Below are 72,089 nucleotides of genomic sequence, written 5' to 3'. Positions count from 1 at the left end.
ACGTGGTGAAAGTACATTTAGTAAAGTATAGTATTTAACAATTGTTAGGTACTTGTACTTAACTTGAGTGTTTCAATTTCCTGCTATTTTATACTTGTATTCTACTCCACAACATTCTTCTGATACATTTAATTACTAGTTATGTTGCAGATCCAATAATATAATGTACATTATTCTGAAATGGGCCATACTGCATGTTGACTACTGCTACTTTTTATATTTCAATTTTGTTCTTTTTAATAGTGTAGCACTGTGGTATTGCTACTTTTACTTAAGTAAAATATCTGAAAACGTCTTCCAGCACTGCATACAGGACACGAGGACTCCGGGCATGGTTTGATGAGTGATCTGTTGTGAGTCGCTTAGGCCGGGGAGGAGTCAGTCAAATCAGGCTTGGTTGAAAAATACACATTTGTGCTTCTTCTGCATAGCAATGAAAGCCTTGCTCATATATCCTAATGCTGTGCCATGTAGAATAAAAGTGGGCCCAAAACAGAGCCTTGTGGGAAGCCTTGTATTACAGGAGTAGGAAAGACTGGCCCCTATAATGACAGATTGCGAACGGTCTGTCAGGAATGATGCAAACCACATCAGTGCAGTTCCTGATATGAACAGGTATTTCTCCATGTTTTCGAGTAGGGTGGGTGTCTGACCGTGTCGAAGGATGCACTTAGGTTCATTCGGATCAAAACGCTGACAGCTCCAGAGTCATCCGACATCAGGAGGTCATTTGGTTATTACCCTGACAAGTACTATTTTCAGTACTGTGACCAGGTCTGAGTTATTGATGACGGTGGTAATGGGTGTGCAAACTGCAGGTAGGTTCTTTTAAGTAATGAAGTGGGAACAGGTGTTGGCCCTCATCGTAGAGGTTTAGAAATGTATTGAAATGTGAAAAAGCTAAAAGAAAATCTATTACCTTGCTCAGTGGATGAAGGCATTGAGGGATACTAGCAGGAGTTATTGTAGTGCATCATTTCTTAGTTTAGGGTAGTATGATGACTTAGCAGCTTTCAGGGCATTATTGTAGTTTATCTGATGTTGCTTGTATCTTTGTAAAAAGATATTTAGAAAGGACTTGTTTATTGGCTATTCACACTATTCCGTTAAGGGTCTTTCGATAAACATATAAAGAAGCAAGAGATCACGTTTACCTCTTTGTTATTTCCTTCATGTGCAACCTCCTTCAATTTCCAATATTCCATCACATGACCTGAAGGCAGGATGTCAATATTTATTGCACCAAGGAAGAGTATGGAGAGAATAAAGAGTCTTTGTTACACGCTATCCTGTGGATCAATAGGCCATTACTTACATTGAAACACTTATATCTTCACTCCAACACAGGAAAAGTAACATGATTACAGTAGTCTATATTGATTCCAACTGGTCACAAATCTAGCGAGCCGTTCTGTCTTTCTCGAGTCCTCGGTGGATCTTAAAGAGATTCACTTTTGGCCTCGCGGTGGATGTCCTTCCATCTGAACTGTTCAGCAATGCAAACCTTGCTCTGACAGACAGCGTGGCTCTGTCCTGTAAATGACCTCTCCTCTGGGAATTCTGTCTTCTTATCACAGCAGTAGATCTGCCACAGTTAAAAAAAAAGAAAAGAAAGCACAGATCTGTGCGCTTTATGTTGTGAAGCATTGCATTGGTAACTGAGATCATATAATCTGTCAGTGTGGGGACATTCACTCACGCTGGGTTTTCTTAGCTAATGGAACAATTGAACACTTCAAATCTTAACACAATGTGCTTATTTCATGTCTTCAAGTGTCTTTCCCTTCTTATTTTATTTCAGTTGAGTAGTTGAGTAAACAGCAGAAGTAGGTTAATGACTGAGTCGTCAATAATTTACCCCCGAGTTTCTTCCGTATGCTTGTCACACCTCAGTGAATGCTTCTGATGAAACAGCGAATGATACTGTTGCAACAGATTTCTTTTTACATCATGCAACTTTCATGGAATTTTATTTCACCTCTCCAGCTCGATCTTTAACTGTTACCTAACTTCTATTTTATTTTGAAGGTTGAGGTAAATGGAAATAAACAAGATGCATCAAACTGGAACTGTTCCGATTACTTGTCTTTCTGCTTGGTTGTCCTCCAAATGCAATACCATGTACGGCGGAGGGAGAAAAGTTAGGACAGGCAGAGGTTTTCATGTCAGTAATTTCGCTGTTGTGTCTTTGTTGCATTTCATCTATTTTTTTTTTTTGCTTCGTTTTTTTCATGGCTACCTGTCACATCGACTTAGATTGAGGCGAGGTGGGGTGCTTTCTGAACCAAAGTGCCCTTCAGTCTGCTCGGGCAAGTACTCCCTGGGAATAAAACCAAAACCACAGGCTTCCACTCCATGAAACAATTCTCTCTGCCACTCCTCAGAGATCTGCCACTACAATCTATTGCATTTCAAAACAGACTGGCAGGGAGACAAAAGCTCAGGCCCTGATGCGACGTGTTTATTCTGGGTAATGAAATCTAGATTGTGGTGAGGTCTTTGGCCATTTAATCAATGGTGTTTTTCAATGGGGCTGTCTGCACATTTAGGCACAGGGGTGCAAACCCAGTAAAGCTGCTGTCAGTTGAAGGGAATGAGAGTAGTCACAAGTCGCCTGTTGGGCATTTGGGGGCTTTAGGCCTCCTCACGCTGACCCAGAACACACCACATGCATTGCCAGAATAAAGGGTTACTCGCGTGAGGTAGAGCATTCAGACACGGAGGAATATGCTGGAATATGTGACGCAATCAAGTCTACTGAACAACAGTACATCAAGTCTTCTGAACTAACATCCTCAGCTCCCTTCAAAGAAGACCTGCTACCCCAACTGTTCTGTTGTGACAAAGCACGAGCATGTCGCACAAGGCTGCCCCTGCAATAGACGCACTCTACAATTCCCTTGCACATCAGATCAGGCTAATGCACAAGTGCGAATGAGACATGGAGTTCTCTTTAACGAACACGGCGTGCGCCGGCGGGCTGCAGAGGCCAAATCCGACTGGAGGAGATGGTGGGGCGAATCCACACCGTGGTTCTTTTCAGCGCTGCAGTGTGTCTCCGACTGCCTAATGAGGCCTTATTAATTCAGATCAGGGTGAATGATTACCTCATCATTCCCTTTCTCTAGAGAGCTCCCTCTCCCTCTGTAGTCTGCCCAGCAAATTTGCAGCGCAGTAATCCGGAGAGCGTCTCTCTCTGCCCGTGAGACTTGAATGTGCCGCGTTGGGAGTGGGCGCCGAAACGGACCTCAAACATGAACATGTCATACATGTTCATGTTTGAGTTCAGCAATTACTTGGATTTATTTCAAGTCGGAACAAACGAGTAGTATCTGTTTTATCTATTTTTTATCTATTCTCTTTTGGAGAGGCTGCACTCCCACCAGCAGCAGATCTCTGACAGTAAACACAGAACACCCTCCCCATCGCTGTGCAGAGACTAGTTGCCTAGCAATGAAGTCCCTGATTTTATGTTCTGTGAGGCTTACATACGCAAGAAAGGGGGAGAAAAAAAAATCCATCAGGATTAGATTTAGAGTATTGTAACAGCCGGGCTCTTACTCTGTTTGTGCATGTTTATGTGGACGAAATCAGGCGGTTGCACTTTAGATATTGACAACAAAAAGAGCACAGCAAACAATGCCGCGTGACCGAGCTGGGAAGCTTAATCCTCAGCGAGTGACACATCCGCTCATTGATCCAGCGCCACGGGTGATGCTGCCCTCACCGTCTTTTGACAGAGCTGATGAAAAATTAAACAAATCTTAATCTCCAAGGCCAGGGCTGGGTTTGTTGTTGATGAAATTTGCAGTGATTGAATTCAAAGCTTCAGAGAGAGAGAGAGAGAGAGAGAGAGAGAGAGAGAGAGCTCCGTCTGCTATGTCACCACCACAATTTTATTTCCCACACCATCTCGGTGGTTGTTCAAATTTTTGTGATGCCAATTGTTAACTATGTAACGGCTGGATGCGGGATTCATTGGATGATTGTAGTGCTGCTGTCAATATGCTCAAACTATTTATAAAAAGCAGAGTCCCCGAGACTGTCCTCACCATAAGAACACATTGTTCATTTGTTCAAATGCCTGAAACAATCTGTGTTTATATTTACCTAACAAGGACGTCTAATGGCCATACAAAATTCCCCTCAACACACACACACACACACACACACGCCCTAAATAGTTTAAATATTTTGAGAAAAACATTGTAATATTACGAGAATAAAGTCATATTTCAAGAAAAAAAATTCAACCTGCCCTGTAAAACTGATACTAACAGAAAAGAACAGTTGATAACAAATACATCTTACTACTGTGTGTCTTATTGTCCACACAAATATAAACTTCACCAACTCTGATGCAATGCAGGCTATAGATCCACTTGATCATAAACATTCAAACCATTACATCCTGGAGCACAGAGGAAGGGGCCGGACTGTCTGCTACGGACACTCTTGGTTTGCTGGAGAGCAGCTGATGAAATTATCATCATCGGTTGTGTAAATATATAACATCAAATAGCATCAAGGAATGGCACAACAGAGCGCCAATATAGTTTTTGATAATATCTTCTAATACTGTGCCAATATCACCAAGTACGATTTTAGTTTTCATGTAGCTTTTGTGGCCATGGACGTGCTGTGCTGTCAGGCGCACAGAGCGCAATGAAGACGACGCAGTGCGCTACACTCTCTGCCTTCTCCAGTCACCTCACCACCACAGACAGCCGTCTTGTTGATGGCTGTCAGTCTCAAGCGGAGACGGTGGGCTTTTTGGAAACAAGCGATTCTGCTCCTCAGACTCTCTCTGTGCGTGAGCTGTAGAAGATAATGCAAACATTGTACGAGAAGTTTGCTCAAATATTGGTAGGGACAATTCTGTACCCCCAAAATATTGGTAGGACATGTCCCTACTGTCCATATGCAAACCTATAGGGCCTACCCTTTGGCCCAACTAACTTTGGCAAATATATTTACATTCATCCCCAGGGAGTACGTTTAGCACTGAATGAGTATTGTTGTGTTTATTATTATATGTTTATCGTTAGTCTTTTGGAGAACCAAGCCTATAGGGGTGGTGGTAAATGGACTGCATTTATATGGCGCTTTTTCTTTTGTTTAAGCGACCACTCAAAGCGCTTTGCAACACAAGTCAGCATTCACCCATTCACACACACACATACACTGGTGACAGAGACACACCATATAAGAAACCACCTGTTACATAGGCGCGATAAACACATGCACGCAGCAATTTAGGGCACAGGATGTTGCCCAAGGACACTTCGACATAAAGACCGAGGTTATGTAATAGTTTTGCTTCACATTTTTGGTACACCTAGAATCGCATGTTTATTATTATTGACCGTGTCTATTGACCGTGCTTAACCTAAGCAGTCACATCACCGCTCAAGTGTACTTCAGTAAGCTGTATACAACAGTAAGTTCATACAGCAACTATTAATGAATGCTGTCTGCTGGATGTTTAAATACGCAATTGTTTGCAAAAATAATTCTATGACAATATTTTAAGGATTTGTGCAAACAGCACTGAGAGCATCTTTAGCTTGTATAATCTCACACACTATTACATGAAACGAAACAGCTAACACAAGCTGAGAGAGCCAGGTCCAGTGAATTTAATCAAATTTGATACAATTTGTCATTCTTCTGAGTAATGATTGGGTAATCCACAGCTCACCATGAGACTCTTGCGAGAGAAAAAAGGGACTCTCAAGTCTTTGAGACGCTCCTGCGCTTCATCTCCTCGCAACACCGTTGCAGACAGAACAGACGACAGCGAGAGTGGTCGGCTTGTAACGCCAAATGAGTAGAGCGGCGATGTATTCGAAAATGCACTTTATATGACACAGAAGAGAGCGTGAGAGCGCTTGCTTTGAGGAAAGAGTCTGCTGATGTTCTCTTGCATTTTTAATTAATTTCATCATTTCACCCTTACACTTACACCCCCGCTGCATCTCTGCCAAAGCTCTTTAGCAAGAGAACCACTGGATCATGTGGCTGCTGGACAAGCTGAAGATAACACAGCCGCTTGTGAACTGGAACCACATGGAGACAGTAGTGTGTGTGGGGGGGGGTGTTTATTCTTGTACTTTTTTGATCTTTGAGGGCCAAAATGTATTGACAGAATTGCAGAAAATGAAAGAAGAGGATGTTTTTGATTTAAAATGGACAATAATGTGAATTGGTGAGTTGGTTTTAAATGTTAACCTTAACATAGGCTCATATGTTTTAGCACATGAACTACAACATGTGAAAATGGTCCATTACGGCTGACTAGTTTGTGTTGAGAGGCACTTTGTTCACTCAGTAGGAAAATGCAGCTCTGTTTATTAGATAAGAGATGTTTTCCATATAGAGAAAAATGCTGTGTCTTCATTTCTTCTCCTTGTGGTCTATTTTTGTCAACAGCATGACTTTAGCCTTTTTGAGCACAGACTTTTGGGATGTTTTTCCAAAGAGTACTTTGAGTTTTTAAGATTGATTTCCTACCTCCCAGGTAGCCCCCGTTTGAAACCTCAGCACTCCATGTGTCACTATACGATGTAGTCCCATTGCATAGCCTATGTCAACCTTAAGGGGGAATAAAAATTAAATATATAAGTATTTTTCCTTTTTTCCAGCAGCAGGGATTATATCTTCAAAGGTATGTCCATGCAGTTCAGGTGGGAAATTGAGGAATGAGGAAATTGTTACCTAGGTCGAGCCAAATGTTTAAAATACATCATTTCGCTGGATTCAAACATTTTTCCGTACAGTTACCAAAAACGTGGCTCTACTTTGTATGTTTCGGTCACTGTCTATTGCTGCTGCCCCTCAGCTTGTAAAAGTCTGTGGCAAAATTGGATTTAAAAGTGGGATTTCTATCATTTTGGCTGGAGACATTTGTGAGATCACAGACTGTTGAAGATGCAACCTGTTGCTGGAAAATAGGTTAATATAAACTCCCCCCTAAGGTTGACTTAAGCAACGCTATGCAGCCGAATTACGAAGCAACGTCACGTCACAGACCTTCCGGGCAGCTATTGGTTCCACTTCATTTCAGTACAGAATGTGAACACATTTGTACATTTTAAAATAAATTGCAAAACATTCCCCTTGACTTGTTTTCTTTATTTATTTTATTTTTTAACACTTTTAACACTCAACCCTGCTACACACAGTTATTGGATTGTGATTATCAGTCAACATTTAACTGATGAGTTCAGTATTAACATTCAGGTATATTAGGTACCAACATGACCAACAATGACCTTCTGAACAAAAGATGTGCATTAGTTTTTATATCAGCATATAAAACAACTGAATTGCATGATCATTCAGCTTTTATTGCCCCAATCCCTAATTTAAGGCAAAATGTCTCTGCTTGCCTTAAAACGTAATAAAAACAAAAAACCTTGTTTCATAATGAACTTCTGAGAAAGTCTTGGCCACATAATCCTGTCGATGGAGAGTAAAAATGAAAGCTCAAAGTCCATGACCAGCTGACTAACGGCAATGAGACTTTATGTCGAATGGGTAAAACAGGTAGAATAAGTGGTAACAGTGAGGGAGCGGTTCTATTTCAACTGAAGGTCTTCACAAATCTCACGATACAAGATGAGCTGCATGTTGTGCGTGTGCGCGTTGGGGAGACAACGTCACGTCACGTGACAGTGAGGGAGCAAGTATCTGGTCTTCACACTGCAGTGGGTCCAGCAGTGAAGAAGGAATCTAATTTCCTCTCGGGGGTGAATTGATGTGCAGAGCTAGCAGCCCGTGTAAAATTGACCATGAAAGTCGCTCAATTCAGATCAAAGTCAATACAGCCCCACTTGCCCGCTCAATAGCGTCAGTGTATTAGAGGTTGCGAGGCTCAGAAGGCTTTCGCCCCCTCTCCTAACTCCACCCAGTGACACCGGAGTGAGATGAGTGCCCCCTGTGTATGAGATGAGGTGGATGGGTTGACAGATGGATGTACAGATAGATATAGATATGCAGTATAATATCTATAGCATACACGGACGGTCATTCAAATCCAATCTATAAAAGTGACACCATTAATAAAGTTAAGATAAGCCTTTATTGATGCCCAGAGGGGAAATGCAGCAGCACAAGGACAAAAATAAGTAAGTGGAGAGAAATGCAGATAGATAAAGAGTTAAACATATGATTAGTATGAAAAAGGGAAATTTAGAATAGACAAAAGATAAACTATACAAGAGCAATTAAACTACAGGGCAAAACACAGAAGAGTTCTCATCTAGAGTATAAACCGTAATGTGACAGGAGAGTTGAAAATGAAAAGCGATGAGAGAGCATGGTTAGTTGTTGGTGGGCTTCGTGACATTCGGAGGACATTCACAGTCAGCTCTGTGAATGTCCTTTTGTCCTTTATGGGCGGTTTGTTTGTTGTCGAAAGAAAATGCCAGTATTTGTCTTGATCTCTTCCCTGCCAACCGAGATTGTTCAGCACATTGTGTTTTAAGCTGTCGTTGAAAGCCAACAACACCCTCCTTTTACTTATTGCATTCTATTCAAGTGCCATGGTGGAGCCACTGAACCGAGCACAAGCTCACTTTGATCTGACTGATATTTGTGTTGATCTGCCAACATTTCTTTCTTTTTTTTGTCACCTGAACATGAGAAAGCTTTTGAATGTGATGTAAAACATCAGTGAAGAAAATGTATCTACATCATTTATAGCATGATTATCATTTATATTATTTATAGCCACGGCTCACTGGGTTAAGAGGGTTGTCTGGTAACCGCAGGGTCAACGGTTCGATCCTCGACTGGGACGAGTCACGTGTCCCTGAGCAAGACACTGAACCCCCGGCTCCCCAGGCGCCTATCATTGGCAGCCCACTGCTCCCTATATACAGTGATGGGTCAAATGCAGAAGGCAAATTTTGTGTATATGTATATGACAATAAAAATGGTTTGTTTCTTTCTATAGTTTCTGTTTAAAAGTGGCCACAAGAGCTTCTTTACGGGACGGTATGTATTAACAGGTACAATTTCCCTTTATTCCCCGGAATCCTTTTGAGTCCAAATATCATTTACAAGCAGATCCATTGAGAATGAACAGAACGAGCAAAAACGGAACAAGAATTATGTCCTTCTAAGGGACCGTTTGTTCTCTTCTTCTGATAAAAATCCACTGAAATATTTACGTGTAAGAACATATACACGACATAGATGTCAAAGAATCTTTGACATCTATAAAATAATATTCTTCATGTTTTAGTCAATTTGATATTTTGGACCTGAAGCAAAATTATTTCATTGTAGGTGTATTTTTTTATGGTTGGATGAACCCTAATCTTTAAAGTTAACTGGTTATGAATCAGTCTCAGTGTAATACCGATGCCTCTATATGAACGACATGAGCAAACGAGACCATCAGCGAGAAGATCGGCTATTTCTACAGTTAGGCGTATTGTTAATGCATTTCCTCGGGTTAGATTCGCTGCGTCATCAGACGGAACAATTCACGTTAAGCAGGTTCACCATGAACTCCCTCAGCTCAGACTCCAGCGCTGCGGTGAAATGAGAGGTTTTCTAAAGGGACTCAGACAGGTGCACATCTTCACAACGCAAAGCGGTGGTGCTCTTGGAAAAAACACCGCATTTGTCTGCAGGGGCCGCCAAAATCAACACAAAATAAAAAGTTCCTTGTAACGTGAACGTCCTTTGCACAGGATAACGAAATTTCGCAAACATCAACTAGCATTGACCACCAGCAAGATCACAGCACAATCTTGTAAGTGTATGAATTGATGGGTGTGATTTATTGCTTATTAATGCAACATTTCATTGGTTTAAGAAAGACTCTTAAGTCAATATTTACATAAGTTTACTTTAAGCTAACAAAATTCAAGATTAGCCCAATGATATTTGTGCCCAATGGACGGATTGACTCCCATTTCAGCCACATCTAAAAAACAAATGAAACAATGGCCAATGGTTTTTATAATAAAAACTGTTGGATACTGAGTTTTCTGTTGGATACTGGTTTAAATGTTGCAGGTTGATCAAGTGTGGAAAGTAAAACCACCTGATTGAGGTTATGGTAAAAATGTCAATGTGAGACTGTAAGCATACAATGTAATTACATACGCATATACGTGTCTACACATACAAAACTATGGACTAACCCTAACCCTAACACGAGAGACCACATATGGCCGTTCCCTTGCCAAAGTGGTTATGATTTTAAGCGTGACAACAAACAAAGGTCCCCTACCATTAACCTAATAACTCTAAGCCTGACCATGCAGTGTCGTGCCTGGATCCCTACCAAGCCGTAACCATAGCAGTGTTACATGGGGAAATATTTTCAATGTGGATTTGTAACAGTTTGAGAGGACAGCGACAATCAGTGTCTTCCTGTCGATAGTGTTTCATTTGGAAAACTTGTTGTCAATTCTAAAAAACAGAATAAAATGGTTTAAAATAAGTCTTCTGTTTCATATTCTTCTGATTCCGTTCACTCTCTTGTAGCTGTCGTGTCCAGCCTGTCAGTCTTTTTTTTAATGCATTCTACTATGATTTGCTGTCTGCCTTGATTTTTCTGGATGAGTAGCTCACAAAACGCAACCCAAGCAGGCCACGAATGACAACTGACACTTTAACTCCCTCGTGGCGAAAAGTGGTTGATGTAAAAATCAAAATGAATATTCCAAAAGTGAGAATTATTTATCTGCAATTCTACAAAAGAAATTGGGCTTTTAATTAAAACATATGAAGGGCTCTAGAGCCCTTTTAGTCAGCTGGATTTTGTTTTTTTTAAGTGTTTTATTGCGAACGACTAAAAGTCTCAAAATATCCCTCAGGGTAATGGAATCACTTCAGAAAATGACATGAAAGCTGTTAAAATTCATGAATGTCTCAAATGCTGGGTGAGACTGAAGGAGTGTCAACAGGAATGGCATGTTGAGCTCAGTATACAGCACTGTGCCAAATGTGAAGTTGTCATAATACATTTTGAAAGTGCACAATGGTCTTCTTATAGACTGCTTCTGTCTGCTTTCTTTATTGAGCTGGAATCTCTCCAGCTTCCTGCAGCCAACTGCATTTGTCTTCTTTCCATTTAACACGAGCTGAGACTTCTCCCAACTCTTCTCAAGCAATTAAAGCACACAGCAATATCAAGTATGTCTCCTTAATTGCCTGAAACATTTTTATTTGAGGCTAATGTTCTAAATATCGGGGAAATATTTAAATTACACTCAGCTGGCTAATTAACTGGAATGAATTCAAATCTCATTCATACCAGTGTTGATGCAACAAACTAAAGTATGCCTGACTTCAGTAGACCATAAAGAACTCGTCTGCGACGCCTCACTGGTTTCGTTGCTTGTTTTCTTTGCGTCGAACAAACTTTGTTTCCGCATCGCTGACTCAATCAGCATTTCGTTTGTTTCCACTGTCCAACACATTAAACAGGAGGCCAGATTGATTAATGGCATTTCATTTTTCCCAGCATGCAGCATGAGGAACCCTAGAGTGTTCTGATATATGTCCACTAATTAGAGCGAGCCAGCTAATGAGCCTCGTTTGGGCTCGGAAAACTAATATAGGAAAATCCAACTCCGAGGTGGTGCCCTGTGGCAATTAGATAAGTTACCAGACAAGCAGTTTTTTTTTTCCGAGCGCTTCTGAGGGCGCTTTAACATCAGAAACACATCCTTAAGTGTCTTCATTACCTGAGATGAATTTGTCCGATACAGTGCTCAATTGATCAAGATTGATCGGTATAAAGGCACTTGTGCCGGCTGGTGAAAGCCAGCCAGTGTGTCTTACTCATTGAGAGCTTGTTAAATAAATAAAACCATGACTGAAATGTCTTCTCAGAATTGTCACATTTAGTGCAGTTACATTTCTGCTGTGGGCATCTACTTATTCAGAGTTAAAGTAACCCAAAATAGAAACACATTCAACAACCACTGTCACCAAGCCTTTCCTTTGTCACTTAATTGAAACGGATCACCATTTGATCTGTCCTGCTGTCGTCTACCTAATTGAAGGTTATTATACACCAAGTCTGTATAATCTTTGACTGTTAATTACACTATCTTGTAGCAGTGAGATAGCCGCACATTAGTTTATTCAAGCAATGAGCCGCGAAAGATGATATACAGTGATTTTACAACAGCTAGGTCCCATTGTTAGGCACGACACGGACATTGTTATGTCGTCTTTTTTGTTCATATTGTAATTGCTTGTGTTGTTTTTGTTTTTTTATTGTTTAAAGTGTCTTTGAGTACCTTTTAAAGCGCTATACAAATAAAATGTATTATTAATATTGCTATTTAGCGGAACGGTTGCCAAGCAACACACGGACGTAGCGGATAGCACGATTAAAGATGGGGGTGATTATTGACATCTATCTGGATATTAAATACCGTCACTAATTGTGCAGTTGTTGGAGTAGTTGTTGGCTGTCTTCTTTAGAGGGTTCTTTGCTCTGGACAGGTGTGTTTTAAGCGAGGGCATTGCTCCAGCATCTGATCTTGCTACAGTTTGGGCGCCAGTAAGATTGCAAGGGTGATTGCTGCAATGCTTCGTCACTCACATGATTTCTCTTGTCTCTAGGCCAGCATCAAAACGTTTTAGTACACTGGTGCTTCACAAGCCGTGGTTGCTTTAGATTATGGTGCTGGTAGGATTCGAGCCAATGAAGTTCATCCTGATGGGCTCCAGTGTACCTCACGTTAGGAGGATGAAAGCAAAACAAGTTTTCATTACGTTACTTTATAACCACATTGTATCTCACGATTATACTCACTTTCCCCCCTTGCTGTCGGCAATGGCAATTCTATTTGTACAGTTTCATTACACGCAAACTCAAAGTGCTTTGAGTTGTGTTGTCACTTGCCATGGTATCGTTCTTGCTATCATTGTTATCAGCGATATCAGTTTTGTTACATCACTGCTGGTAATTGACAATTTAGAGAAAAATCTGCTTAATACAAATAAAAACGTTCAAGCTAGCTTGTCCACTTTGGATGGAGATAAATGGCCAGTGGACTGGGCGGCAACAAAGGCGGTTATTTGAGTGAGTTTTATTTCCCTATGGTCAACAGCTACACAGTGTGTATGTCTAGGGCTTTTACTGTGAAAGGGAAGAACGGAAGGAGTGTAGCTGTAATGTCTCAAAACACACATAGTGGAAAAGCATCCTCTGAAGCAGCATTTCTGCTCCACGTACAACAGGGGAGGGTTGAGCTTGCGCTCATCACAGCCCCGTGCTCGTGGGACCCCCGTTTGTGCATATGGAGCAGAAATGCTCTCTCATGAGGATGCTTTTCCACACGCTGATACTGTTCTGTGCCCTCGTATCACGTGCACTTGGATGGTTTTAACGTGCACAGGTTTTAAGACTAATTAAAGGACTCATGGGAGGCGATAGAGTTTGCCATCTCGGTTCAGACTCCGGGGCCTCCGTGTCGTTGTACACTATAGTGTATTTTTTGAAAAATGTGAAGCTCAGGAAAATCGTCTCCTTCCAGAAAATAACTAAGTTGCTTCTTTTCCAAGTTCTGTGGGAAAGTACTCATGCCAAAAAAAAGTATTTTTATAAAAAATATATTGATGTGCAAATTAATTGGACAAAAAAAGGCCTTTAGTTCAGAGACCTGCATTCATTTCCCTGGCTGTTGTGTTACAAGGACCAACCTTCCATTCAAATATATCAAGTTATTTTTCAGGCTTGGTTAACAGTTCAAATTATATTCGGGACTGCACTCAAAGCAGTAATTCAAAATTTGCAACAAAATTTTACATTTTATAACAATTTGTTTTGTCCAGTCATACAATTGTAATGAGGTCACAGCTGTGTGTTTGTAGAGTGTTTTGCAACGGGTTTGAACGCGGCTCAGCCGATCATGATCCAGGACCAGAACTATCCGTTTTATATTTTAGTTTGTCGACCTTTTGACCTTGTGCATATTACATTCGCACATGCATAAGCAAACACATTCATACATCATACTAAAAGTGTATTTAATTATTGTTGGTAGCTCATTTCATGTTGAGTCACCACAGCCTGAGGGTAGTTCTGTTTGGCTCATCTCTTTTAGTGGCCCAGAACTTTGTCGCATAGGGTTGGAGTTGTTTCTCACATTTTTGGGTGAATAAAACCTTGATTTTGAAAATCCACCTGTCACTCCTTCCGCCCTGCCGGATCGGTCCTCTCACAAGCAGGATGCGGTAAAAGGGACGGGGACATTAGCAATTTAGGATTTACACCTCAAAAGCAATGTAGCAGCAATCTCACATTCGTTGATGCAAATGATCTGCTGACAGAAATGGTGATCTGATCTAAGCTCCATAAGCATTTTTTCATTCAGCTAAGGGAGGTAGTCACCTGTCCTGAAGAGCTTTTGTGGTGCCATGCCAATATTGTGCTACTTCTGCCTTTCTGACAGACAGCAGTCGATATTTGCACAGTTACAAGAAGGGAAATGTAAACATAGGTTGTTTTAAGTGCTTGAACAAATGACTAATGCTGTCATTTGTCTGGTAAAGACAGTCTGTGCCAATATTAGACTCTAGGATTACCATCACAGCAAAGTCAGGTCTGATATAAACTGTGTGACACCAGCAGAAAAGTCCAGGACGTCTCCACTTTTGGGGAGGCTGACGCTAAAGCATCTTGAACTGATTGCCGCAGGGCTCACTGTAGCTCAGCCGATGGCAGCGAGGGACGGAATAATCCTCTCAGCGTTGAATGACTCAGTACATACTTCTAAATGTGTTTGAGTCATAAAAAATAATGGATACAATGCACTGTTCGTCTGTGGCGTTCAGCTTCTCTTGCTCCAGGGCACAATATGCTGGAGAAATGCTGACTTCTCCCAGCAACATTTTGTTTTGTTCATCCTTAGAGCAATCACAGTAGTTCCATAATTCCTCCACATCTGTTCCCTGTGCTGCAAAACAATATGAAGGAGATTGGGAGTGGGATCACTAGGGTGTGGAGTTTCAAAGGTCATGAGAAGTCGTAGATGGCTCGATGACACAGAAACGTAACACGGAAGGAAGAAAAACTGCTCATGAGAATGGGGTTAAATCAACCCTCCTTTACATCATGCATGTCCAGAAAAAAATGTGTTTTTTATTGTTTGGAATATGTTTTCGAACAATGGTCATATACTGTACATTGAGAGTTGTATAGCATCGGTATACATTCTATAACCACGGAATAACCACGGAAGGGCCTTTACTGAAGTACGCAAGTTACGTGACAGAAACATCAATGTGGACTTGTCGTTTCACATGGGGAGCAAACAGCGGCCTCCTGGATTATTGATCCCCTCCCGGCCGCCCGGTGGGGTAGGTGGGCTCTTTAGCGATCTTTATACTTCCTCATTGAAGATTACTTGGATAACATACGAAATCATTTTGTGGGATATCTACGAATGAAAAATGCATTATTTTTTGTAGGTATTGCTACGAATGCTGGACGAGACCAGCCTGTCCACGTCAAAGTCTGTATACAAGTCCTGGTAGTACTACTGCATGTGTGAAAAGAGCTGCTCCAGATGGAGCTGCACAATATCCACTCAATTCCCAATTCAACAACTGGAACTGGTTTGGTGTCAGTAAAGCTATAAATACTTGTCATGTTCCGCCCTTAAAGCTGCATTCACCATTTATTGGCCACTAGGGGGCAGAAAAAGCTATAAACATACCGACAGCTGGCAGTAAGCCCACAACCGTATCCCAAGGCTTATTAGGTTGTCTACCGCCACTGTACAGAGCAACAGTAGCAAGGTCCTGCCTCAGCAGTTTGGGCAATTGAGTCTTGCCCCCGCACTCAGCTGCAGTTTCTTCATTGACAGTAACTTGACCTGCTTGAACTGAGAGTTATAACAATAGCTCAGCCCTAAAGAGACAAATAATAGATTAAAGAACACAATATACTGTGAAAAGGGAATGCAAAGCTATTGAGAAAATAAGAAACCTTGTCAGTTTTGCTTGTGTTTTTCTTGAACACATTAATCTCTTCTCTGTAATACCACCAAATACCTCTTGTACCACATGTGTTTATCCAACCCTGGCCCCTAAAACATGTCCATACAATGAAACTGCATTGTGAATTAGGTTTCAAAAGGATATTTTGTCGTGGACTACTTGTTGCTTTTGACCCATCACAAATGAAGTTCAAAGTTGTCCGGGTAAAGTCACATAGTGAAGAGGTCGAGGTGGTGGATGGGTGAAAAAGCAGAGGGCCTTTACCCAGAAGACTGCTGTTTGTATCCCGTGTGAACCAAGTACTTTTGTTCAACAACACGTGTATGGAATTAGATGGGCTCAAAACCCCCGTCTTGTTGGACTTTTGTTAATGTATTGTAATTGGCAGAGTGTTTTTAGTAGTGTGTCCGATGTGATTACAATCTTGAATTTATGAATTTACAGTATGACCATATATACTGCAGCAAATAAAATCAGTCTTCTTCCAGTTAGATGCATGACTACCAGTAAACCTCATGTCACAACACCATATAATATTTCATGCGAGAGTTTGTGGATTATGTATCGAATACTTCTAATGATATGATTTATAATCTACCACTAAGATGGAATAGCATTGATTTGAGCGACTCCTCAAATGAGATAATTAATGCAGTCACCAGACATTGGATATGGCTCTAAGCTGCCATAAGAACACGTTAATGAATTAAATAGATATCAATGGTGTATTCTTCAAGAGATGAAAGGAATAACATAGTATGCATGTTTAACTAATAAGGACTCTCGTCGTAATTTAATAATGATGGAATTAGAGCGATTAAGCCTCATTGCCATTAAAAGTAATCACTGAGGGTCTGGTGATTAATTGTCCGTGATGTAGCCCTCCCGGTGACAGACGCAGTGTAAAGAGAGCAGGAGCTCACAGATGAGCTGCTAGGAGACCCAGACATGAAGGGTGCCAGCTGAAGGTTGAACAGCACACAGAGAGCTGCATTGCACTCCGTGTTAATAGCACAGAAATAAAAAAAACAGATCACTATTATATATCTGTGGAAGGAGGCTACACACACACAAAACCGAGCATCACCCTGTGGTTTTGTTTCGCTGTTGCCAGGCGACTGCAGAATAGCTGACGATCTGCTTGTCAGTCACATGGCCAGCTGTTGTTTATTGTGCTCGGTCGCTGTGATTTTGGCTACACAGGTATTATATAAAATCCGAGGACGGGAAAAACAAAAAACAATGAGCGGAGAAGGTTTCAACTCGGGGCGCTCAAGGCACTCTTCCAAAGATTCAAGGGGCCTAAAGCAGAGAAATGCGAGATGCAGCACAGCCGGGGGTAACCACAGTGTTTATGGGGCTGTGAAGGTTCGACAGTCGTCAGTAAGAAAAGACATTTATTCTGCAGATTGCATGATCAAGGCATCTTACACTGTCATTGACTGCAATAGATGCACACTGTTATCTTCTTTACCTTTAGCATTGCCGGTTTGAAACGCTGACTGGATTAGTAAGTGCATTTTGTCACCATCACACACAACGATGATCATCATTCAACAACGCTGATGTTACTGAACCAATAACACATCTTGTACCAGCATCAGGTTGCTGTTTAACTAACTCAAACAGGAATTGTCTTTTTTTTTGTATTTAATGGGTACATTCATGCTCTCCAGAGGACAAACCTTTAGCCTGTTGGACACTACATGAGCTGTCCTGTAGGCCAACACGTCTACTCTGAACACAAAATCTCTCATTATCTTGTAGGCGAGTAATTGAAAGATTTTAAAGCTGCACTAATAAATACTTTTATAGCAACGACTGATGAAACAACTATTAATATTAAAGGTGTCACTCATAATGACAAACCCAAAGAGAACTTTACAGTTCCCTTCAAATCTAAGGGTCAATACTACCACTTTCATCTCATTATTTTAGGTTTTAGGGCCGGGCCCCGTGTTTTTAATGTTTTGGTTCACTTTCAACAGCAGCAGGTGGATAAAGTGATTATACACCACCTGCCCAACGGCCAAAGATAATCTTCTCAGGAGTCGGTGGAGAACAAAACATAGCTAAAAGTAGAATAAGACTTCATCAGATGGTCTCGCAAAGCCGGACCAATCTCCACAGTGCTGTGTCAGCACTAAAGAACGGTCTAGCTCAACATATTGTCATTCTGGTTGAGGAAGAAGAAGAAAAAAATGCTTTGGCTTGTTTGTGTTTCCTTAAATTCAATCCTAATCGTCTTGGGTGGCACTAAGCATAGAATGCACCCAGAGTTTACATTCAGTGAGTCAGCCTACCTGACACATTAATGCTAACGTTCCTCTGTGTCTGCTGGGTGGGTTAATAGGGTTAAAGTGTTTGTTAACAAGTTCATCATGTCAATTATAAGGTGAACATTTGTCAATGTTGTGTTTACAGCTTGTTGGCCTGACCAAAACAGCACAAACAACTTAAGCAGCTTTAACATGCCCATTATTTTTTATTCCGGCGCTACTCTTCAAATATTACATTCTTTGCTCCACCATACCATTAGGCTCTGAGTCTGAGGATTACAAAACTATGAATATGTTATATGTTCTGTCCACATACCCTCATATTGCAAGGTGTAATGAACATCGCCGGGGGCTAAGGCATAAGAAGTTCAGTCTTGTCCTTCTCTCTTCCCGAGTTGTGTAACTGTTACAAAAAGGACATTCAAATACAACATATTTTCCCTAAATTGAGCCTTACAAACCTAACTGGGTGTCTGCTCATTGTTAAAACATTAAAATCAAATTTCAATTTTTTTCACAGAGCCACCTTTGTGAGCTCCAAGCAGCTGTCCTATAAATTTGCCTGTGTGTCACTCACGTAATATGCCAAAGTGTCACTCTCTCTGTTCAGCCTTTAGCAGCTCTGTTGTTGAAAACGTGTCTTGTATTATTAGTCCGGGCCGAAGAACTGCAGGCAAATACAAAGCAATGGCTGTGAACTAAAAGGCTCCAGGCCATTAGTGACCAAAGGGGCATATACAACACAATAGCCTACATGAATATATTACTCAGCCTGGAGAGTCTTTGACCTCGGTTCCTTAATGCATCGGTAACACTTTATAATAGCTACAGACTATGAAGCATTAGTTAAGTATGAGTAAACACTTAATTCATCATTTATAAAGCATTGTTCCTTGTACATCTAAATAAGTTCTTAATCATTTACTTACACTTTATAAATTATGTTTTTAATCACCTACAACTCCTTAATAATTGGTTTGTAATATCTTAAATACGTCATTTACAAATGGGGAATCCATCATTTATAAAGTATGAAAACACAATCACGAAACACATAATAGACGAGCTTATTAATCAAGAATAAAACATTTATAACTCTTATAAATTGTATACTAATGAGTGTTAATGTAGGAGCAATGCTTTATAAATGATGAATTAAGTGTTTACTCATGCTTAACTAATGCTTCATAGTGTGTAGCTATTATAAAGTGTTACCGATGCGTCGACAATGCAGCATGCCTGCCGTCCACTTGCACATTAAGCCCTGAAAGCGGTTATCGAAATGCACGCCTGAGGAGGCGCATCTTCGCCGTGTCCTGTGTGGAACAAACGTATCGCCCACAAACATCGTGAGAAGATTGCTGTATTTGGGATCTTCTGTCTTAGTCAAAGTGAGTTTATCTTGTAGCAAAGTGATTAATTCCACCATGTCAAAGAGAGCTCAGAATCATGATGGTGAGTGAAGAGACCGAGCTGCTGGAATGATATTACTACCCTGTAGGAGTTGTTTGCTCACTCAAATTGTCCTCTGCTTTGCTCTGTTTTTAAGCCCGGGTTGTCAGCAGAAAAGTGCTGGAATATATCTGCTTTAGATATTGCAGAATGAATAATTAAAAACCCGAGCTTCACATGTCAAGAGAGGGTGATGTGTACATCGCTTTGAACAAGCTGTGGAGGAAATGAATAAATACATAAATTGTGTGCATTTGTGTTTGTGTGTGTGTGTTTGTGTGTTTGTGTTCTCGCGTTTGTGCCGCACGCAAGCAAGCAAGGAAGCCACAGAATTGAAATTGCACAGGGGGATGAAAGCGAGAGGTAATTTTAACATAAAGCATGAACTGTCAGAAAAGCTTTTTAACTCTTCAACAGCGCGGCCTGTTTAGGCAGAGAGTTTGTGAAATGACAGATTCCAGCCTATTGTAACAGAGAGAACCACAAACAAACTTTATGGTTCGGGTGGTCTCCTTTGACAGCTTCACAAATTACATTTAATAGCACGTTAACACCCATATTAAGAGTAGTGTTTCGAGGCAATTCACTTCAGTAGTAGCACGTAAACGTGATTGATTCAGTAACAACAAGGCAATGTGAGCTTTTGAAGTACAACACCAGTTCTAGAGTTCAAAGTGTAATGAGATGTTCAACTGAATGTATGAAATGTCGGTGGTGTAAAGGAAAGGTATTTGCACCCCAGACTGACATGTTTGCACTGCAGTCATTCAGAGGCGGCGGTAGTTTGAAGAGATGAGGAGCCGAACCGGATAATACTCTGACATACCAACAAAGATCAAGGGTAACAGGAGCTTCTGTTTCACTCTTCCAACTGGCACACGGCTTTGTCTATGCGTGTAAATACGCAGCGACGTCTGCCTCGATGTGTACGTTGATGCATTCTGTTGCAGTCATTTAGCTCGGCAGCAGATAGCTTCTGTGTTTGCTTTTCCGTGGCAACTTTCCCTCTCTAATTGGTCGCAGTTCAGCTTTGTTGTAGAAAGGCAGTCTGTTCTCTCTGTCTACAGGTCAAAGTTTCCTGTGTAGTAACAAACTCAAAAGGGAAGACTTTTTCTTCTTTCCGAAAAAGATACAAATTGCACTGTGACGACTTTCCCTTTGAGTTTCCGTGCACTCGGAAATCAAACGTGGGAAAGTTTGAAGACAACTCAAATAGTTTCACATTCCATGGATTTAGTTTGTGTTGAATTAGCTTTAGCAGCCGTAACAATGTTTGAATAGAAACTCCAACTCCATCAGCGGAAAATCACCAGTGAAAGACTTCACAGAGATGGTGGATGAGGATTGAGTTCTAAGTGGAGATGCATCACAGGAGTGATCAATTACTGCACTCCTGCTCTATATCACAATGATACATAGAGCACTGCAAGTTATGGTAATTATGGGGTCAATTTAATCCATAATCAATAAACACTGCATTATCTCAAATCCAGTCCAGAGCCGTGCTGCTTCTGTGAAGTTGTACTTCACCAAAGAGGTGCTTTAAGCTAAATGCTTACATCAGCATGCTAACATGCTGACAATGACGGTTCTAACAAGCACGTGTAACAGGTCTTATCATGTGCATTAGCTTAGTTTACATGCTAACGTTTGCTAATTAGCACTCAACACAAAGTACAGCTGAGACTGATGGGAATGTCATTAGTTTGGGCGGTATTTGGTCACAACTGTATTGAACAAATAGAAATGTTGATCTCATGGTGGTGCCAGGGGGGCATGACTGTCTGTACCAAATTTCGCAGCAATCCATCCAATAGACAACAAATGTCAACATCACGGAGGCACCAGGGGAAAAGTAGGAGGTCACACCTTTGTGTCGATCCATCTAATAGACGCTGAGACAGGTCAAAGGATAAGTGTTACATTTGACCTGCTGGTGGCGCTAGAGGAAATGTGTGGGCGCTCACTACAGTCATTCAGATGCAGCCTTTGAGGACCATGGATGGGTGGACGATGACTCCATCTAATAGTCGTTGAGATATTTCAGTCTGGACCAACGTGGTGGACCAATTCCTTGAGACTGGATAAAAATGATTTTCATTACCCAGGAATTCTGTGTTGAAGACTACGCTTGGCAAAATGAATAAAAAACTATATACAACATTATTCAGGTTGTTTATTATGCATGGTGGTGTTACTGCTTGGCTTGAGGCCATTGCTTGTTCATTACTATGGAATAAGATTAGACCATTATCTATATGGATTATGATTATGTACTTAACAAGTTACTGGTGAAACATCGCTAAAGAGAAGAAACTGACTGAGCACACTACTGCATGAAATGGGTGGGGCATGAAAGTGTTTAATGTCAAGTTATATTAAATTAAAGTTGGTGTTGTCACAGCTCTGCCACCATTATCCTGTTTTTTCCATCTCTCACCTAATCAGTTTATTCAGCGAACCTGCCAGTCACTCCCACCTCGTCAGTTCATTTCTCTCACCTGCTCACTCCACTGCAGCCACTATTTAAACCCCAGTCACACACACACACACACTCACTGCCAGATCATTTTCATGTCTACCCGCCCGTTTGGCTCGTCTTGTTCCCGGGTTTTCCCGTCTGCCTGCCCTGCCTCATTCTGCTGGATTTTCCCCCTCTTGTCTTGTCTGTGGATCCCCCGTTGTGTCCTGTAAGTTTCCTGTGTTGATTGAATTTCATTAAATACCTGCTTCACGCTACTCTGTCTGGCCTGCATTTGAGTCCTCCACCACACCCCGTGACAGGTGTACACACTCTTGAGTATGTTCAGTGACACTGAAAAAAAAAATCTCACTTGGAGGCAGCATCAAACAAGCTGTTACCACTGATAACATTGACATATCATCACCTTTTACGTTGAAATGTAAAACGTGTTTGCAAAGAGTTGCTCATTTTCACATCCAGCAGTTACAGAGCAACATTATAATGATAAAGTATTTCTGGTGAAATATTCACCATCTCTGGTATTCTCCAGGGTTAATCATGGCACATGAATTTGATAGTTTGACAGAAACATATAGTTAATTTTAGTTATAGGATTTTTGTCAGCTTTAGTCCAGCGTTCGTCATGCATTTATCATTTTTATATCCTCTGAGCATTTTGAGGCTACAGCTGTTGCCATCTTTTTTTTTTTTTTGTGTAGTTACCGTGGTTACAGGTAGTTCTTGTCTGTAGCGAGGTAAATGTAAAAGGCGCTGTTACTTGTTCACACAGTGTTCATGTCACTCTGCCCAGCAGTAACAGACTGACTTGTCTCAATAAATCCAGTTGTCACTTCCATTCTGGCCGTTTGAGCAGAACTGTTTCTGCTCACCTAGCATTACCACAGCAACCCGAGCAGAGCAGCCGACATTTCAGAAGCTGGATTCGCTCCATTGTTCACCGAGATGCTCGTTATCTCCGTTAAGCTTGAGAGGAGAAGCTAAAACAATTGATAACTTAGCGATATAACTTTAGCAAACATCTACAGGAACGTGTTTGACCATCCAGGAACGTTCTCATTTCTTTGCAACACGACAGATAGTCGAAAGTTGTTCCAGCTGTTTGTTGTTCTTGTCTAATTCTCAAGTCAGTTTGTTTTTAAGATTGTATATATGTTTTTAAAAGCAATTATTTAATCATGAAGAAGAACAGAGTATTGCTAAGAGTAGCTCCTTGTAGTGATACAATCCTAAAGATACCTTTCCCTACCTCAAGACCACTGTAGTTCTCTGACACGCTTGGAAAGAAAAAGGTGAGCGGATGGGCATGTTGTTGCTTGCAATCTGCAACCTCACCACTAGATGGCACTAAATCTCACACACTGTTTCTTTAAATCTGATCAGCTAAACAATGGGCTGAAACTCAGATTTACTTGCTGATTGTCTGTAGGTTCGTCACTACGAGCGACCCCTTTCACATGGTCATTTAATGCATTGTTGTTAAAAAAGATATATTGATTATAGCCACTTTAAAGTATTACAGGTTCGTTCACAGTGTCCTCTACTCCAAACTGATGCTGGATGCATCACATTTATTTTTTTTACCATTTTTGCTCATTTTTAACAACTCCGAGTAGATTTGCTTCATTTAACCTCGTCTTTGACCCACTTTCAAAGAGCTTACCGCTGACAATAAAAAAGGGCAACATGACACCTCGAATAAATCACCTCCACCCAACTAAGAAGCTTTTACTTCTACTTCTACATCTATCAAAGATTATTTTTGATTCTGCCTTGTTTGAGCGTCTGGTGTACAACAAAGTCAAGGCCAGGGGACTGTCTCTAACAATGTAGCGAGCCTGTCACTCACTCAATGCAACTGCGTGGTTCCCTTCACCCAAGGGCCCACCTCCTTCCATTAGGCTGAGTAAATGAGGTGCCAATCAGGCGATGGAGGTTTTGACTCCACACACAGCACAATAAGTGCCCCTGTCTGCTTTTCTGGTTATGGTGAAATGTTGTTGGAGGCAGGCAGGGGGATTCACTTCACACGTAACGCATTGTGGGAGCAACAAACAGAAGCACTTACAGTTGTTGCAGGCTGGGATTTGGGTGTCTGATTATTTTTCAGGGTGAAAAGGGCTGCAAAACTGAGAGAGGCAGATACAACTTGAAAAAAGGGGTAAAGAATGGTAGAAATAGACTACTCCAGTCCCACACATAGGACTGGATGCCCCTCTGGGCCCATACGTGTACTTTGACAATGCTTGAGATGTGTCATTCATCCATTCAAATGTTGTGTAAATCAACTCTATGGTTGAGGTTTGGTTGAGTTGACGCTAAACTTTAATAAATGAAGTTGAGGAGAGATTGTGGTCATGGTTAAAAGGAAAATCAAAGGTTTTGTACATTTTTAATTTTAAATGCCCATTGCTGTATTGTTTTACTGGGAAGGACAGCGGTCAAGTTTTCATCTAAACATTGTGAAAATATTCACCAAATTTCCAGTCAATTGGCAAAATTAATTAATTAATTAATATATATTAATTAATGTGTGCTTCCATCCACTACTGTTAAAAAATATATAATATTGTTGTTCTGGTTGGGCTCAGTTGGTGCTAGTTCTCCAGTCAGGTGCCATTAAACCATTGCAGAAGAAAAAGGCGCAACAATATGATGTGACCAAAAGAGCGTCATTCAAATCTCAATGAAATATGATGGGAATATGTCATTTTAGTTTGTTTCATGTATTCCTTTCTCAGTCTCGCCATTAGGCCACGCACACATGTGATGTTTGACTGCCAACGTTTTCTGTCTCTTGCACTTTGTTGCATTTAGTTTTTATTGATACGCCAATTGTTCCATCTCAGCAAGTTGTTTTTTTTATATGTAAATTGAAAATGTACAAAAAAAAAACAGGATTAGATGGATTGATAGATACACTTTATTGTCCCAGCGGAGATATTTATATTAGGGACAGTGTGACAGTCCGTAAATAAAAAAACATCGCATAAACAACAGGAAACCATCTTTAAACATACAGCAAAGAAACATGGTATTCAGGGAAGAGATGATGATGTGCGTCTGCAATGACGTTTGTCGCTTATTTCATGACTCGTTCGTACATGCTCTGTATGAGCTCATAGTCTTTTCTTTCCTAGTGTTACGTGCATACTGGCAAGCCTGCCTTTTATACTGCTCCGGTAGTTTGCCAGACCATGCTGTAATTCCATATTTTATGATGCTCTAGGTTTGAATGGGAGCACATCAGCATGCTTGCGCCATACAACCTCAATGGCCTTAGGGAGTAAAGTCTCTTCTGCAGTCTATTGCACAGGTTATCAATGTGTGTTTTCTAGCAAAGCAGGTTGTCTATGAAGGCTGAAAATCGCAGTCAGTCATCATTTCATTTTGTAATTAAGTTGTTAGGGTTATAAGGTTGTTAAAAGCGCACTTAGTGTCAAATACCATGCAAAGAATGTTGAAAATAGAAAAATGCAGAAGTGTATAAACTATAGGACAGTTCTTCTGGAAAAGACAGAGCAGAAACCCAAGCATGGGACACTGTTCCAGACTGACTGTCAGTCATATGGAGACGCTGATATCTCTCCAGAGTTTCCTCTCTCCTCCTTCCTCAGGAAACATGGGAGAGACGTATGAACTATAAAGAAATCCCTCCATGATGATGATGAATAATAAGTGCGCAATGATTGCATCTGCCTGTGTGCCGTTGTTCTGTCGTATGGTACTAATTCCAGCCAAATTAGAGAATTACAATAATAACATAAATCCCCCGTCCCCTTAACATGAGGGACGGTAAAATAATCTCAAGACAAAACTTGATAGCAAGGCGACGGGGGGAAATCATGCAAGGTAGTGGGACATGCTATTGACTGGCCTCTGGCCCGCTTGGGTCTTAATTCATGGAAAGCCCTTCAACAAGTGTCTGAGGGGGCTCGCCGAGCATCCAAGAGCAACAATGATTAATGCGGTTATAAAACCAGTCGGCCGACTTTTAAGTGTTGCACTAGATCATCCAGTGAGGGAGCTCCACCATGTGCACTGGAGCGACACAAAACTGGGAGCTGTGAGGAAGTGCATCGAAAACAAATCCCTCATTAAACTTTGATGTTCCTCCCGCCTTAACAAAAAGAAGAAGAAAAACCTCCTGTCCTCCAACTCGGCTATGAAAATCCTAAAATCCCTAACGTGTTATGTTACTGAGGTAATCTTTGCTTTCTGTCATACACTGAAACTGTACTGCTACTGGTTTCACATCAGAGGTTTAATTGGTATTTCCGTTTTAAAAGGGGCAATAAGTAAGAATTTGACACAAAATGGCCATAATATAGTTGTAGTGGGTTGGCTGGACTGTGGATCGCTCACTCCCAATGGCAGGGATTGCTCCACTAGGACCCGCGATCTGTTGCTTTTGAACCCAACCCTCCCATTTACAACAGCTCAACAGCAGACTGTAACCTTTACGGTATGGAGGCTAAAATGGAAAACAAATAACGCAACAAAGCAACGACATAAGCTGTAAAAGCAGATGGTTGATAGTACGCCGAAACCACAGCAGAACTCCATTTTTCCTCTTCTGGCTCCTGAGTCCAGCGCTTGTACTTCACATCCTGATGGGCTGTCAATCATCAACTCCCACTATGGTGGCCAGGTGAGACCAATGCTAACATGGCGTTAGACTGCTTATATGGTTTCTTTTTACTCCATACTTTTGCACGCATGATGGTGTGACGTCCCTCTCCTGTGACTCCTTGGCGTCTCACTGAAGGAGGCTGGTGTCAAGTGGTCGGGGAGATTCAGCTCACCTGGACGGACTGTCTGGTTACTCTTTTTAAGCTTGTGGCAGTCAGCTAATCTTTCTCTTTCCCCTTGCTTTCCTGCCCTTTTGGTTTTGTAGTATTTCATTAAACGTTTCTTTATAGGGCCGGTGTGTAGCATTTAGGAGGATCTATTGGCTGAAATGGAATATGTTATTGATGAGTATGTTTTCATTGGTGTATAATCACCAAAATAATGTTTTAATTGTCTTAGAATAAGACGCTTATACCTACACACGGAGCGGGTCCTCTTCACAAAGTCTGCTTTGTTTCTACAGTAGCCCAGAGCGGACAAACCAAATACTGGCTCCAGATGGGGCCTTTTGCATTTTTGCAGTCGGCCACTTTGGTTCTTGCAATCTGCAACCTCACCGCTAGAAGACACCAAATCATACTGGCCCTTTAAGTGAAATTAACCTGTTTCGCTCTTGTGTGACCTCCCAAACTGGCAATGTGACAATGGCTGTGTTGTTTGAAGCACTGGTTGTGCATGTCCTCAAAAAAATAATGCTACATCTCCGCTTATGAGCTTATCAGTGGAATGGGCAGTGAAATCCAGCAGCCGGCTCTGAACAAACAGCAACAACTACAAGAGTTTGTCTGCTATTACCCACATCTATATGATGATATATCTGCTCGGCTTAATCACCAAAAATCGATATTGGGGTGGGCCCTTAGTAAGAGCAGGCCCTCCAACAATGTCTTAGGTGGTGGACAGGCACTTGTGAATGATTCAGAGAGCTATTTCCGAAAATACGCCTATGTCCAAATAATGACTCACATTCAGATAAAAATAGTGCCGTATCATTTACCTTTAAAAAAGGACACCCATCTTCGTCATGGTTTTAATTTTTGAGGTAAAATAGTCAGTAAAGGCTATAAAGATCTAAGTCTTATTTATCCAGTTGTATGCTCGCTACTTCTCAAACGCATGCATCTTAGCTAACGCCTTACTATTTAAAATAGGATAAACACTCTCACGCTTGTGAAAGAAACGCTACACATCTGGATGAGTCTGAAGAGTTTTAAATAGGGAGCTGTTAGCGAAGATAATAATAACTTTATTCATATTTATACATGTGTTTGGGAAGTAGTGAGCATATGAGTGGATAAATGACACTTATTATATTGCGGGAGTCGTGTGGGAGTTTGTAAGCGCATGTTTTGATATGGTTTTGCTGCTTTACTTCAATTCATCAAGGATTTACTCTGGTTTTTGATTCTCCGTTCACCGTGGAGGCATGTAAGGGAAAAACAAAGTACTTAAACCTCAATGTGCTGAGCCGAAACAAGGAAAAACACACTGCATCACTGTCCTAATACCTACAGACTGCACTGTAGAGTTGTTGTAGAGTTGACGTTCATATTACTTGAGGTTCAGTGGGGTTTTTGATTAGACTGAGATCCAATTAATGGAAATGTTAATGCTAATCCCTGCTCTTTTCTTTTGTCCGTCCATACTAATGTGTCTGCTTTCGATTGAAAGTCTGACCGGGAAGAAACTAGAGCCGCTGATGATTTTGCTATATACTTTTATATTCCTATTTATATTGCTACTGCCTACTGCCCTTCCATCCCCGAAGCGTAACGTAGGCTAATACAATTATTTGTTCAAAAACAAAGGATCAGCAAAAACGGTTGTGTTCTGGATTTAGCAATCTTTTCTTTGGCTGTGGGGCGAATATCACGGCATGTCCTTTTAGGAAACAATTCACTTCGGCAGCTTGGATGTTGTTTCCCTCGCTTCTTGTTCATGCAGGTTGTGTCCTGAATACGTGCAGGTTTTACTGCCTGTATGGAGGAGCAGTGACACGCTGATGCACACAGGAACCACTTTGCTTGTTATCCAATGCCAAGTAATCTGTTCAAACAAAGTCTCTCGTCGCTGTACATATTGGATTCATGTGGGCCAGTATTGACAGTGACATATGAGGCCTGGTTGTCTCTTGTTTTGTTTTTTTGTGGGGAGCCAGAGCCAGAGTGTACTGTAGCTACCACTCCCTTCACTCTGTGATTGTGCTCTCTGTTCCTGGTGAGCTCACCGGGGGGATGTTGGAGGATCTGCCTTCAAAGGATTTTTATTTATTTTTTAAGCATGTACGTACTCTCTGGTACATCAAAGCGAGTCAATCAATTATGATTTAAGTAACACATATTAATAGGCGTTAACCGGTGCAGAACACTTCACCACCACACAAATGGCGGACCGTGGGATTTGTGTACAGCAGCATGTAATGTCATGTTTGAGGAATCTGGGCGTAGAACACGAGCCCCTCGAATCCATTAGCTTGTCAAATTGTTTTTGAACGGCTTTGATTTTTGCTTTTATCCTCGTCTGTCGCTCGGTAAGAGTGAGGCGAGGCTGTTATCGTGCACTGTAAATGGAAATCAAGTCTCAAGCCCGTAGTACAATTGCATGGGAGGCTCTTTGAGTGGGGCATAACAAAGAATACGCTTTATCAATTTACAGTAAGTGAGTTTCAAGGACAAGTCCAATAGCATTAAGAATGCTATGACTGAATTAATGCGGACAGATTATTTGGGTTTTACTTCAATCTCAGCATGATTCTAGTTCAATTTGATGGTTGCTTGGCTTGATTAAATTGCACAGTAAGTTTTTGGGGATTTGAATATAAGGAGTTGTGTGTGGTGAGAAAGCTCAACATTTTGGGTGATACATTTTTCGAAAAAATCGTATCTTCTTATTAGAAGGTTAGATAGGTCGATATCAATCCTATTTCTGTGCATTAAGTAGCTGGGGTCTGGAGGGGTTTAGCCTTAGCCTAGCACAAAGCCTTAAGTCTTTATGCTACTTTATACGTCTACCGGGGCAGCTGTGGCTCAGGGGTTACAGCGGGTTGTCCTTTAATCACATGGTTGCCTTTCAATCCCCAAATCCTACTGTCTGCATGTCAAAGTGTCCTTGAGCCAGACACATTAGAGCCCCAAGTTGCTCCGTAGCAGTGGTGTATAGTAACGAAGTAGAAATACTTCGTTACTGTACTTAAGTCGTTTTTTTGGATATCTGTACTTTACTTTACTATTTATATTTCTGTTGACTTTTACTTTTACTTCACTACATTTTGCAAAGAAAACTGATACTTTTAGAATCATTCTATACACTGTAGCTTATTTACATTCTATTAGAATGTAAAGAAGTTACATTAATGTAGCTTCTTTACATTCTAATAGAATGTAGCTTCTTTACATATAATGTAAAGAAGCTACATTGTATTAGAATTGTCTTTTGAAGATGAACAGGACATTTTTCAGTTTCCAGTAATGACTGGGTTGTTACTTTCGGTGCTGCTTTAGTATTGATCATGTTTTGATATTTGAGTCATTTTGTGGATGATGAGATGGAGTTATGATGGTAGCAGTCGCCCAATTGCAGATTCAGCTTGAGCAAAACCTTTGTCTATTGTGTTCAAATCAGGCCCATAGGAGTTTACAAGGCAGGTGTCCTTTCTCAAAACACTGACCTGATGCATCAAGTGGATATTTTTTGCTGAACACAATATTATGCATTTGCCCTCTACATCCTCTAGTCGGAATGAGCATACTTATAAACGCACTGTTACAACTCCTTCATAGTGTCAAATTGCTTTTCGGAGAATTATGATGATAAGTTCATAGTAGATGCAAAAGTATACTTATGTACAATATATTATGTTGAACATTGTTGCTCCTGGATGGATCAAAGCCAACCCAATTATTTTCAACACAGCTCCATGTCCTTGGTCATGGTGGCCACAGCACTTAAAAGAATAAACTTCTACTCAAGTAGTATTCTAATAGGTGACTTTTACTTTTACTGGAGTAATTTTCCAGTAAGGTATCTTTACTTTTACTCAAGTATGGCTTTTGAGTACTTTATACACCACTGCTCCGTAGGCACTTTGAAGTAGCGCACTGCTCCTAAATGCTTAGGCTGAGTTAAATGCAGAGATCGAATTTCACGTATGTACCTATGACGATAAAAATAAAGTTTTTTTTACTCCTCCTACAGTTCAGAGGTAATATTGTATCTTCACATTCTCCAGTTACAAACATTAAAATGCTATTTATACAGTGACACATCAGTATTAAGTCTAGTAATGTAATATATGATAATATGTCAGTCATATTTAGCTGATAATACATATACTAAAGTGGGATTTTAAATGCTTTACATATCTGTTCATTTTGGGTTTGAACAGACGAGAACATATTAATTAGTGAGTATTTTTTCACGTTGGACTGAGACAGAATGGCTTAGCGAGGCCAATAATGTCCAGCCTCCAGATATCTCCCCAAGTTTGTTGTTGTTGAATCGAAAAGATGGAGCTAGTATCAGGGGAAGTCGTTAACCTGATAATTGCATCCCTGCATGCTGCTAAAGTATCCTCCACATGGGCCTGAATGTAATGCATGATTCCAGAAGTAAACATACTCAATGTAATGGCCTCATCCAGGCTGAGATGTGCCTGATATGCATTCTATCTCACTATCTACAGATGCGGGGACACCAGGGGCTGCATGGTGCAATAACAAATATCCTAATGTGTAAAATATGTGTTTATTCTCTGAATCAAGCCTCTTCCCCTCACCACTAACCCACTTCCTGAAATAGATCTGCTCCATTCACTCTCTGAAGTCTTCCAAAGAGGAAAAAAGTGCTTCTGGCTGCCCATGTCCTACATAATGTAATTATGTAAACCAAACCAAGAGAAAGAACCCGCCCACAACACAATCTACCACGCAATCAATGGCAGATGATCATTGAGAGAGCTAAAAATGCACAGAGATGCTTCTGGTTCAGCGTGGTGCTGCTGTCGCGGATACAGCCAGCCTGAGTCGTTTGTTGATATTGATTTTTTTAAAATGTGCCCGTACGGACGACAGGATTCAAGAAGTTCTTCAAGTACCGAGAGGAGCATGTGTGAGAGCCCGGCACTGCGTCTTGTCTGACAGCAGATTGCTTTCTCGAGACCGAAATGACGAGGGCTATTTTCTGTCCTCTTAACCAAACCACTTGGTGCTTCAATCTTCATGAAATGCACCTTGAAAGCCCTGCTCGTCATTCAGCGGTGGGCAATGGGCCGCCCCCATAATATTCTCCCTCACACACACACACACACACACACACACTCATGCACTCGCTGATGGTCGGTAAATTGCAGTTTCATAGAATACTTTTACAATGAAGGTCTAAAGAGGACAGAGCTTAGGGAGGGAGAAGACGTAATAGGAACAGCTTTGCGTGCCTTATCTATGTGACAGCATGTCTGTAACACAGCTCATTGGTCCAGCCATTGCCCGTCCTCTTTCAGATGCCTCCATTGATTATATTGGCTCACTTGGGGACCGCTTATGCCATTCCAGCGTGGTTCAATCTGCAAGCGTCTACATCACTCATTTGCTTTCTCCCTCTTTTTTTTTTATTTCTATTTTCTTAAGGAGTCCTGGGTTACACACATGAGCACACACACTAAGAACCCCCACATCGTAGCCCATTGGTGCCATTAAAGCCAGAGGCATTCTCCTCAGCAACGCCTGTCAGGTCAATGAAGACGCACGTAAAGTGAAGTGATTGCATTTTCTCACTATCGAGCCTTCTCTTTGACACATTACATGTTCACGTAACGGATCATTTCAGAGCCTGACCTCCTTCGGAGATGGTTTTTTTTGGTAATTCTTTTACGAGATGTTGACGCTTTAACATGTGTGTCTGAGTGAGGAAGGGAGCCAAATGATATGGTTTTGTACGCACTGTGTGTTTCATGGCAAACACTTCCGAGCCCAGGTGTTTAGAACCACCATTAAGGCCGCACGGCCATTTCATAAAGTTTAGCTTCTCCCAGGAGCATTCATCACAGTTCCCCTAATGTTTCCAAGACAGCTGACTGAATTGAAGTGACGAAGAAAACGCTCTACTTTCTCTTCGGTTGGGTTCTCAATAGCTAAATGTCACATCTAATGTGTGTCTCGTTGGCGATTTTTCAAACTTTTATTTCACAGGATATTGAAGCCCTAATGTGAAGCAACTGACATTTTCTGACTTTGATGACTCCAAAGGGTAGTATCATAAAAAAGACACTGCAATAGGATTTCTACATTCTACACTCTGCATTTGACAGAACAATTGTAACAAGTGTGGATCCAGGCAGCATAACTTGTGGCATATTGTTTTGCTTCTGTGTCTAAAGGGAAGTAAGCAGGACAGATAATAACTTACCAACCAGGCTAACATAAACACGATGGCATGGCATTTCCATCTGATTATCTGGCTAGAGAGACGCTATGACCCCCAGCGTGTGATTCTGATTGTTGGAGTTGATTCTCGATTCAAAATCAGTTCAGTAAGCAGTGAAGGGAACACTTTTTTCCAGTGCCAAACCATTCACACGTGTTTTTAGTCCACTGATGAAAATCTAAAAAATAACTCGCAGTTAAATCCTCACACAGTGAATTCCACTTATTCTGGGCAGATCTGACCTAACTGGCAGGTGGTAGCACAGACTGTTTGATTTAGGTACTTCTGTTTGCACCTGTTAGGGTGGGACAAATTGAACCTTTATCATTCCTATTGGTTCAAGAAAGCCGATGCATCACGTACACTCCAACATCAACCTGATACAGAGGTCTAATCAACCAGTAACTGAAAACACCTGTGGGGTGTGCAGGGCCTTACTTACAGTCATCCCATATGGAGAGATTGTCGTGTTGTTATTTTAACTTGAATACCGTACATGTTTAAGGATAGAGTAATATAGTGCCAGTGAACTAGAATACATTCTCCATTTCTATTATTTAAATTCAAGTTCAACTTTGAGCCACTGCTTTGTGTTATGCCCTTTGCATTTGGCGCCCACAGTGAATATTAGATGAAGGTATCAGTCATTCACCAACAGAAATCTCGTGGCTGCATTGGTTGAGTTACTGCAAATGAGTAGGGAGTAGCTAGTCCCCTTGCGTGGCGGACAGAATTGGGGCATCAGCAAGACACTGCGGGGATATAGGCATATGGCTCAGCAACACTTGAGCTACATTCAAAAACGTTTGTTCATCGAGTGCTCTGAACTGCCCTCATTATGTTGTCCAGTCAGACAGTCGACTGTATTTCCTCATTAGAACTGGTGTCCCGACGTGGCCTCGGCCTCTATGACCGGAGGCCATGTTGTAGATTGGAAGTGGGTAAAGTGGCAGCTCTCCCAGCTCAGAGGAACTGGGGGATGGCAAACGAGGTGGCCAATTAATATTTCAACAATACATCCTCTGTGGCCTGAGATTGACTGACTAAACTACTAACTGTCACAACAGTTATCTTCAAAAACTGCCATGCGGGTAGGAATTCAAAATGCTCGGTTTAGAAAGGGATTTCGTATTCATCGCTCACTTTTGCATTCTGCATAGAATTGGTTACAGAAGCAATTAACACTGGAGGAAAATGAAATGAATATAAATAAGGCCGAGGGACAACATGTCGACGTAATCAGGCACCTTCTCTTCTCCAACTTTGTTTAGTCTTTGGATTAGGAAGTTAAACTGAGCAAACCTATTCAGAATATGAGAGGATGGATCGGCAACACCGTTCCTCCCAGAGTGGTTGTTTTCCCACAGACCTACGGTTAATAAATGGCTTTTGTATAGCGCCCTTCCAGTATTCCGGCTGTACACTACATGTCATCTTTCACCCATTCACACACATCCATACACTGATGGCAGAGGCCACCATGCAGATGCCACCTGCACTAAACTAATTCACATTCACACTCGTTCATACACCGATGGCACAGCCTTCGGGAGCAGTTCGGACCACCAATCCTCCGATTGGAAGACGACTCACTCTACCTCTGAGCCACAGCCGCCCTGATCTTTACCCAACAGGTGTTGACTTCACCCCTACTTTGGCAGCCAACACTCTAAAAGTATGTGTTGGACTCTAGGGTCCTAGTAGTATATCAAGTTGCCAGATGGTTCTTGTTCCTGTCCAATCTCAGATTGGAACACTTTGCATCTGAGTGTGATGAGATTGGGTTTAAAGAAAATACTTCACCCACAAAATGACTATTTGTGTAACAATTACTCACCCCGTGTTAACTTGAATTCTTAAAGAAAACTTTGTTTTTCTCACATGCCTCCACGGTGAATGGACTATCAAAAAAACGGAGAAAAGTCTTGTCATTCTGGATGTTTAAACCTAATAGACTAATAATAAGACATCTGAACTCTTGAGGATTGAATCATGAGCTCCTTGAGGAGGATATGCTGGTCTGCACTGGTCCAGGGAGGAGTGTTAATATTATGCCCAGAAAAGTTTAAATATTTGAAAGTTAGGTGATGATTTGCCATAGATTTGTCCTTAATCACACCTAAATTATATCACACTCTTGACTTCATGTCAAAAGCCCATTCTATGTGAAAACAAGACAGCCATGTAACATCCCTGATCCACAACCAGCGAAGTAAAGCTCATTATTTTGCCATCCATGGTGATACATTCGGTCTGATCCGCAGCTACCTGCCAGAAAGTTGTGGAGTTCATTTGAAGTTTTCCTTTGTTTTCACTCCTCTCTTGCTGTAACATTTCAGTGGCATGTTGACAGGTTTATCTTGGAAGCTGATGAGGCGCACCTTGGTGTGTTTGGACTTCCTGATTAGTTGACATAAAATAGGGAAATTGTGGCATGTGGTGAAAACGCTGCATGCTGTTATGGGAAATGCACCTGCTCAGGTTGAGTGAATTGGTTTCTCTGTCTCACTCGTTTACATTAACATTAGAGAGTGGTAATTATGTCAAAATATGGCAAGCAATTATTTTCTATGACTCTTTTTTTAGACTCCTAATTTGAGTATTGTAGTATAAGTGGATATTTACCATCATATTATCATAAAGCAGTGTAGATATGACTTGTGAGTACATTCTTTGGGAAGACCGTAAAGGCCTTGAAGATCTCTGCACATACATGCTTGATCCTCTTCATTCCACTTCTGCAAAGGTTGAAACAAAAAATAAAAAAACTCCATCACACAAGGCTGGATTTAAAGCTGCCCCCGGACCCTCAGGGGCCCCAAAGGAACCAAGTTGACTGTGTGGCCATTAGTTTGTGCCAATTTGATTAATTGTTCATTTCAGAGTTGAACTTCATCCTTAGTTTAAGAAACAGTATATTCGGCAAAAATTATTGACTCGTGGTCGACTAAATAGCTTTATCCAGAGCTTTTAACCACATCTCACGCTATAGACAAACAAATCCCTGCAGTATTTCAACTCTAATACTGCATCCATACAATCTAAATTTCATTATAAAAAACAACTACTAACTAATGGCAGGGCAAGAATACGCAAAATGTGACAAAACTGCTAAAACACTGAGAGCCAGTCAAAAAAAATGCATCTGTTTTATAATCCTCATATGAGGCGTTGGCCTATGTTTACGTTCGCCATCTTCATGTTTGCTGTGACACGAAATGGTGGCTGTAGGCCGGGAGAGCGTGCGGTAGCTCCGGGAAACGAACCCTCAGGGCTGTTGCAGCTTAAAGTCCGCTAGCACAAACCCCTGCACCGGGGGTCTGATCCCCTGGTGACTGTCCGGACTCCCCACCGCATCAGCACACTTACTGTTGCTGCCGTTACATAGCTTAGACCCGATGCTCCACCATCCCTGTGCTGAGGTTTGTGCTGGCTAAATGTGAGCTAACTGCTAACCGCTAACTGACGGTCTGTCTCCCGAAACTCCCGCCCACCTTCCTCTCGGCGAAGTAGTCTGACGGTGACGGGGAAGACAAATTATTAGTCTGAGTCATTTATGCCAATTTGGATTTAATCCAATGAACAAACTTTAAGAAAAAAGCATGATTATCTAATTCTTGATTTGTTTAAAAAACATCCAAAATTCCACTTCTTTAAGTTGGCTTTTCTATAATTATATAGAAGTTCAAGGGTTGATCTGTGTGGTAACTAGTTGCTCTATGCTTTCTGTGTTCTAAATTGTCTTTTAATGTGTTTTTGATAATTGTTTTTTTCTTGTATGCATTTTGTGCTTGGTATTAATGTTTTCTGTGCTGTATCCTGTGTTAAAAAAGGTGCTATATAATTAAAATCATACATAATCACTAGCTGGTTAGTATATTCCTTTTTGTAGATATCTACGCAACACAATACATACACGTCTTTGGCATAACGTCAACACTGTCACCTCCTCACGTTCCGTTGACAACAAACGTTCCAGCATGATCTCACACATTGCATCTTTAAAGGTAACAGGATACACAGCAAACAGCTCCGCTTTGCCCTGTGGGCCTCCTGTGAGTTTAACCCATACCTGCCACTACAAAGCAATAAAAGTGGGTGCATTTTGTATTTGAATGTATTTCCATAGAAAACACTTGAGCGTGCAACAAGCATGCATCTGTGATTTTCACTATGGCAGGGTGTGACACATGGGTGTAAACGTTGGTCTCAGAGAAAACTCAGTTGTAGCACCATACTGTAACTAAATCAGCATGACTCATACTCGCATCACTCCAACCAAATGATGTGTTGACAGTGATCAGTCATTCCAGTTTGTCCTCAGAAACGTGATCGTAAAGGCAGCTTTGAAAGATTTAGTGGGAAATGATATCACATGCGAGGACTTTGCTTTGCTAAATGAATTGATCTAATCAGAGATATGCATGTAGGAGCTTTTAAGCAGCACCTGGAGGCAGCATCACTCTTTGCCATGTGAGCAGATATTGTTTCAGTCGAGGGCTTGTGAGGGTTGATATATATATATATATATATTTTTTTTTTTCATATCCATGTGCAATGGAGTTGCAGGCTTTGAGTTTCCACGCTCTCTTCCTCCTCTCTCTCTCTATCTATGTAGGGCAGCCCGTGGATCAGCTGACATCCCCATCCTCCCACTTGCCCACACAATCTTGTTAAAGCATGCAGTTAATCTGAAGAGGAAAATGACTCTCTTCACAAGCAAGGGACTCTTTCATCACCCTTTTGTATTGCCCACATCACGTTGTCAAACGAATATCGGATTCTCCCAAACCTCAGGTGCTTAGGAGAAGCGGCGCCCTCGTCTTGGCTCTGCCTGATGTCATTTGCCTGGGAGTGGCTTTGTGAATTGGGCATTAAACCACACTCTAGGAGCCCAGATAGCATTATGTCGCGGGAAGAATCAACATCTCAATGGGGGACTCTCCATTAATTTTTCTCTTCTCTCTTTCAGAAGTTGGCTCCACCATCAATAATTTAGACCAAAGTGCCGCCACAAAGATGAAACAGAGGAAATAAAGCAGTGCTCTCTGGAAAGTCTTCTGGAAGAAGCCTACAGTCGTCGATTTAGAAAATCTTGATCATATCATATGTATTTTCATAATCAAGCACGAACAGAAGGGAGGAGACACACAGAAATACTCTTTTGCTCCTCTATTTCTCTTTATGCTTCTGCCTTTTTTTTCATTGAGAGCCGAGTGAAAACAAAGAGCCTCGGCTGCTGCCTGGCAGGCCAGTTGAAGTGCAGCAATTTGATGGATACAGATACAGGGCAGCGCGGGAAAGGCCTCTGTTTCAATTGCCACTCGCTGCCCGCCGTCGCTCTTCATTCCCCGGCCTGGTCAAGTAAGAGTACACAAAGAGGTCGTGAAAAACGTCAAAGAGACACAGAGAGGGTCATCCATAAATGCAGGAGGGGCTGCATCTAAGCCCTCGTTTGACGGTATTGTCTGGATTGAGGTGAGAGTGGATGGGGGGGGGGGGGGGGGATTGTGCTGCGGCTGCTTGTCCCCACTCTGAAATAGCTGGAAACCTCAAGACCCTGAGCTTCAGGGCTTAAACATTTCTCGGCCCTTGTGGGCTCTCAAAAGAGCCACTCACTTCTATGGGCTGTGGAGGTACATCTCGAAAGCACCTTTCATCCTCTCGGAAGAGAGAAAGTGAGAGCGAATCATGTTAAACTCGAACAACTCCCACATAATCACGAGTGTGCTTTTTCAGACACAATAAAAATGTACCGAGCTCTCAAACAGGGCTGATTGTGCTCAAGAGGAAAATGAACCTTGGAAAAATGAAGCAAACCTCTTCACTCTCCTCCTACTTGTTATGCTGTTTGAGGTGTGTCTAGATTGCCTTCAACTGACTATTCATTACACAGCCACAGCCGGAAGCTGACTAAATCTTTTAAATGAATTTATCAAATGGCTTACTTCCTCATTGAATCAGAGGAGACGTATCATAGAGAGGATTTCCATCCCTGAAACCAACAAATGAGAAAGTTCAATACTGCAACTGTGTTGCCGTCTCACAGGGGTTTTTTTCTTCTTCTTCTATGTACCAGGCATGCATGTTCCAGTCAAGTAAACACTGTACATGTGTGTGGTGCTATGGTTGACTTGACAACACTGCCATCTCATGGTGATCAGAGTAAAAAAAGAACACATTGCCTTTTCTGAAACATCTTTATTAGAAAAGGTGTATTAATCAAGCAAGGCATGTTATCATCATCTGCCATATTTACACAATCCATATGCTATCTCCCGTCAAAGCCTTCACCATTACAATAATTGTATTAAAAATGCACTACGTAATGAGATCAACACAAGCTATTAATGTTGTTGAAAAACATCGAGCATGAAGCAACGTGATTTGGTTCCAGCTCTCTTGTTAATGCTCTCGTATATCAAAGAGATTGACAGTTTGTGTTGAACTTGTGGAACTATAGTTTTCTTCAGCGTAGAAAACTCCTCTGACTGAAACATCACTTCTTGGAGAGGTTTTTATCAAAGGGGGTTGCATAAATTCCTCTCTGATCTTTTCAGTGGGGACCTATTCTCTTCTCTTCTGGTCTATTTCTAGTCACTGAACCTCCAGAGAGCCGAGACTGTCTCCGAGCGAGGCTGAGATGCAGAAGAGATGGCAGATGGGTTTGACTTTTCTCTTGGTGTGTGAAAGGCATCCTCGCTCCCCCCCAAGGGCGAAAGTCGTGCCTCACGGCATTTTGAGCCTTTCTATACCTGGGCACCTTTCTGATCTTCCTCCCTCTCAGTGCTCGTCTCTGTGTCTGTATGACAGCTCGGCTCCTCTCCACCTGCTTCCTCCTCCTCCTCCTCCTCCTCCTCCCCACCCCACTGGGTTTGACACCGGAGCACCAGAGCGGAACACCTCCCCAACCCCGATTCCCCAACCCGCTGCTCGCACTGCACCACAAAGATCCTGTAAAGCTCCAAGAGGACGACAAGGATGTTCTTGCAGGTGAAGAAGATCATGAGCTGGTTGAGCACCCGCTCTTGGACCATGAGGTAGAGCCGGTAGAGCAGAAACGGGCCATCTTGGACTCCCACTGTGAGCAGCAAGCTCCACACTTCGCTAGAGCAGCAGGAGGCAGACGACGAGGGAGCAGCAGGGCGGCGGGCGAGACCACCCGCACTCTTCTGCGGAGGCTCACCCTCTGGGAGTTGCGTCTGGGTCAGCACCAGAGGGAACTGCATGAGCGCCCAAGAGAAGAGGCCCAGGCCCATGTAGACAACCGTTTGGTTGGTTTTAACCTCGGGCTCCTTGAAGGTGTCCAAGATGTCCAGGATGTCGGCGCCCAGTCCCACATAGACCATGAGGAGCTGGGAGAGCTGGTCACGGGACATGTCCCCCTTGGGCATCAGCCAGCGACCCAGAACCAACACTATGAGCATGGTCTGCTCCAGGCCAACGACCCAGTTCTTCGGGTCCAGCTCCACGATGGCCTGGGTGAAGGAAACAGCAATGTCTGGTTACGACAAAGGTGTTCGACAATTCATTTTTCACAGTTTGTGTTACAGAGCAGGGACATTTCCTTTGGATTCTCATTGGCTTTCCCTGATATTGCAATTACTTTTTGATCAATCATCCATAGAGATATTATTATTTTAAATCTTGGTATGTGGTATTGTCAATCATCCATTCAACAAGACCTCTCCTCTCTATTCTTGCTGTAACTTGTGAGTCAGCTCCTCGTTGTGGCAGGGATCATTGAGTTTATCCCGATAGCACCCCTTGACATTTCACAACGTTACCGAAACGCGGTAAACGTCTTCCACTTTCAAAAGCTGCCACCCAGCCTCGAGCACAGCCAAGGGGCAAAAAAGTTCCCAAATCCTACATGAAAGAGACTGCACTAAAATCACCCCAGAAGGGGAGAGATCTGAGAGTTTTTCCGAGCAGGAGCCTATCTGGACCTCATCTCACTGTGTCAATTACACATTTCCTGGAACTAATAGTTTATCCACCCCCTTGATAGATTTAAATCTTATCTGATATCAGGTGTTGCTTTAATGTGGCTGCGTGGAGGGTGAGGCGGGGAGGGCAGTTTTGTGGTGGGGCGCCTACCGCTGTGATTGGGATACGAGCCAGCAAATGAAGCTCCAGGCCCGAGGAATTGTTGACAGGCAGCTTGGACTGCAGCAGGCTCAGCTCCAGGAACCAAATGGATGGGATGACAGTACTGAGGTAAAGGAAAACCATGGGGGAGAACCTAAAAGAGGGCCGCCAAAGGAGAGGGAGAGTGGTCGGGGAGGAAAGGTGGGGGTAGGTTAGTTTTAGGGACATCCTTTTTTATTTATTTGCCACCCACTTGAGAAGAAAGAGTCCCTTTTTTTTTCCTCCAAAAGAAGCATCGAATTTCAGACAGGCAATTATTCTCATCATATATGCAAATCCCTCTTGACAGTGCAAAGCCTTCTCCACGAGGAGAGAACTTCAAAGTAAGACTCAGTGAGAAAGAGAGAGGCCTGAAGAAAGCTTGTGTCTGTGGATGTTCACTGTATGTGTCAGAGCTACAGCTTTTGAATGAGACGCAGCTTGATGTTGAATGAGGTGTGACACTAAATGCTCATATCCTTTGGAGACTCGCGTAATAGAGGTTGGTGTCAGTTTATGTTTACTCAAGCCAAATATATATTTTTTCAATCCAGCTGGACAGAAACGGCTTGAGCCGGCAGCAGCAGCAGACATTTTCTCCGCCACTGGAAAGGAGAACAGTGTGACAGAGACGTGATGGCAGGTTCAGAACATAAGCTCAGAGGAAGACAGAGCAATAGCACCGCGGAGGAATAGATTTGTTTTTGATAGACAGTGAAAGACAGAACGAGCTGCAGAGGATAACAGAGAATTTAGTGGCAGAGAATATTTTCGGCCGTACACAAGCTGCCTCTCACCCTCCTGAGCAGATGGGTTGTAAAGTGTTCAGAAGTTATTTACTCTCCCTCACGAAACAGGTTTACAAAGTCCTGCTCACAGCACCACAATCCTCATGTCACCACTTTAGAAATAGAAAAAAAGATGGTTTGTACATGCTTATTTAGCCTAAAAACACATTTTTGTTTGTTATAGCTGAAGCAGATCCAGGATCCTTTTTAGAGATATCAAAGTAAACTACTGAGCCTCTAAAAACGGTTGTATAATGTCTTCAGTGTTTATTTGTCTCTTGTGAGTCTGTGATGGAAGATTTCTATGTTAATCGGGAGAAGAGAGAGTTGTTCACAAATCAATAACAAAGTCTTCAAAAGATTAAAAGTTGTCTTTGTCCATTTATTTGCTTGCAACGGAAGAGTGCACCACAGATACTCATTCAGCAGTCTGTGGTGTGAGCTTCAACGAGATTCAACATCCTTTTATACCTACAGAGGCCTCCTTCCCACATGACTCCCATGCAGGAAGTGTCTAGTCTGGTCTTATCTGGTTCATGCAGGTAGCTCAACTGTGAGTCGGTTATGGTTTCTATGTTCCTGTTTTAAACTACCCTTCCGAGAAGCTGTTTCCTGTTTCAAACGACCCTTCCAAGAAACAGAGTATGTGAATATGTCTTCAGTTAAGAAACCGGGTCTTTAGGTGCTGACATCTGTGTCTTGCAGGGCCTGTTTTACTTCTCCATTATACCAAGATGTCACACTATGTTCTTTAAAAACGTTCCATGCTAATACATATTTTACCATTACAAGTCCCACAACTTTATAGAAGTGCAATACTAAACTGCTGAAGTACGCCTCCATTGAAATTGCTCTGCAGGTTGGTTAGGTAGAATGGATCAGAGTATTATGCTGTTAACGTTGTGGTGTCAATGTCTGCAATCGATGCAAGCAGATTTTTAGCCACTCTAGCAGCGTAGCTCTAGGGACGATAATGGTTTGTTGGTCCCAACCGATATTTCAACAAAAAGTCAATGGATTGCTGTGAAATTTTGAAGAGGCATTTATAGGCATTTAATAAACCTAATGACTTTGGTGATCCTCAGTTTTTTTCCTTTAGCAGGTACATTTTATAATTCGTCCAATACCGTCAAAACTATTGTCATCTCGTCAGCCCAAGCTGTACTTTGTGTTTATTGCCAAAAAGCAAATTGTAACATCCTAACAATCAGAATGATGGTTGAATGGACCTGCTAAATTGGCATCGTAAGACTGTTAGCATTTAGCTCAAAGCACCTCTGTGCCATAATACAGCCTCGGAGATTCGTTAGCATTGGCTGCAGACGATGCAATATTTGAATGAATGTCCAATCTTAGCCCAAAATGTCAGCCTAATCCTGATATTAACACTGTTGTGACCTAAATGTTACCATTTCCACTCTGCGTTTTGGGTGCACTTCAGAGTGACGGCCATTTCCAAGCCCAGCAGAGCTACGCCCGTCAGCAGCAGCCAATAGAGTGGCTCCTCTTTGACGGCCACCACACACCATACCGTCACCACCCCGTGGACCGCAAACAGGAAGCGACTCAGCAAAGCCAGCAGGATGTTCAGGAGACGACACATCGTGCACCACAGAAAACCTGTAGAGAAGATAGTTTTATCGTGTCACTTACTTTAAATCAGTGGTTCTCAAACTGTGGGGCGGTATTGCAGGTGGGGCGCAGGGGGAAATGCAGAATTTTTTTATTTCAAGAACTTTATTCATACCTGCAAACTTGTCGCTTTTCGGCGAAATTCGCCGTTTTGAATCAAAATATATCATCCACGTGAATCGTGTAGATCCGTAGAGTTTTTTTTTTTGGGGGGGGGGGGGGTCAACTGGCCAGCCAGCGTTTCTCAGATTGGAGTGTGACGAGGAGAAAAGGTGATATCGTGACCTTCACAATAAAACATCTTTGATGTGACGTGTCGAGTCTTGGCCAATCAGCGTTAAGATGTCTACAGCGTCTTTCCCTCCGTTAAAGTTTGAGTTCCGTTATGTTCCGTTACCGTTCAGACTTGCTGGGTTAAGTTAACGTCCACTGCATGCGGAACTTTGCCGACTGTTAACGTTCGTCATTATCACGATTTAGGAGGAAAAAACGTAACGTGATGAAACATGCAGCCCCCCCCATGTTCCGGTTCAGTTCACGCGGTCACTCGTTAACGTTAAACCAGAACACCGGCGCATCTGGTTGCAGGTTGTTTTTTTTAACTCAAAGTAGAATGAGGATGATACTGATGAGATGATGAAGTCAAAGAGCTTCAGGGAGAGGAGGCTGTCTGTAGCGCAGCTTGATGCAGAGCTGAGATGTGAGTGGAGCTGGGCCTGGATAAAGGTGGAGGTCTAAACAGACGTGAGTACAGCTTCCTGCTGTCACAGTATTTTAAATACATTGATAAGGCAGGGTATGCTAAATGCAGCCTCTGCTCCAAGGATATAATGTACAGCAACAAGGGCTCACGTGCCCTCTCATCACACCAGTGGTGGCCGTGCGTTTTATACCTAGGCCTTCACTGCTGTCCTGCAGCTGAAATACCACCTTATAACCACATTATGGCACCACAGCTATTATTAATTTTTAAGGCTGTAACTATGTACATCTTCGTATTAAACCGTTCGGTACGAGTCGTTTGAATAATGCTAGCGCATTTAGAAAATGCAAAAGCCTAAATTCAGGAAAATATAATGTTCTCAGCTGGTCTGGCTGTGGGATCCACCATCATTCCTTAATGACAAGCCACGACCCAAAGAGATTATCATAGGATTTTACTTTCGCAACTTCAACATTGAATGTACTGCTCTGCAATGTCTTTCCTCGGCTCAGCCCCCTGTGTCATGGTGTGTGGTACATCTTACTCGGGTCAGAATGCCCATATTTGATTGGCTGAGCTGCATCACGTGATGTGATTCACTACCCACTAAGCCTCTGCTGTTAAGTTTCGTTTCACGATAGTCACGTGCTCGCCCACTGACCAATCACAGCACACTCTGCACCTCGCGGCAGAGCTGCATGGACACTGAGCGGCATGTAATGCTGACGTCATTATAGGCCGGCTAGCAGGGGCTGACACGTCAAAGAATATGCCCAACATGTCAAACTAAAGATCTGATTGGTTGAACACTGTGACAATCAACAATATCGTCTCCATTTACTTTAATCTGCACTGGATGCACCTGAGACTCTGCAGGCCTCTGCCTCTGTTCTTACCTAGAGACACAGAGGTGAAATCTGATTGGATAAAAGCTCTACTTAAAACAAGCTGCACTGGAAGCAGAGCAACTGAGGAACACAGTAGCTGTGCAATGAGAAAATGAGATAATGGCAAAATATTTTTATAAATTATAATACATGTAGTGTATTTAAGAAAAAATATTAAATTATAAAATAGATATAACTTTGTGATTCTGTTTAGGCCAGCAGAGAAGGCCTTGCAGGCCCTGACGGCCCGCCACTGCATCACACTGTATACACTGTTCACTGTAATGACCACAACCAGTGTACTAACAGTCCCAACAGTCCCACGTGCAGCTATTATTATTATCACAGCTATTATTTTACTTTTAGAATGCTACATTTTAAAGCTCATATTTAAAATAAAATGCTCCAGATATTTTATTTCAATAAAAGTTTAGCATGGACCATTTTGTTACAATTTTGTTGGGGTGGTGGGGCATGAACATTTTTCTTCCTCCAAAGTGGGGCGTGACAGAAAAAGTTTGAGAACCACTGCTTTAAATGATGGATAGATGCTTTTTAAATCAAAATGTGTTGAAAAGTTGCATTTTCCTCTTCCCTTAATTTACTGTATGAAAGCCATTACTAGATTGTTTGGTGTTGTTTGTTTGATACTGGCTGAACCACTGACGTCCATTAACTTACAGTATTTCAGATACAAGGACATATTAAGTCTATTGAATGACAAAGGGAAAATCCTATTTATATGCCACATTTGCTTTGCAACAGATCATTCTTGCAAGATTAATGAAAGCTGAAGCTTTTCCAGTATTTTTGCACAATTTCAACAAAACTTTTGTTTACAAGGTCTCAAAAGGTCTTTATGTTCTTTTGAATCTCATATAGTTTAACTGCAACACACTTAATGTCCAACAGTAAAGGCTTTTGCAGAGTATAGAATTGCCAAAGGCCACCTCAATTTGATTGCATTTTTTGCAATAAATTCAAGCAATAAACTCACACAGAATTGTCAGTGTCAGGCAGCTAAAAGCCAAACCAACCGCGAACAATTTGTAAACAGTTATGTAACCGCCTCCATCATTACACGTTATACGCCCCAATTGAGCTTTAATCATCAATAACCATTGCATAATATGTGTGGGCAAACAGTCCTCGCTGTCAATTAGTTTAGGATAAAAGCTTCTGATCTTTGTGGGAATTCAAAGCAAGCAGTGATTAGTATGCAAGTTAGAGAAACTGATCTGGAGTCAAAATTAAATAAGTCCAGGAGGCTTTGCATGGGTTTTCTTAGATCTGATCTCTGAATCTCTGGATTATTGTGATGATTTAAGGACTTGAAAGCGGTTGAAATGCATATTTAATCCAGCTCAATTCCAGCCAGGGACTTTAGTTGCAAATCATATCCTTCTCTTGCTCCCTATGTGTCCTGTTTGTTTCTGAACTGTCACCATGTAATTCAGACGAAATGCTAAAAAAATAAATAAAAAAAAGGTTTGTAATGCCACTTTCTAATAAAGCACCTTTTGTAACAGGATTTATGTTTGGAGACTTTTTTAGTGGTTAAAAAATGTTTTTTCTAACACTGTACAGATGACGTACAGACCATTAATAATAACAACTTTTGTGTTGCCTCTCTGTCTGCCATTACAAACGTCAGCAAGTCATTAATCAAGTTTTTTTGCCGTCAACACAGCAGTTGCCAGATACTTTCAATAACAACATTTACTCATGTCACAACAAAACATCGTCCAGTCAGCATTGTGGTCCCTTCAAAACATTGTTTCTGTTACTGTATACAAACGTAGTTTTTAAAGGACAGGGTTGCCACCCACAATAGAGCATATGGAGCCATACATGTTTTTTACTGGACAGCAATGAAACGTTAGTAAGTCCTTCATAAAGGGTCACAGCTTTCTCACTTTCTAACAAGCCAAAAGCAAAGGTTAGTGAAAAGAAATGCATGTGGCTGGTGTCAGTACTTACTATATTAAATAAATAAATAAATAAAATAGGTACATATTATATATTTAGTTTGTCTTCATTTATAAAGACTTGTCTTTATGTTGGAATAACAAATCATTTTTTATGACGTCTGTTTTGACAGGTATAGTATATGTCTTGAAGATAATTCATGCTATGTGTATGGTGCAGTTGCATGCAGTACAGACCTACAGTATACGCTGGACTCCTCGCCGAAATTGTTTGAGATCAGTTTCTTCGGTGTATTTCCCAAAAGTTCTCGGATGCTGCAGCAGTAGAAAATCTCAATACCAGAACAGTCACACACTCTGACTCGGTCTGTGTCTGTCCTGTTTTGACTTTTAAATGACACCTCCAAGACCCACTGGATGTGTGTGTGTGTGTGTGTGTGTGTGTGTGTGTGTGTGTGTGTGTGTGTGTGTGTGTGTGTGTGTGTGTGTGTGTGTGTGTGTGTGTGTGTGTGTGCGTGTGTGACTGCTGTTCAAGTCCACTTGAGCAGAGTATCAGTTGTGTCCCACCAGTGCATGTGTGTGTCTCCGTCCCCCTCGGTGCCATTGTAGGAGATAGCGTTTCCTGCCCCCTGCGCCCACATCTTTATCGCAATCCGTCATGATGTCATCTCTCCTGGCCCAGAACAAAGTTATCTCCCTGGGAGAAGCCGGCCTGTCGCGCTCCCTGTTCAGAGAGCACCCAGCCCTGCCCAGATCCCACCCATGCCTGCACTGCCTCTGCGCTGTTTGCCCTGATAACAGCCTCGCTCCCTGGCCACTGCACTCATGGAGCACAAAAACATGGAGCAACAAGAGGTATTGGAGATGCCGATGCCCCCCTGAGCAGTCACTATAGGAGTTTGTCGTTATGGCTACTGCGTCAGAATGAGGACGCTGCATGGGCCGATGCTGTCCAGGAGCTTCAATCCACTAAACTCCTAAAGTGGAACAATAAATATGTTTACAGGCTCCAGTGTCCAAACATACTGAGACAAGAAAAAAGGGGGAGGTGTGGAGAGAGAAAAAATTACAGAGAGAAGTTTTAAGATCAGTCAGGGTCTGACTCTGAGCTGTCCCATCATCACAACACACTCCACACACATTTGTTATGTACAGCTCCAGCTAACACCTCTATACGTTTAGTACATTGGCTGCAAATAGACATAGACCACTAAAATACTGTCAAATTTGGTGCAGTCTGAACCCATTTTAAGAGCATTGTCGGTGAATGAGACATACTGGCCAGGTTTCTATTAATTTATTTGCAGTGGCAGAAAATAAGGGGGTGCATATTTGGGTGGTAGATGTAGGCTGCATGTAGCACATTCAAGGCATACTGGAGTTCATGCCTCATCAACTAGTTATGTTATCAATCATATGCCCAAAACCGTAACCTTACCATATTGCAATGCACAGATATTGGAGAGTTAAATTATTTAAAAACATTTTAAGAAAGGTGGGTATTAACGAGTTGTGACCAAAATAGGAGCGGTACATTTTACAGTTGAAAAACAAAACAATTGAACACACTGTGTAATGTGTTTCTAAATGTCCCCAGACACATCTTTGTATTTCTGTATTGCAGTTTCTTGTTTTTCAGCCATCAGACTCTTGTTGGAATATTTTTGTGCAGAGCCCCTGACCTTTTCTACAGTCCCATTGTCAGGATTTTCCTTTGTCCATGTCCATGAAAAACTATAGTGAGAACTAACCATGACATTTATGGTGAATATGAATGGTCCCCAAGTGAATGAATCCTATAATGCTTTAGGTGACCCTGAGACCTTTCCTCTAGAGACACCATCAGGTAAATAAAATGTTCCCTTGTAGACAGGAAATATCACAATCTAACGGTCGGTTTGCTATGACATTTATCTTCATGGCTGTCAGAGAAACTCTACATGTTGGCTGCTTTATGGTTCCTCCTCATACTAAACTTTAGCTCTATTATAGGTAAGCTTCTTAAAATAGCATAACACCCACATATTTGGTTGATGTAGCGTTAGACTTTCAAACTTTTTTAAGATGTATTATACAATATCTTCTAATTGGATCAAAATTTGAATGCGGTAAGACAAGACACCTGAGAGCGCAGCGATTATCATAAAGGCAATACTGTGATGTTGAATGTAATAGGAAAACTAGGTCATTCTTTGACTGTGAAGCTGCAGTGCTTTCTCATCCATAACTTTCCCCAAATCAATTTCCAAGTTCATACAAAGGACAGACAAGAGTCTAAAATTACTCATAAGAGCACAAATCTTGACCTCTCTCAGTTGGACATACTTACAGTCATTTATTCATTATCCCTCAAATTAGAGCCTTCTTGTTGGCGGCAACTTTTTTTGCATTGACAAATTTTTCATCTCCCACAAGGGATTTCAGCATTTCTTTTCTTTTAATCACACCCAACAACCGTTTGGATTTTAGATTCAAGTGACCATTTGAAGCAGGACAAAGAGAGAGAGAGACACACACACAGGTACTGTCGTGGAGGAAGTCCTTTAATGGTGAGGAAAAAGGCAGAACTGGCAGAAGGAGATAAGACACCCCAGACGGTGTCCTGAACGAAAAATGAATTGAAAAGAAAATGGGTGGAGGACCAAAGGCGGGAGAGGAAGAGAGGGAGGGTGGCGATGGTGCGGGAGGAGGGTGAGTGAGTTATCAGCCATGCAGAATAGTAGGACACCTCATCTTGTTATCCTTCTGGTTTGGGCGGCGCTTTTTGCTTTTCGAGATAACAGGCGGTTCGCTCCAGATTGTTGCTTTTGAGTTAGTTAAGCCGACTATGCTTATTTGTGTTTGCAAGAAGTGCGCTTGTGGTCAGTGCTGCAGGCGTTCGAGGACAATATGTGGTTTTGGTGTCCCGTGTTGAGTTCGTTTAACAGCATGACATGTGTAGATCTGGTGGATTGTTGGCTAAACTGTGCTCACTGTTTATGTGATCCTCCTCAACAGGCAACACAGTCCTTTGCGTTTATACAGCACTTTTCTGTATTTCTATTTAAATATATGAAGTCCTGTTAACACTTTTTAAACTCATAACTACCTCCGTTACTACCATATTTCCATATTCACAGGCCATAGCACTTCATTTCGTCTGAAGTATTCATTTATTTATTTATTTATTTTTAACTGAGGCCTGCAGTATATTTCCGCTGCACCAGTCTGCCAGCATCGAAGTGGCACAACTCCAGCAGTTTCTTATACGCAGCCCTGGCTGGCAGCTATTCGCACAGACCTGCTGCCTCCTCTTCACATGGTGTACGCCACCCAGTAGATCACGTTCACCACGGCGAAAGTGAAAGGGAAAACGGCCCTGGCGTAGATGTCGATGGTGTCGGCATCAATGGGCTTGCACACGCACTTGGAACAGCAGTTCTTCTCCTCCGTGCTCTCCTCCGGCTGCCTGGACCTTCTCCTCCTCGGCTCGGCCTCCTCGCTGCCGCCCTCCCCGGGGATTTCGCTGCTGGAGCGCTGGGGCCGCCCGTGGCGGTTGGAAATCATCACGCCCTGGTTCATGCCGGTGACCGACAGGGAAAACAGAACCATGGCCTGTTTGCCGTTCTTTACAATGGACTGTGGGGGGACAGAGAGAGAGAGGCGTGTAAGCACTTTACATGCTAATGTTCAGTTTTGAGCCGCTTAGCATCAAAAATCTGAAGAATCAGGCAAAAGTGTTCGTTAGCCAATCTGCCTCCTGATGGACTGGACAAATTAGTAAACCCTGCTAAATACAAAAAGAAAATTTTGTTTTACAATTTCAGAATTACATCATGCACCTTTTGTTAAATCACATCTGACATTTTTTTGCACTGTGCTGGATCACGTCAAAGCACTTCACACTCATTTTACTTTATCATAGTCGTACTTGGTTTTTTTTTATTAGCGAATTTCTTAAATCTAAAGAAATGTAATTTGTAACTTTCTGCATTTTTTGCAATGAAAACATTGACTCAGATCTTGTTCAAATAAGTTGACCTTAATTTATATTTTCTGTGCAAACATATTTTAACTAACTAGTCATTAAAGCTCACAAATAAATGTAGTGGAGTGAAAAATACAATATTTCCCTCTGAAAGGTAGTGGAGTAGAAGCAGGAATTGGTGTGAAAAGAAAGGACTCAAGTAAAGTAAGTACCTAAAAATTGTACTTAAGTTCCACCTCTGTTGTTTTTATATCATTGGTAGGTTTCTATAGTCTCTGTAATTTTACCCTCATCAACAATGCATGCTGGGTCTCTACACATTTTCAATCACCCCACTGTACGTTTCAATGTCACTCGCTTCAATCATCTTGTCATGTCTTTGTCCTCGTTTTTCTTGTGTTCAGAATATAAGCAGATTTTGCTTACGCTTTCTATTATTTCATTTGATTTGATCCATGTCCTATTCTCAAGGTGTACCTCAGTAAGATGTATACCAACAGCAAAGGAAACAGGCAGTATGATGAGAGTCACTATTACTCCCTGAAGGGAGATTTCCCCATTATGCTCTATAGAGATGCATTGTCTTGCAGAAGGTCAGTGGGATGGCTGCTTGTCAGCAGCGGAGTTTGAAGCGCCGGCACAGGTCTATGTTTGAAAGGCGTGCTCATTACTCACAACACTCCCCCTCCCTGGAGTTCCACATTGTGATCTGCTGATGGGAGTACATGACAGGAGTGATTTCCTCACCTCAGAGCTGAGCTTGTTGGCCTTCACCTTGGCCTTCTCTTTGAGCCTGTAGTCAGCGTTGTAGTGAGCGAAGGCGTACTCGATGAGTGCCGCGAACACAAACACGTAGCAGATCCAGAAGTAAACATCTAACGCCTTGATGGCTGACGCCCGAGGCAGGGAGGAGCGGGCGCTTACCATTAGCGTGGTCATGGTGAGCACGGTTGTGATCCCTGCGGAAACAACGCGGGCGCAACGTGTCAGATTATGGTTATTATTATATTACTGTACCTAAGTACAGCTGCACAGAGCCGTTAGCATGGCCTCTTTTTGTTGCTATCAGCCTTAGTGACACTTCAGCAATAAATCCCAATAACTCCCCAATTTCCACTTTCTACACATTAAATATCTAATAGGCATACTGCCATGAAATTTACTGAGGATAATATGCTCCTCGGAGGAGACACGTGGACATTTAATGAGCTTTCCTCTAGCGCTACTGTCAAGACAAAAAGGCAACATGGTACACAACATTTCTCACTAACAGAGATTGCCATGAAAACTGAAAGTATATTTCGACTTGGTGTTTTCTCTGGTGCCAACACCAGCTTGCACTTGACATTTGTACCACTGGTGAGGCTCTAAGAATAGCAAAATGGTCAGTGTTGGTCAGTATGTTATTACTGAAAGTACAATGTCTGCCTGACCAAGCTGCTCCATCTTAGCACAGTAAAACATTGCATGGTTCCACCTTTTAAAACAGACCTCATCAAACTGTTACCGACCTAAGGATACACGAGCAGGGACTGCTGTTTGGCTGATCCAGAAGGACACCCAGGACATGGCGACCAGTAAAATGGAAGGCATGTATGACTGGATGATGTAGACGCCTCGATTACGTCTCAGCTCGAAGCGGAGGCTGAGCCTCGGAAATCGTCCCGCTGGGAAGCAGAAAACAGACACTGTGTTTAATTGCTTCTCTGTGTTTAGGAAATTAACACAATGTTTAGTTGCTTTACTGTTATTATAGAATGGCTCACTTGTGCCCCTGGTGGCAAAGCTCCAAGATGCCTGACATAAAAGAAGTGCTACATACATTTTCCCAGCAGCAACTCCTATCATCTCTTAAACCTCCCGCCTGACTCAGCAGCAAGCCTGACTTGATTAATTCCCTCTGTGCATAGAATATGACCAGAGAAGTGCTTCAAGTTAAAATAGAAATCTTGCTTCAAAAGAATCTGAGTCTTCCAACGCAAGAGGCAAGCCCAATTGAAAACCCAAAATAGTATAATGCATAAAACACTCGCTCAAATGCGAGGGGCTATCAGACTCACTCCACTGACAACAAGAAAAAACAAAGGAAAGCAAGATGGATGCTCACCAGATTTGAAGTTCATCATCTCAGTGACAAAGCGATAGTCTGTGATGGTGAACTGGGAGAGCTCCAGTTTGTCCAGGCCGTGGATGTGTTTCTGACTCTCTGACCAGTGGTACACAATGTCCTCTGAGGAGTAGCCATCTAGAAAGAGAAAATATTATCAGTCCAACCTACAATGATGCAGTAATGTGAGGGTAGAAGTAGTTACGGATAAAGCTTGTAACCAGGCGGCAACCTCTGGGTATGAACAGTGAAGCCAATGCGGACGTGCCTTAAACTTGCATTCTTTCCAATGACTAGCAAGGAGCGACTCCTCTGGTTGCAAAAATAATTCAGATTGTATAGCAGTCTATGAGAAAATGGCCCTACTTCTCACTTGATTTTTTACCTCAGTGAACATTGTAAACATGAGTGTATGGTCTCAATAGTTAGTTTATAATAATAATAATTAGTTTCAAGTCTTCAACAATACAGTATGATGTTCATTTAGTAAATTATGTTCCCATTGGGAGTTTAATGGACAAAATAGCAGGGTATGCTTTAGGGCGTGTCTACCTGGTGATTGATATCTACAGCAGCGTTGTCCTGTCTGGGAGGTGTCCGTGTTTTTGTCTTACAACTTTAACCCTTTCACAGTGGGTTTTTTAGTTCATGAAAATGTATTGTAGCCATGTTGGTCCCCTTAAAAGTGTCTTATTCGGCATTCGTTTCTACTTAGCTCCACTATCTCGTGTCACTTCTGGTTCCAAAAAACAAGATGGCCACGACCAAAAAAACAAGATGGCGATGGCCAAAATTCAAGGTTTCAAAACGGCAGTCCACAAACCAATGGGTAATGTCACGGTGACCACATCCTCTTCCGATATACAGTCTTGAGTTTTGTCATCGTAACCTTTCCTTGGTGTCCCTTTACATTGGCATGAAGGTAGAAACAAAGAATCGTGACTTACAGCTCTCCAGGTCCAGCATACACTCCTGTTCATCCATGGGATACTTGGTCAGGTCCATATCACACGCCACCGTTGACGTGATTCTAGGAACAAAGCACCCCAGTTAATCATGACTCAATGTACATCGTCTGTTGTTTCTTAGCAACTCAACTGGCGAACATCTTCTATGAAAATATGGTTCACATTCACATTGTTCCACCCATCTTTCCACAGTCTACAACATGTTCTATTATCTGAGAGCTGTGATGAAAATGAGCTCAATACGTTATAGCAATAATAACAATTTTAAGAGAAGACCCAAAAACCTTTGACCCAATTAATATATTTTTTTTTTAAACTTCGGGGGGAAACAAAATGATTCTGTAAACACAACACTGGCATATGTCATAAAGTTAAATGGCAAATATGTTGATCAAACAGTTACTCATCCAGAAGACACAGAGCAACATTAGTATTCATTCGGAGTCGTGTTTTTGTCCACCTGACGAATGCAACTCAAATATTCACTTTACTTTCATCTCTGATTTTCACCAACTCCTGAGAAAACTATCTGGCACTTTAGCTGCTAAATGCTCCCTCATACTAATGAGGATGAGGCCACAATGCTAATGAGAGCAGCTGGGCTGAACCAATACAATTGACTGTACTTTCAATTTCCTGGCGTTTCCCTTCTGTCTGTGGATCGCAAGCTGGCTAAGAAACTGTGCTTGTCATTCTGTCTGTCTATCGATATCCTTCATTGCGTTTTAGTACTTTGGACAGCCCTGAGATAGTGTCCTTTTATAAAATAAATTCTTATGCAAGTCAAGAAGACAAAATGTGTAATTGAGTGTTTCAGCTCCTTTGTCTGGTGTGGAAAAAACGGAATGTCGCAAATGAGAATATGGATATATAAAAAAAAAGAGTTGACCAATCAGATTTGACTGTATACATATTCTTAGTTGGGGACACTCCTACAATATACATAGTCAATTAATCCATTGTTGATACAAAAATATTGATTATAGCAGCTTTAATGAAAATGTTCACTCAACAGAACATTTTTTGATTTTGTTCATTTGTTCAGTCACATAAAACAACATATGGGCGACCTCTGACAAAGAGGGTTTGGGGTTGGACGGATTTGTAAAACTGTGCTTCCAGAGACCACTATTCGCCTCTTGTCTCCTAACAACTGTCAATGTTGTTGTTTTTTTCATCAGGGTTACAATCTTTTCCACACCTTAAGAATATTCAGTAGTCTAATCCTAACCAAAGCTTAACCACAGAGGTGATGGATCAGAAAACCATCACATTCATCTTTTTTCTCATTTGTAGCTTTTTGGGAGGCTCTGACAAACGATGTCATCCTGCCAACAGAGGCAGCAGAAGAGAAAATGCAGACGGGGTGTTTGGAAAAGCAACGACAAATCATATAGTTTGTCATTTAGGTTGGAGGATTTTTATCATCGCAGTGGAACGGTTTTATTCAAAAGTTCATGGATTCTACTGACATACTCACAGTAACAGCCAATTTCCCTTTTTTTTTTCCTTTGATGATTCACCTGGACCTACTTTACCTTCACTTTTCCATATTCCTCTACCTCCCCCGTCTCTCTGCATCCGCCTTTGTACATGCACATCAGACCATATCAGAGAATTTTTTAAGCTTATGAAGTTACAACCAAAAAAATGACTCATCATGTGATGGATCATGAGGGATTTTCATGCCCAAAGACAGCAAATAAGAGATGTCTGTGTTCTAAATTGCCTGAGGTTTCTGAAAGCGTGAGTGACAAAAAAAAAACCGTAAAAAATCTGAAACAAGCGAGAGCGTTCTCATATAAAGAAACATCTTAGCACCCAGATACACACTGTCTCCCTGGTTGTGTTGTCTGACTGTCAGTGGAGACAATAATCTGCTTGCTCATACCGGCTGCTGTATAGAATGACTCCGTTGGGCTGAAGGCGGATCAGCTTGTTCTCCACGGTGACATCGTGGAACCAAGCAGATTTGGCATTGACGATGAAGGTGTCGGGCACCCACAGCTTGTCCACGAATCGACTGTCCAACCCCAGCGTCTTGTTGGTGTGATTGAAGGACAGGCGGTCATCGTGCCAGCTCTGCCGCAGGTACACGGTCATGGTGTAATCCTGCCGAGAACAGCACACAAAAAAACACGCATGTGAACATGTAGGCTGAGTCACGGACATGGGGAAACAAATTTTACAGAAAAAAACACCTCAAACGCTACAGTATGAGGGAAAAAAAGGAATTATTGAGTTTTGTGGCAAGAATATTTTGAAAAATTAAACAAAACCAATGTGTATGTCGTCTGTATTCATTTAATTAAATACAAATAATGTCTTTTGTGGCTCTCGCCTAGACTGAATGAAGTGGATGTAGTCACCGTGACGTCACCCATTGGTTTTTGGACTTTGTAGCCTCGAGTTTGGCATTTTGGCCGTCGCCATCTTGGCTTTTTGCAACCAGAAGTGACAAGAGGGTGGAGGTAAGTATGTTGTAAGTTGGAGCTATGTAGTAGTCAGTTTTGCCTTTATTGGAATACTTGTGGTTTTTCATCCGCCAAAGCAAGGAAAATATTTATTTGTGTGTAAAAGAATCAGGGTTACATACATAAAGTGCATCCACTAGATTTGGTTCTCACCATACAAAATCCCTGAAAGTATCGAATTATCTAACAACTCAGCCAATGCGTCACACATGTTCACTCTGAGTACTTTGAAACCCTCAAGTGGGATAAATCAGGATTATGCAAATAGCAAAATCTTTGATCTGTGCCGCAATATTGAAGTTGAGGGACGACAGGGAATCTCTGTGTAGAAGGAAGGAGAAAGCGACTGTATACTCTACCATGTTGGCTTCGGAGATGTGGTCAATGCTGGCCACCTCAATGGCCATGGACACGTTCACTGGTGGACCTGCGGGGGGGGGGGGGGGGGGGGAGTGAGGAAAAAAAGGAAAACCTCCCCTCCACACACGCACCGTCTCTGCTCATTCTGAACCCATCAATCCCTCCCGTCCGCTCTCCATCTCCCATCTGTTTCCCTCCCACCTACCATCATCCCACGTCTCAAACACTCCTACAGTGCATAGAGATTAAGCATTATCCAGTTGAACCATGCTAAATGGCACATCACACTGTGGGCATTCATAAACGGCACTGGGCTTTCATGGACTCGCACGGAGTGAGCTTCTGCCAACATTCACGTGCGCACACACACACACACATACAACACGCACGCTAGCATTTCCACTCAACAGTTTGCCATATGATTAGCATGGAGTGTGCCTCTGTGATCGGATGCTAGAGGGCAGAAACTACAGGGGAGCTCACTGATGCAGAGCTGAAAAGGCTATTTATACTGAGCATTAAGGAATCATATATTACCATTCCCCACCATTCAACACCTTCCCATAACCATTTCAAATCGTATTCAGTGGGCCATACACTGGATGTATAGTGTGAGGTGATTTATAATGGCATACTCATTGCACGCCAAGGTCAGCAGGACACGTTTAGAGGGTGTCACCTGATGCAACAGCAGGCATGTTTTACACATTACCCTCCAGTGGTTGTGCAAGGATTAATAATACACTTGAAATAGAAAAGTTGGCTCACCATATACTGAAAGGTTAAAGTTAATATGGCATTTTTTGCATCATAAATAACATGAATATTACACAAATACAATAAGATTCACAGAGGTGTTAACTGCGTGCAAATGCAATAAACTTGCATTTGCAAATGATGTCCACAAATATGTTTTGAGCTCTATAAATGCTGGCATTTACTGATATATATACATATATATAAAGTGGCCAAGAGAACTCAAAAGTAAAGATTTTGACTATATATTTTTTTAAACTGTAAGCACCGAACACTGTATTTGTTTGTTTGAGAGGCATTCAATTGAACTAGTAAGTCTCTTTGGACAAAACATCTGCAAAATGAATAGAATGTAATGTGTTGTAAAGTTTTCCGCAATACAAAACTGATTCAGAAATCCTTTTTGTAAAGTACAAACAAATGGTTTGTTTCACAAATATGGTTTTCCATTAATACAAATCAAATTGTGTACGTTTGGATCTTCCCCACAGCAAGAAAAAAATCCATTGATATAAAGCTCTTATTAATGTCTCCCAAGAAAAAAATTGGTTTGTACTTTTATAACCAAAATAATTGGTTTTGAATTATATTTTGCCATTTGTGCACATACTCATGTAGATTCTCTGAAAGTCATACTTCATACCTCATTTTCATACCTCATTTTCAAGCTGCAAAACACATCTATGAACCCTTTTTTTTTATTTGTGCAAATGTCATAGTTATCTTATTGTTAAATGATACAAACGTAACTCCAAAGGTAAAAGGCTATGGGATGTGAGTTGAATGAAGGGACTTACTCCCAATAACACACACATGATTCCTCAGCGGTCAGCCCTTCCTTGTAGCTGTCATTTGTCAGCATACTATAATGTTACATCAACAGGAGTGCAGTCACCACATGATGCTGTGTTATGGCGGTCTGCGTATAGGTGTGTGGTGATAGCGGTGCTCCTGCTCCACATTTTCACCTTTGCTCAGCTGAGTTAAGCTGTGAGATTGAGAAATCTATCGCTGTAGTCATTGGATGTTTCACATCTTGCAGCCATTCTTAGCAACGTCTCTGCAGCGGTGCTCGTTGTTTGCACCACCCGTCTCCTTCTCGTCCTTGAAGGGCATCGTCCCTCGATAATCCCTCTAAGCAAAGCCTGTTTTTGTTTTTTTTCTTAACAAATGACTCACCTAACTGAAGAGTCAAAGCAGGTATTTACATAAGGTAAATGCGGCTTTGTTCAAATGTTGTACAAGAAAAAAAAAAAAAGGAGACAACCTCTAAAAGGATAATGGAATTGGAGAATGAAATGTGAACGCCCGTGTTGCTGTAACTCGAGGTGGGTGATGCTAAGGATGGCTGTAAATGTGAGGGGGTGAAATGCAACCCAACGCCACGAGCAGTAGATCTCGTACTCACCTCCTATCCCAGGGCGAAAATTTCTGGCATAGCCCTTCATTAACTCATCCAGGTTAGGTAACCAGGATATTTGAATGTCTTTACCTACATAGTCCCCAATGTCACTCAGCATGGCCCTAAAGGAGACAAACAGCAAACACAGCAGCCTTCAGAGGTCGTCCCGCCACACCATGTGTCCACGCTGAGCGTCAGATGCAGTCAGGAACGTACACAGGAAAAAACACACCTCCAAATGCCAGACAATGTTAACTAATGACAGAAAAGAGGATTAGAATTCACTGTAATAAAAAGACAATCTCAAACCGTTTCTTTAGGTTAAGAAAATGAACCCAGAATCATTCATTTGTCAGTTAAAGATGAATAATTGTTTTTGTTTTGGGGGGGTTTTCACCACTTGGGAGGAGCAGAAAGAAATCTGTAAACACAACAATGACATAGCATCACATTGTAAAGTTAAGGCAAACGTGTTAGTAACTAGTTGCCTATCTACACATCCAGCAGGCACAGAGCAACATTTACATGTTTATTGAATGTATGAGGACATGAAAATTCAACATATATACATATCTCTGCCATATCCTATAAATCTGTGTTCTCTAAATCATTTGTATTATTCATGACTGAATTGGGATATTATAGTCTCTTAAACTTACAACAGCAACAAGAAGACATTATGTTCAAATAAATATTTTTGAGAGATTTAAGTTGGAAAAAGCCGGCTCTTTGTTCTGTTATATTTGTGTCCTCTGTTTTTATTGATAAATATAAATATAAAAAAATGAATTGATGCTTTGATTTATTCAATAATATGATGCGAAGCACTGTATTTCTATGCATCTTTGAGTCATAGTAAGTACAGTGGATGGGCTCTCAAATGAGTCTAATGAAAAATGTAATCGTGAATGATTCTGTGTCATCATCAGCAGCATGTCATTAAATAAACAACATGTCATATTAGTTGGGGATTCATGCATAGGAAATGACCACATTCTGCTGATACTGAATGTCAGAACAAAACGCTAGGCGTCAGTTGTATCCTCTCAAATACCTGCACTTGTAACAAGCGCATGAAAGCCACATTGGTTGAAGCCTGGTTGGCACATTTTCCTTCATTTGTGTCTCCAGAGTGTGTCCACAAGGAGGCTGATCCAAATCTGGCTGTGCAGCTCCAGATTTCACACAGCTCAGACCGGACATCATGCTGAGCCTCAGTCCATGAACCTCGGGTCCATTTTATTAAAAAGAAGCAAGTCCTCATTAGACCACATATCCCCATGTATTAAGGCTTTTAAGTTAGCACCTTATTACATCGCTGTCTCTGGTTTGGGGCAGTGACACCTCGGTGCTTTTTTCCATTCCTCTAATCTCTCGAGAGGGGAATAATAGGATATACTGGCAGTCCTTTTTTATATATCGTACTAAAAGGACTCCCCCAGGGCCCCTCGGAGCCCTCGGCGGAGTCCTAGAAGGCCCAGAGCCCCTGCTGACGAACACTGCCTCCGTGTAGGATCTAACAAGAGCAGCACAGCTCAGATACCACCAGGTGGCAGTTTTGCATTCTAAAACAGAGCCTGTAAACAGATGACATGCAGATAAATATTGCAGTATGGACCTTAATGTATTTGAGTTTTTACGTCATGGTCAGTTACATCGCCATGGGAGACACTATGCTGTCATTCAATGTGAGCAGAGAATTATGCATTCATATGTTTATATACAATCTGTGGCAAAGAATCAGATTTTAGAAGCTAAACTGCCATCCAGAGTTAAAAGAGTTGACTGACGTGCGATGAATGAATTGAATGAAATGAAAGGTTCCGCTGACATTCAAAGTCACAAAGGCTGGTGGTGGCATTGACAGGGAAATGGACCATAATATGGGGGCTTGATCGAAAGCGTAATTATTGACCAACAATGAAAAGCCATTCAGTGACCTTTGCGATAAGGCTGACATTTGGAGAAAGTCGACTTCCTAGAGAGCAAAGCATTTACACCCACGGCTACGTGGAAAACTGACCTCCTCAGCAAAAAAACCAAACATGTAATAATTATCTGCATGAAATAGTATTTCTGCCATGTCATTAACATTCCCCATGTTGTAGTGGCAGATGTATTTTTAGTCTGGCAATCACTGTCATGTCTGAAATAAATGGGAGCACCGAGTGAATTAATGAATCACCGTGTGACTCCTGGACTTCTTCACTAATTGGTACTTTCTAAATATGGAAATAAGGAGCTTTTCCTTCAAGAAATCCATTACCACACGGGCCTCCTCACATGGAGGGGACGAGACTGTGTGTCCGCTATAGCAGGGGTTCTTAACCTTTTTGACCTCGGGGCCCAACTTTTCAAGTACAAAGTGTCCCGGGGCCCATTCAAATATTAACACTATTAGTTTAACTAATTGATCTCACTCTTGGTTTGATTTGTATTCAATAACTATATTGTTACCTGTTCAACTCCACCCCTATTTTGGAGCAAAACCGCCTAAAATGACATACCCAAATTAAAATGGCTGTAGCTTCTGAACCACTCTGACTATATGCATCAAAAGTGTCAGAAAACCTGTAGGTCATATAGAAACAGAGCAGTGGGCCTTTGGAGTCAGTACAAATTGAAGATTTTTGTCCGCATAAAATAAAAAAGTATCTTTCAGTATAAATAACTGCCTGTGGCTGTATCTGTACAGGTAAATGACAGTATAGGGCTGTAACTACACTATCAGTGAACAGCTGCCTCAAATTTGAAGAAGATTGGACAAAGTATGACGATTCTACAGTGTTTCTTCCATGAAGAGATCCAGGCGGAGCTCTCAAAGGATATTTGGAGACCCAAATGGACACATGGTAACCAAATGATATTCTGACACACTAAAGGTGTTTCTCCCTTTATATTTTGATATTATATTATTTTCCTTTTATTTTTAGCCTTTGCAAATTGCAAAAACTATATATATATGGTCGAAGACGTGGTATGTAAGTAGCGGACTTACTGTGCGTAATGGCTGCGATTGAGCGCACGATCGAGTATGAGGGTAGCTCAGTTATGCAAGGTTATACATTGATTGACGGCTTATAGAAGAGGGAGATAAGGTTTGTACTTTAAGTACTAGCTCCATGGTAACATCCGCTAGCACATTGTCGGGTCTGTAATGTGTCTTTTTCCGTCGAAATGCTGCAAGATCCGACTTGCAGCGGTTATGGCGACTTTGGACAGTGTGTGTTTGGGCTCCTTTTGTGAAAAATCCATAAGAAATGAAAGAAAATCGATGATTTCTTTGCAAAGATGAGGGTTTTGGGCATGCTGGGATACCGAACGCGGCCATGTTTTGTGACGTAGTTTGCGCAAGCAAGCCGTAGGAACGGAACGGACGGGGAGGGGATCGAGGACGCCGGCGTCCTCGTGGAGTTGAACAGGCAAAACCCTTGTCAAATAAATGAGATGATACAATGTGATGATCACAAAGACATTTATTTATCATGTGTATGTAAACCTGCATACACAACAAGAAGCCCAACAGGCTTTCCCACGAGCGTTGGATGTTTCGTCGCTAGGTGTCGCTTTATTTTTGAAGGCTTCAGTGCTTCGTTTGATAGCATTAGCCCACATTCCACACACTGAAAGTTTTAAGAAAGTCAGGATTGGGTATGGCACCACTGTCGTCTTCATTTTTTCTACCACTACAGTGTAGTGGTTAAATCGTGTAATGTTTATGATTCATTAAATTATGTAACACTGCTGCCCTCTAGTGGTTAAATCGTGTAATGTGTATTACTCATTAAATTATTTAACACTGCTGCCCTCTAGTGGTTAAATCGTGTAATGTTTATGATTCATTAAATGATGTAACACTGCTGCCCTCTAGTGGTTAAATCGTGTAATGTGTATTACTCATTAAATGATTTAACACTGCTGTCCTCTAGTGGTTAAATCGTGTAATGTGTATTACTCATTAAATGATTTAACACTGCTGTCCTCTAGTGGTTAAATCGTGTAATGTGTATTACTCATTAAATGATTTAAGACTGCTGCCCTCTAGTGGTTAAATCGTGTAATGTTTATTACTCGTTAAATTATTTAACACTGCTGCCCTCTAGTGGTTAAATCGTGTAATGTTTATGATTCATTAAATTATTTAACACTGCTGCCCTCTAGTGGTTAAATCGTGTAATGTTTATTACTCATTAAATGATTTAACACTGCTGCCCTCTAGTGGTTAAATCGTGTAATGTTTATGATTCATTAAATTATTTAACACTGCTGCCCTCTAGTGGTTAAATCGTGTAATGTTTATGATTCATTAAATGATTTAACACTGCTGCCCTCTAGTGGTTAAATCGTGTAATGTTTATGATTCATTAAATGATTTAACACTGCTGCCCTCTAGTGGTTAAATCATGTATGTTTATGATTCATTCAATGATGTAACACTGCTGCCCTCTAGTGGTTAAATCATATAATGTTTATGATTCATTAAATGATGTAACACTGATGTAACACTGCTCCGGTCTGTCTTTGTTCATCCTGCATCGCTCTGTTCTGTTCTTTAATGTAACGTTACTGGAGCGACGGAGCCTCTCCCAGCTGTTAGCAGACTGTTGTGCTAGCAAGCAGGCTCGCGAGCGAGCTGTACCCAGCATGCAGTTCGGCGGTGAAATTTTATAAATGTACAATTATTAGTGTTACAAATTGTTTATGTGTCACAGACTGTTCTGTTGTGTTTTTCTCTGTTAAAGAGCATTCGTTGTGGGTTGTTAATTGTTGTGTTATAAAGTTATGACCATGACTAGGGTTCCCTCTCAATACATATAAAATAACTAGCGCTGACCGCTGTGTATTAGCAGTAAACAATACATTTAGCTGCCTGTTGAAAGCAGACAGCAGTTGTTTTGGCTATGCACCGGCATAATGGTGTGTGAAGAATTCATATCATACGGGAAATTAAAACCGGTATACTGTCCAGCTCTAGTCTTTATTATGGTTTGGACAATTTTGTACCAATATTTGACGTGCCGGATTAAAAAGCCCAACGGCCGTTTGCCCATGCCTGGGCTAGCGGCTAGCTGAGTGTCTTCTTCTGCTTATTGTAGCTTGTTAAACAACTGACTGACGCATTACCGCCACCAGGTGGTGGGAAGCTATATTGTAACTGAGCGTCACATGGAGAACAGTAATATCTCTGGTGTCTTCAATTGATAACCTATGCGGTCCCGCGGCCCTTGCGGCCCACAGGTGCAAAACTGAAAGTTTTTTGCGGCCCTCTAGGTGGCGTTAGCGGCCCCATCGTGGGCCGCGGCCCCATGGTTAAGAATCACTGCGCTATAGGACCAAATTCTACTGTGTCGTATTAGTCTGTCTTTTGGAACTTCATGTTCATTTTCAGGAACTTTTCAGGATTCTTGGTATTGCAATCCCTGACTTTACGAGGTATATTTATAGTTACAGATTACAGAAATGTAACTTTTTATCCCCATTATGTCACAGACCAGTGGAAGAGCTATGTCATCTCTTTTTCTGAGACGTTTTGTTAATAGATTTTGACATTTTGTAGAGGCCATCTTATTATTGCTTTAATTAAATGCTGCTCTCTAAAGAGCCTATCAGACCTCATCTGACCTTCTAAATTGATGTTGTTTGAGAAAAAGGTGATTTACTTTGTGATTTCCCGACCTAAATATATGCATTTTACGACCACAAAGACTCAAAACTGCAACATACGCAGCTCTCCAATGAGGGAACGAGGGAACTGTATAGTGTTGAAAGACATGTAAGGGGTTGAGTGTGTGTCATTGCTGTCTATGGAGATTCTCTAAAAATGCGACTTAACCTCTCTATTTTCTCACCCCTCCATCCATGACAAACAGTGGAGAGTGTGTGTGTTTCCAAGCGCTCCTCTCTCTTCTGTATTTCCCTTGCATCAAACGTCTGTTTAAGAGCTAACATTAAACAGATGGGGAGAGGAGACGGAAGAGAGGAAAGACAACGAGCAGCAGCCCCTCTCAAATTGATGGCGTCTTCTTGTGAATGTAAAGTGCAGCATGCACTAACAAGCCTAATTACTTTTAGACACTGACACTAGTCACTCTGACGCTCACTGTGTCATTTGTTTTAGTGGTGCCGACGTGAGATGGGGAGATGTGTGTGTGTGTGTGTGTGTGTGTGTCATTAACTGACAGAGTAACAGTGAATAATAGATCCCTTTTCATTTAGCAAACAGATCATTTTATGGACTACATTAACACTGTTACTGTTTAGCATATGGAGTCCAAGGAGCAGCATACTTTTTATTTGACGTGGTAAAGGTTTAATGGTTGAATACTGCATTTTTACCTTTTTATTCAGTTACTTGACAAAATGAAGTAAAACATTATTTTGACTTGACTCTCATATTGATCTTTTACTGGCTTATTGATTTTTTTTTTTTTATTCTTTATTCTCGATTTCCTTGATCCTAGCATTTAATGTGCTATAAGCAACGAGGACAATTAGGATTGTTGAAAAAAGATATGGGGAAATAGGAAATGGATAAAAGATTAAAAGTGTGCTATATAAACAAGGGAATAAGAGGAAAAAAAGAAAAACAGGTTTAAAAAAATGTATTTATCTAAACTTCTTTTAATTAACAGTGGATGTTAAATAAAAGAAACATGCCATTTGATCAAGGACAGGTGTTGAGCCTGTCAGTGTGAGGGGCCTTTAAGCAAGTGTGTCCCAGCAACCATGTCTCCAAATTACATTTATATACAAATAAGTTGTTTTTTGAGTCAAGGAAGTGCTATACTTCTTGTTCCACACACAGATCAGAGGGAAGGCATTGTGACTTTCAGTGTGTGTACACAATGCACCAGGGTTAGCATCCAATGTTACAATAGTTAGTGTCGACTTTTTTTATATACTGTATGATCAACCAAGGTGCTGATGTGTCCCTAACTTTTACCAAAGTGCGATGAGTCCATACTTTTGTTCGTATCACATATATTCAGTATGATTTTTTTGCAAATAGAGGTATAACGTCTTCTGTGGCTCCAGATGGTTTGTGCAAAGACTGAGAATATAACCCAGATGATGTCATCTGGGTTGTACTGGCTTTGGTTTGGAGACTACAGGTTTATAACGGAAAGACTGCTTTACAAAGTAGAAGCGTTTAAAGGACATTTACCGAGCAGGGAGGGTGTAAAGAAAAGATTCAATTGGTTGCATTATGGTAAGTGTAGGATCCAGCATATTTAGAGCTTGGCCCATACTAGGAAGAAGAAGTCAGGATATCTTGTATCACAGATTTTTGATACATTTCAATAATCCAAATGTGAATGCTTCTGAGCCTATCGAACTAATTAGAAAATAGAATAATTGTGTTTAAAATCGAGTAGGAGGCTTTTAGCGGAAGCACTGAAGTGTCCCTGCACCACCTCACTCTGCTGCTCAAGGACACTTCAGCAGGGTGAGAGTCTGAACTCTGATGCTCTAGTCACAGGCTGCTCTCTCTCTAAGCACGAGGCCTCCACTCCTTCCTGATAAACACGGTGAAAACTAGAGGGGATCTGCAGGATGGACACACAGTACTAGAGGACAGAGAAGATTTACAGTAGTGTCTCCTTATCAGAGAGGGAAATGCTGCAGGGCTAACATTCAGTTCAGTGAGTTTCCTCAAAGATTATTTCAGAGAGGCTGAAAAAAAGCTTGAATTCTCACTCTCACTATTGTGATCGTAGGATGAACTGCAAATCAGACAGAAAATATTTTCACATACTTTGTGTTCACCTGAAAAACGTTTGAGTACATTACTGAATGACTTTCTTCTTCTTCAGTGACAGAGGACAAAAAGGTCCTGTAGCTGCAATGTCAGTTGTTTTTGGTTAATTGAGGAGCTCTACTTTAAAGGGAATAACTGGTCATATGAAAACAATATGTTATTGACTTATCGAAGGCAAAACTATGATTAAAGACAAATTATTCATTTTTTTCAGTGGTAAATTTGAAAATAAATATATTGTGTTTAAGTAATTTATCAGATTAGAAAATAGCAAACATTTTGTCAAGCCAAATTCTCAAATGTGTGCTTTTCTTATATCATATTGCAAAAGTAAACAGTTTTTTTTTTTTACTGGTCAGACTAAATAAGTGACTCTGTGTGACGAGTTCTCGTTATTTTTTATATTTTGTTTGCCAAGACATTGATTGTTTGATTTGACTGGACAGCAAACACTCTACACTCTTGAATCATTCTGACTTTTGCATTGCAATAACAAACATTACGGTCTAAATGCGGTTTTAGAGCTTTCTCCACACTTGCAGGATTTCTGATGAGCAAACACTGAATGTTTGATTTATTCATTGTACTTAGTCAAATTCTGATACGTCTAATACATATTTAACGATGGAATCATATAAAATATCTATCACGTTTTCATTCATACACCCCAAGTTGCTATAAGACCCCTCAAATGTATCCCAAAAAAATACAGAAGACCTCAGTATCCTCAGTTTTAGCTACAGCTTCCATTATTTATGTTTATCTCCAATATGACATTTGCAGATGACTGTAAAGAGATTTTTGAAAAAGTATTTTAAAAAACAAATAAATTGATATGTATTTGATAATCCAAATGCGAATGCTTGTGAGCATATTGAACTGACTGGACAACAGAATAATTAGAATAAAGTGTTTCTTATTGCCGTTTACAAACTGAGTGGGAGGCTTTTAGTGGGAGCACTGAAGTGTCCCTTGCACCACCTCAGCCTGCTGCATGAGCAGAGTCCGGCTTACGGAGCCAGTTCATGCAGCCAGAGGAACATGATCCAATCACTGTGTTATTGAGAAATGTACTCTTCGGACAGAAGGAGAGATTTATCCGCTGACTCAGCCTCTTACACAGATTGGTTCGGAGCACTGTGTCACTTTCCGTTTAAGGACAAGTGTGACAGATCAGAGAGATCATGACATGTTGGGATTAAATCCTGCGGCAACACATCTTGCTGCCACATCTTGCTCAACTATAATATGACCATATTTGGACATACCTTATGTGTACACATACAAACCAAATGTTTACAGTCCCAACTCCTCCGACTGTTTTTCTGCAAAGCTGAAACATACGACTGAGCTTTTCTGTCCATATTGCAAGATGAATTCGATGAAATATGCTGAAGTTGTCAACATGCAACAGCTTCAGCTCTCATGCAGGGCTCCTATTGACCCTCAATCCTCCTACTCTCTGTGCACTGTGTATGCATCCTGTATCTTGTCCACAGCAGACTACGCATGATAGATTTGTGCTTTAATTTGTATTTCATTATATTATAGAGATAGCCCCAAAAACGAATCACCTGTTGTGCAATACTACGCCGCCTCACCTGTTTTTGTGTCAGCTAGTTTGTGGTCATTTGATTGAATGCTAAATGTATTTAGAAATGTGCCCCAAAGTATAAAGTAACTTCTAAAGTTTCCAGCTGCAGGAAGTGTTCATGTAGGCAACACCAAACCACAGTTAGCTCATCTGATAAAAATGTTATTTGGTTATAATCTGGGGTTTTGCTGTCAGCAAATATGTTATAAATATTGCAAGGGAGAAAATGGTAAAAGCAGTTAGCTGGTTAGACAAAAAAGTTTTTTTTTCTTGCTCAATTTCTTTGGAAAAGCATGATTGAATTTACCAATAGGCCTTTTCCACAGCAGCCATTTTGACGTGTTATTGCAGGAAAAGGCATAGCTGTAACAGAGCCATCGCTAAAGCTGCTAAATTGGAAAATGAGACCATATAGTGCTTCCATGCGACTCTCAACGTGGCGACGGCTGAGCGGTGGTAACGGCGCTAACAGTGCAAACAACAGCAAAAGCGCTGTCAGAGCTAACAGTGTTTACCTGAGTAGCAACTGCAGTGCTACGTCGCGACCGACGGCGTCATCAGCCGTAACCACGGAATGAGCTCCGTATGCGTGCGGGGCAGAGCGGCGCCCATGAGCTAGCCGATTGGTGCACGCTCACATGCACTAAAAACATGCGCGGCCGGCCCGACTTTGTCAACAAAGCAAGCAGAAAATCGGACACACACAGAAGGAGGGCGACTTCGTTCTCTGCTCAGGTAGACATTACTCCACTACACCTTTACATAGACAATCGTTGTTTGATGCCGTATTAATTCTCTGAATATCACATAGAGAACTTTTTATATCTTAGTCAGTTAGTTAGTTAGTTAGTTAGTTAATTAGTTACGGCTTTTTGCCAAACAAATCAAACTCTTTGTTGTGGCAAAGGTCTGTTAACATCGTAGGGTAAGGCTGATGTTATTCTAGATTTGTCTGACTGTAAACAAATCCATTATTTGTCCAAAATCCCACCATATTTACTATCAACTACACTATATTATTGCTGTCCTCCATTTTATTTGAGTTTCAGTAAAATGATGCACTATTTAGTGCCCTCAAAAATGTCTGCGATGAAACAAAAACAGTGGCGTCTGTGACATTTCTGCTCACAATCCCACAACTTTATGGATCCCAAAATTACACCTGTCAGTTTGGTGGTTTGGTCAGGACCCTAGACGTCACTTTCTCGTTTTTCAAACTATGACACTCCATCAGGGTCCAACATCATGGTTGGGCTTAAAATAAGTACGCAAACCAAGTAAAACATACAAAATGTAACAAAACACCTTTTACATGCTCTTCTGTCCAGCACCTAGTATTTACCCACTGGATGTGCGTGCTTTTCTGAGTCCCTCTCTGTGACGTAAAGGCTGACACTTCAGCTGAAAAGAAAAGCTGTGAAAACTACGCCACACCAAAGGCGGCGAGGCGCAACTTTGGTGAAATGGATAAATGAGGAGCTAAAAAGAGAACTGGAGTAATTCTGTTTAGAGCAGGGCGCGAGGGGAAGGAAACAGTTTGCAACTTTCAACCACCAAAGGCAAAACAGTAATGTGTGTGTGTGTGTGCGTGTGTGTGTGTGTGTGTGTGTGTGTGTGTGTGTGTGTGTGTGTGTGAGGGAGATAAAGAGAGAGAGAAAGAGTGAGCTGACACATAATGAGGTGCAAGAAAAGAAAAAGCCTACACTCTGCATTGTACTGAGAACAAAATAATAATAACAGCAGTGACTTGAGGCAGGAAAATCCAATTACAATAGCTGTTACTCCCTATGCTGGTGGACAGCCAAGAGGGACAATAGAAGTGATTTGTCCAAATTCCACCCAAAGCTTAAGTAGCTTCACCCTCTGCCCTTTTCCAGTGGAGGCACTTGCCAGAATATGGGCTTTGGGGGAAAACATGGGGCTCGGCGGTGGATGCTGATTATCCCAAGAATTGGATGCTTGTGAAAGCTCATGGACGAGACAGCACGAGGGCATTTCGACTGCACACAGATGGATGCGCAGTAGGCCTCCACTGAAGACATATATAAAGTTCAAAGCACTAAAACTCCTTTGCACACACCTGGTTTACCAGCTGACAAAAGCAACCTGTTTTGTAATCATGACAGCTGTGTGAGAAGGTCATTTGCAATACTGACAATCTGAGGTCACATTTGGATTAAATTTCAATGTACGCTTTAAGTTTAAGGTTGTCTTGGCTCGTAGGATCTTCATTTTACCTGCAAATCTCACCTCACTTTAAATCCACAGTTGAATGCGCTAAAATTAATTCTAAAAGACTAATTTCAGCTCCATGTGCAGTGAACAGGAGGCGTCGTGAGCAAAATTCTGTGGCATATTTGAGACGGCAGCTGTCCATCTGTTAATTCCCTGCCTTTCCTTAAACTCTTCCAAACTGGGCTTCCCGCCTGTCTTGGTGGTTTTAGCGGTGGGGACTGTGTATGCTGGTGCATCATGGCACCATCTGACCCTGATGGAACAGGCCTGGAGGTGGGTGACATTACACTAAAAACGCACCCACTCACCTCACATCGAAGTCATCTGCATAAAGATTTTTTTTTTTTTTAATTAAAAAACATCACCTCTCTCTATGCATATGCATTATGCAAATAGTGTCATCAGGTCCTCTATGTGCCCGGAGGTGAAGCAGAGGAGAAAGCAGACTTCAGGTTGTGGCTGTGGAGAAGCATATGCGTTATAACTGTGCATTAATATTAATAGGGTGACGTCGTGGGAGGCTACCACGAGGGAGATCAAACTGACTGGCGATATTTTCGCTTTAAATTATGTTGATTTTTCTAAAGTATGATATTGTTGATTGTCTCGCGATGCACCGTCCATGGAGAGGTATGGATATTGTAATGATCTCCTCATAATGTTATTCTCATTTTCAGTGGTCGTTTGCCTGTTCCGGTCAGACTTTAAGTTTATGGTTTATCCAACTTTCTATTCACCTATTTTTTATTTTATTTTAATCTTTTTGTGGTGGGAAGTAGAAATAAGACACCTGCTAGAAGTAAAAAAGCAAAGCTGATCTCACCAGGTGAAAATATCCCCTCCAATGAAGAGCAGCCCAAGACTCGGCAGAAGGAAAGTTGGGATCTCCATTCCGCACGCGTTGTGGTAAATAATTGAGGGTAAAAAAAAAAGTTTCCCGGAATGGAAATCGACGACAAAAGCCCACCGCCAAGAGTTTTATTTCAGCGCGCTCTCCTCGTGATCCGGCGCTGTCGAGAACAAAGTAGAGTGTGGTGGTGCTGATGCAGTTGAGGATGATGGTGGTGGTGGTGGTGGTGGTGATGATGACCCCATGGTCATGCTCCCCAATTCCTCCGCGTCCAGGAGCGCACAAGAGCAGAGCGCACCG

The 72,089-nt window shown here is 41.5% G+C and overlaps 2 protein-coding genes across 2 annotated transcripts; both read right to left on the bottom strand.

Annotated features, from left to right (window-relative positions):
* Nucleotides 1-39,816: 39,816 nt before the first annotated feature.
* On the bottom strand, nucleotides 39,817-43,770 carry LOC142950880 (transmembrane protein 26). The gene is given in 4 exon segments (XM_076092551.1): nucleotides 39,817-39,864; nucleotides 39,867-40,727; nucleotides 41,350-41,494; nucleotides 43,577-43,770. Coding segments are annotated over 4 exon segments (1,248 nt in total).
* Nucleotides 43,771-49,976: 6,206 nt separating this feature from the next.
* gabrd (gamma-aminobutyric acid type A receptor subunit delta) lies at nucleotides 49,977-71,830 on the bottom strand. The gene is made up of 9 exons (XM_076090631.1): nucleotides 71,763-71,830; nucleotides 59,358-59,473; nucleotides 57,193-57,260; nucleotides 56,251-56,471; nucleotides 54,339-54,421; nucleotides 53,392-53,529; nucleotides 52,796-52,951; nucleotides 52,032-52,243; nucleotides 49,977-50,935 (listed from the first exon to the last, which is right to left on the bottom strand). The coding sequence occupies exons 1-9, from the start codon at nucleotides 71,828-71,830 to the stop codon at nucleotides 50,612-50,614; spliced, it is 1,386 nt and encodes a 461-aa protein (XP_075946746.1). The 3' UTR covers nucleotides 49,977-50,611.
* Between the last annotated feature and the right edge of the window lie 259 nt (nucleotides 71,831-72,089).

This window comes from Anarhichas minor, unplaced genomic scaffold (genome assembly GCF_050575085.1).
Source record: "Anarhichas minor isolate MPS153535 unplaced genomic scaffold, ASM5057508v1 ptg000003l, whole genome shotgun sequence".
Taxonomy (NCBI): domain Eukaryota; kingdom Metazoa; phylum Chordata; class Actinopteri; order Perciformes; family Anarhichadidae; genus Anarhichas; species Anarhichas minor.
Note: the sequence above shows the minus strand (reverse complement) of the source record. Positions and strands in the feature narration are given on the sequence as shown.

Bases quoted from the DNA above. Each gene is read 5' to 3' on its own strand.
- gabrd (XM_076090631.1), bottom strand. From the start codon at position 71,830: ATGGAGATCCCAACTTTCCTTCTGCCGAGTCTTGGGCTGCTCTTCATT. The intron at 53,530-54,338 runs GTAAGTCACGAT...TTCTCTTTCTAG, and splicing joins TATGCTGGACCTGGAGAGCT to ATGGCTACTCCTCAGAGGAC. The intron at 52,244-52,795 runs GTCGGTAACAGT...TTGTTTCCGCAG, and splicing joins CCCTGCTCGTGTATCCTTAG to GGATCACAACCGTGCTCACC.